The 71605-nt window shown below is 42.4% G+C and overlaps 3 protein-coding genes and 1 long non-coding RNA gene across 8 annotated transcripts; 1 reads left to right on the top strand and 3 right to left on the bottom strand.

The window, feature by feature from the left end:
* Positions 1–15889: 15889 nt before the first annotated feature.
* On the bottom strand, positions 15890–17972 carry LOC139370768 (cytokine like 1). The gene is made up of 4 exons (XM_071110467.1): positions 17716–17972; positions 17576–17620; positions 17059–17205; positions 15890–16692 (listed from the first exon to the last, which is right to left on the bottom strand). Exons 1-4 carry the CDS (start codon positions 17854–17856, stop codon positions 16588–16590), a joined length of 438 nt encoding a protein of 145 aa, XP_070966568.1. The 5' UTR covers positions 17857–17972; the 3' UTR covers positions 15890–16587.
* A 763-nt stretch (positions 17973–18735) lies between these two features.
* On the bottom strand, positions 18736–41799 carry LOC139370764 (limbin-like). 5 transcript variants are annotated; one of them, XM_071110460.1, is made up of 24 exons: positions 41291–41797; positions 41099–41168; positions 40577–40767; positions 40388–40444; positions 40070–40256; positions 39626–39726; positions 39405–39470; positions 39041–39175; positions 38555–38694; positions 34602–34926; positions 34027–34266; positions 33416–33591; positions 33083–33242; positions 30973–31161; positions 30216–30508; positions 29811–30003; positions 27946–27960; positions 27613–27756; positions 26768–26995; positions 26329–26561; positions 26098–26185; positions 25768–25943; positions 20332–20430; positions 18736–19916 (listed from the first exon to the last, which is right to left on the bottom strand). In XM_071110460.1, exons 1-24 carry the CDS (start codon positions 41552–41554, stop codon positions 19478–19480), a joined length of 4209 nt encoding a protein of 1402 aa, XP_070966561.1. In that variant the 5' UTR covers positions 41555–41797; the 3' UTR covers positions 18736–19477. The 5 variants fall into 5 exon arrangements, with proteins under 5 accessions (XP_070966561.1, XP_070966559.1, XP_070966562.1 ...); XM_071110458.1 differs by having other exon boundaries at positions 27625–27756; positions 41291–41779; XM_071110461.1 differs by lacking the exon at positions 27946–27960 and having other exon boundaries at positions 41291–41799.
* Positions 41800–41873: 74 nt separating this feature from the next.
* Positions 41874–70299, top strand: LOC139370759 (evC complex member EVC-like). The gene is made up of 20 exons (XM_071110452.1): positions 41874–42311; positions 42576–42689; positions 43052–43138; positions 47251–47474; positions 47643–47727; positions 47993–48091; positions 48213–48350; positions 48705–48866; positions 49253–49469; positions 54764–54912; positions 55149–55247; positions 55341–55553; positions 62718–62827; positions 63081–63294; positions 63659–63874; positions 64257–64392; positions 64695–64797; positions 65167–65293; positions 65769–65859; positions 67855–70299. The coding sequence occupies exons 1-20, from the start codon at positions 42126–42128 to the stop codon at positions 67953–67955; spliced, it is 2871 nt and encodes a 956-aa protein (XP_070966553.1). The 5' UTR covers positions 41874–42125; the 3' UTR covers positions 67956–70299.
* On the bottom strand, positions 47518–70561 carry LOC139370760 (uncharacterized). The gene is made up of 3 exons (XR_011627176.1): positions 70494–70561; positions 47971–48079; positions 47518–47709 (listed from the first exon to the last, which is right to left on the bottom strand). It is a non-coding gene; the product is annotated as an uncharacterized lncRNA (long non-coding RNA).
* Positions 70562–71605: the final 1044 nt, after the last annotated feature.

Raw genomic sequence — 71605 nt, 5'->3', positions numbered from 1 at the left:
GGGACAAGGATGGCAATTATTTTAGTGCCTGTCTGCGATTGTGATAAAATAAACTCATACATAAATAAGTAGGCCTACATTGCATATGAAGTTATACAACACAGTTATACAATAGTATCGAGGCAGAAACAGGCAGCTTCCTCTGTTGACCTGAATTTATTTAAAACGGATCATATTTAGACTATTTTCTTAATAGAGTTGGCTATTGTTGATTATGCTTACTTCCTTTTCAAATATTAAGCGGATCACTACACCGTGGTGTGTCATCAGAATATTATATTTAAACATTTTCTCTCACGATGCCACGTTTTTTGCTGTCTAATGTGTTTCAGAATTGACGCTGTTTGATGGGCTATGGACATTGCTGTCCAGGTCATTTCAATAACGCATATAGGCAAATACATATAGGCAAGAGGTAAATTAACACCCTCATTAAAAAAAAGGTTTAACCATTTGATTATAAGAATTAGGCCTATAATGAGATATTTCCAATCCTTTATCAAAATATGAGCTAGGAATATTATACCCTCAGGCTCATTCAAGCGGCTGACTATACTTTACTTGAGTGGCAGCGCAAGCAGTCCTATTATCCTCATACAGGCAATGTGTAACGTTTGTCAGGCGGCAGTTAGCCTATCTCTATAGCGGTTGAGAGCGTTGTACCAGTAACCGAAAGGTAGCTTGTTCAAATCCCCGAGCCGATAGATGAAACATCTGTCGATGTGCCCTTGAGCAAAGCACTTAGCCCTAATTGCTCCTGTGAGTCTCTCTGGACAAAGAGCGTCTGCTAGATGACTGAAATGTAGCTTTAATGTAAAAATGTCTGTGTCTGGAAAAAAATATATTGAGAAAATGATTGTTCAATTTACAAACAGTTTACTTATTTGGCTCAAAGTTGAGCATTCAAGTTGTCTAGCACAATACAAAAATACTGTTGCATGACCATGGGCTATGACATCCATCCAAATGGATTATTGCGATATGCGCATTGTATCAATAAATCATCACGAATAGCCACCAAAACTAGAATTGACCTAATTCAAACCTATAACGCAAGCAAAATTGCTCACATAAATTACGCTCTCACATAAAGGCCTATGTGTCCACCACACATTAAAATGGCCCTTATTGTAGGCTCGAATAATACAGTTATTATAACAAGGCCTATTCATATTTTCATCAGTCTTATTGTCGTTATTTTTGTAATGTATAGTTAGTTATTAGATATACAGTATATAGGCTATAGGGAATTGCCGTTAATGGAACAAACTGACGCTCGTTTGAATTAGATTATAACTGAGTCACACAACATTTTACAAATTGCATTAAAATGCCATGACTGTATTTTTCTTATGCTTGTAGCCTACAATACAATATAAGTCACTGAACCAGAATTTGTACAGTTTGATTGAATCAGTATTTTATGTAGTTACGCATAATCTGAGTCCACATATTGTAGAGGTTAATAACCTATACACGTTTCAAGGTCACATGCAAGATACAGCAGGTGTAAACCAGTACAGTGAAATGCTTAACGTCTGAGCTCTTTCCCAACAATGCACAATAATATAGATACGAAAAACACGTGAAATTAGAGAATAAAAAAAAATGAACACGATAATGAAGTTACAGTGCATTTTGTTGTGTTTTAGAGCCTGAATCTAAGAATTTAACATGTATTAAATATTTTCTTCTCTATCGCTCATCTACATACAAGACCCCATAATGACAAAGTGAAAACATGTTTTCAGAAATCTTAGTAAATTGATTGAAAATGAAGTACAGAAATATCCAATTAACATAAGTATTCCCAACCCTAAGTTAATACTTTGTAGACTCAACTTTGGCAGCGATTACAGCTGTGACTCTTTCTGGGTAAGTCTCTAAGAGCTTTCCACACCTGGATTGTGCAACATTTGCTCAGTATTATTTTCATAATTCTTCAAGCTCTTTTAAATTGGTTGCTGATCATTGCTAGGCAACCATTTTCAGGTCTTGACATACATTTTCAAGTAGATTTAAGTCTAAACTGTAACTTGGTCACTCAGGAACATTCTCTATCTTCTTGGCAAGCAACTCCAGCGTAGGTTTGGCCTTGTGTTTTAGGTTATTGTCATGCTGAAAGGTGAATTCATCTCCCAGTGCCTGATGGAAAACAGACTGAACCAGGTTTTCCTCTATGATTTTGTCTGTGCTTAGCTCCAGTCTGTTTCTTTTTTATCCTGAAAAACCTCCCAGTCCTTAACAATTACAAGCATACCCATAACATGATGTAGCCACCACTATGCTTGAAAATATGTGGAGTAGTACTCCACGTGTTTTATTGGATATGCCCCAAACACAAAACTTTGTATTCAGGACAAAAAGTTTAGTGTCTTGTTGCAAACACAATGTATGTTTTGGAATATTTATATTCTGTATAGGCTTCCTTCTTTTCACTCTGTTTATTAGGTTAGTATTGAGGAGTAACTACAATGTTGTTGACCCATTCTCAGTTTCATCACAGCCATTAAACTCTGTAACTGTTTTAAAGTCACCATTGGTCCCATGATTAAATTCTTGAGCGGTTTCCTTCCCCTGTGGCAACTGAGTTAGGAAGGATGCCCGTATCTTTGTAGTGACTGGTTGTATTGATACACCATCCAAATTCTAATAAATTACTTCACCATGCTCAAAGGGATACTCATTGTCGGCTTTTTTGTAAAAACATTTTTTTTAAACTAAATCTACCAATAGGTGCCCTTCTTTGTGAGGCATTGGAAAACCTTACTCCCTGGTCTTTGAGGTTGAATCTGTGTTTGAAATTCATTGCTCGACTGAGGGACCTTAGAGATAATTGTATGTGTGGCGTACAGAGATGATGTAGTCGTTCAAAAATCATGTTAAACTCTATCATGCAACTTATTATGTAACATGTTAAAAAAAAAATCCCCTGAACTTATTTAGGCTTGCCATAACAAAGGAGTCAAATACTTATTGACTCAAGACATTTCAGATTTTCATTTGAATTTAATTTGTTAAAATTTCAAAAACCATAATTACACTTTGACATTATGGGGTATTGTGTGTAGGTCAGTGACAGCAAATCTCAATGTAATACATTTAAAATTGAGGCTGTATCAACAAAATGGGGTGTGAATACTTTCTGAAGGCACTGTATACTGTATATACAGGTCTTATATACAGGGCAGTGCAGTGCCAGTACCATTATTACAATGTGCAGGTTTAGGCTAGTGGAGGGATTGATGAAAGAAGGTACATTTAGGTGTAAAAGTAGCTAGTAGTAGGGTTAATACTAACGGTAATCGTAATAAACAATATGGCAGCATCAAATTATAATATTATGCCATTTTTTATGCATAGGATTTTCAAGTAGTCTAAACTTTTATAAATTGTGTTTACACGTCCCGTTGAGTTTATTTGAAAATATTTGAAATTGCCTTGTAACTGTAGTAAAATGTAGGCCTACTTGTAGCCTATAATTACTATGTTAATAGGCTACTGGTATTTCCTACTACTACAATCCCATTGCATTTAATTTTCATTATTGAGAACAATAAATCAACTGATAACAAATTTGGTAGCAAGCAGGGAGAATGTCAACAGTTACAGCAGTAGCAGTAATGATATATGTGTAAGTTTCTGCTTTTCTTTTCTTAGTCAACCTTGTGTGCCTTTTAGTTGTGTTCTTGAACGTAGCCCTGTTTCTTTGTGTTCTGGAACGTTGCCCTGTCTTTAATTTTTGTTCATTGATTTCACCTGTGTTCGTTTCTCACCTGGTCTCATCAGCTCCCTATTTTGTTCAGTTCTTTCTGTTTGTATGGTTGTGAGGTATTGTTTGTTTTTGACTGCCTACCTGTGTTTGACCATTGCCTGCGACCACGATTCCCGCCTTCTGTGAAGGCTTAATAAACATCTGCCGTGCTCTGCGCGTGAATCTACACTTTTTTCTCCCTGAGTATTCATTACAATACGCAAGGACATGAAATGTCCCTCCATGGAACACAAAACACAACACAGATGGAAATATGATGTCCGTTGCGCAGAATGCAGGATTTAGTTGAGATTGAATACACCTTTAAGACACTTCCTGAACGTCAGTCAAAATACTATTGCCATTATGTAATGGAATGTGAAAATGAAATTTACTCCATTTAAAAAATATTACAAATTCTAAAGAAGTGGGCATTATTTAACAACTGTGTTATACAGTTAGACCACATAGCAAGATTTCCCCCTAACTACCAAAATGTATTGGAATGGACCTTCACGTCAAGATCACCTCTAGTTATCAATTTCCAAACATTCTGTCTGAATCAGACAAAAGTATCTCCAGACGAAATGGAAAAAAATAACACTTAGGTCAGAAGAGGCTAACTCGCAATTGATGGTGTTTTCTGAAGCAGCATAACTAGCATTAGATTACTTGATTAGGCAGGGTTTCCCAAACCCGGTCCTGGGACCAACCCTGGGTGCATGTTTTGGGTTTTTGCCCTAGCACTACACAGCTGATTCAAATAATCAAAGCTTGATGATGAGTTATGTAGTGCTAGGGCAAAAACCCAAATCGTGCACCCAGGGTTAGCCCCCAGGACCACGTTTGAGAAACCCTGGATTAGGAGTGGAGCACACTTTTCTGTTTCCTTGTGTGATAACTTCTGGCATCCACCAGGGGTCAGGAGTGTCTTCTGTGTCATGACTGGGTATGAATGGGAAAGGGAAAATGCTGACAGGGAAATGAGAACAGTTGTTCTATGATCTTGTACTAAACCAAATTATGAAAGTCAAATAAACCAAATTATTATGCTCTACAAAACACGGAAATGTCCTTCAAGTAATTCTAAAGCATCTGTATGAGAAGTACGAACAGAATGTTCCCTGAGTGCCATAAGCATTATACACTGGTGGTAATATGCACTGTAAAACATGCTGTAAATATTCATAATAGTTCAGGGCTCCTTAAACTATATGAATGTATAAATAGCTATAATGCATTTATAAGGCAGTACAACATGTCTCATTGAAACTGTAATATTCTAAACCTAATGTTCTCTAAATTCTCTGAAAATGTGACCCATACAGTGCCTTGCGAAAGTATTCGGCCCCCTTGAACTTTGCGACCTTTTGCCACATTTCAGGCTTCAAACATAAAGATATAAAACTGTATTTTTTTGTGAAGAATCAACAACAAGTGGGACACAATCATGAAGTGGAACGACATTTATTGGATATTTCCAACTTTTTTAACAAATCAAAAACTGAAAAATTGGGCGTGCAAAATTATTCAGCCCCTTTACTTTCAGTGCAGCAAACTCTCTCCAGAAGTTCAGTGAGGATCTCTGAATGATCCAATGTTGACCTAAATGACTAATGATGATAAATACAATCCACCTGTGTGTAATCAAGTCTCCGTATAAATGCACCTGCACTGTGATAGTCTCAGAGGTCCGTCAAAAGCGCAGAGAGCATCATGAAGAACAAGGAACACACCAGGCAGGTCCGAGATATTGTTGTGAAGAAGTTTAAAGCCGGATTTGGATACAAAAAGATTTCCCAAGCTTTAAACATCCCAAGGAGCACTGTGCAAGCGATAATATTGAAATGGAAGGAGTATCAGACCACTACAAATCTACCAAGACCTGGCCGTCCCTCTAAACTTTCAGCTCATACAAGGAGAAGACTGATCAGAGATGCAGCCAAGAGGCCCATGATCACTCTGGATGAACTGCAGAGATCTACAGCTGAGGTGGGAGACTCTGTCCATAGGACAACAATCATATTGCACAAATCTGGCCTTTATGGAAGAGTGGCAAGAAGAAAGCCATTTCTTAAAGATATCCATAAAAAGTGTCGTTTAAAGTTTGCCACAAGCCACCTGGGAGACACACCAAACATGTGGAAGAAGGTGCTCTGGTCAGATGAAACCAAATTTGAACTTTTTGGCAACAATGCAAAACGTTATGTTTGGCGTAAAAGCAACACAGCATCCCCACTGTCAAACATGGTGGTGGCAGCATCATGGTTTGGGCCTGCTTTTCTTCAGCAGGGACAGGGAAGATGGTTAAAATGGATGGGAAGATGGATGGAGCCAAATACAGGACCATTCTGGAAGAAAACCTGATGGAGTCTGCAAAAGACCTGAGACTGGGACGGAGATTTGTCTTCCAACAAGACAATGATCCAAAACATAAAGCAAAATCTACAATGGAATGGTTCAAAAATAAACATATCCAGGTGTTAGAATGGCCAAGTCAAAGTCCAGACCTGAATCCAATCGAGAATCTGTGGAAAGAACTGAAAACTGCTGTTCACAAATGCTCTCCATCCAACCTCACTGAGCTCGAGCTGTTTTGCAAGGAGGAATGGGAAAAAATGTCAGTCTCTCGATGTGCAAAACTGATAGAGACATACCCCAAGCGACTTACAGCTGTAATCGCAGCAAAAGGTGGCGCTACAAAGTATTAACTTAAGGGGGCTGAATAATTTTGCACGCCCAATTTTTCAGTTTTTGATTTGTTAAAAAAGTTTTAAATATCCAATAAATGTCGTTCCACTTCATGATTGTGTCCCACTTGTTGTTGATTCTTCACAAAAAAATACAGTTTTATATCTTTATGTTTGAATCCTGAAATGTGGCAAAAGGTCGCAAAGTTCAAGGGGGCCGAATACTTTCGCAAGGCACTGTATGTTTTAGAACATGGCTGAACAGCTCAGGCCCTGAGTCCTGCTGGTTTTTAGTTTATCTCACCCAGTGAACAGTTTTCTGTTCAAGTCTACTTTCAAGAGTCTTCAAAGGATATCCAAGTTCTTCATCAGCCAGAGCAACCCTGACCAACCCTGCCCAACCCTGACCAAACCTGACCAACCCTGACCAACCCTGACCAACCCCGACCAACCCCGACCAACACTGACCAACCCTGACTAACTCTGATCCTGTACACATAACCCAACGGACTATTTCTCAAGAGTCAGCTCTCGCCATCCTGGATATTCTTCTGTGTAGATAAAATGCACTTCTGAAAGTACTGACCGGAAATTCACCATGGCTGGATTGATTGAATACTGTCCTCAGAGAATGGTCTTTGTCTGGAATTGGATTTTTTTTTAGAAATATGTTCTCTCGGGCTGTTTATGCCATATCTGCAGGTGTCAATCCTGTTATTTCCAACACACTTCATTCGCTGCTTCCCGTTGTGCCCATGTGTACTTTGAACTGTAAAAAAAGTGAACTCTCTAATGATTGACATCAGAGACAAACTGTTGCATTATTAACGTCATATCATGATAATCACATTGAATACAATTAAGTAAGTTAACATAAGACAAGTGTGCAAACTACATTATACTAATGATAAGAGGAACAAAAGCCTTTATTGGACATTGAATGTAATTTGGAGTACTGCTCAACTCGAAGAGGGTGGAGTACAACGAAACACAAATCTCTGTTTGTGGCCAAATTTGTCAGAGGGGTATAATTACGATTTCTGGCCAGTCATTTAGAACATTTTAAGGGAAATATTTTCTTATGTGAACTAATGAGGCAGTATTTGTTTTTAAGACACAATAACATTGTAAATGTGATGGAAAACTGCCTGAAACCCTCATAAATGAAAGCATTAAAAGACACTACTTCGGCAAGCCTTAAATGTAAACAAACACGTTTCTGATCTTTCTTTTACAGACCAATTTAAATCAGCAAACCAGAGAATGATTTCTGCCACCCTTTGGCTAAATTACTGAGTTGTACAATGAGGCGCTTTGCATTTTTTTGTGCAATGTCACAGAACATAGAATTGCAGATTGATCTGCCCCCCTAATAGGTGTGAGTGTTGGTTTGCGCTTTGGCTAAATGACACAAAATAGAAGTTGGATAAGGCAAGTATGTTACCCTGTAATGATTATCAATCAGCATTGCAATTATGCTATATTAATGTGAGGACATTGGACCTCCAAACAAGCCACATGTGGATGGTTAAAGATAAATTATATTTTTAATAAGGTTGCATGTTTTGCTAATGAAACTTCATTTCATTCTATTACAATGGAACAGACGCTCAACGTTTGTGTGTTCTATCGTGTGGAAATTTATATAGAAACCTAACATTTCTGGCCTGTATGTTTTTTTACATTCGCAGTCAGCGTTCCAATTAATCTCAAAGGTGTTCGATTGGGTTGAGGTCAGGGCTCTGTGCAGGCCGGTCAAGTTCTTCCACATTGACCTCGACAAACCATTTCTGTATGGACCTTGCTTTGTGCAAGGGGGCATTGTCATGCTGAAACGAGAAAGTTGCCACAGACTGTTGCCTCAAAGTTGGAAGCACAGAATCGTCTAAAATGTCATTGTATGCTGTAGCATTGAGATTTCCATACACTAAGGTGCCTAGCCTGAACCATGAAAAACAGCCCCATCCCATTATTCCTCCTCCACTAAACTTTACAGTTGGCACTATGCATTCGGGCAGGTAGCGTGTTCCTGGCATCCGCCAAACCCAGATTCATCTGTTGCACTGCCAGATGGAGAAGCGTGATTCATCACTCCGGAGAACGCGTTTCCACTGCTCCAATGGTGGCAAGCTTTACACCACTCCAGCAGACGCAGGGCATTGCACATGGTGATTTTAGGCTTGTGTGCAGCTGCTCGGCCATGAAAACAAAACTGACTTGTTGAAAAGGTGGCATCCTATGATGGTGCCACGTTGAAAGTCACTGAGCTCTTCAGTAAGACCATTCTACTGCCAATGTTTGTCTATGGAGATTGCATGGTTGTTTGCACAATTTTATACACATATAGCAGTGGGTGTGGCTGAAATAGCCAAATCCACTAATTTGAGGTGGTGTCCACATACTTTTGTATATATCGTGTATGCTACTCTATCACACTAGATACTTCTACCACATTGTCTCTGGTATAGGGTTCCTTCATTTAAAGCAATCTGGACAGTTGACCTAATTGGACTACAATATTCTGCGTAGGGGAGGTGTACGAACTGTGCTAACACAGTGCTTTCGGAAAGTATACAGACCCCAAGACTTGTTCCACATTTTGTTGTGTTACAGCCTTATTCTAAAATGGATTCAATGTTTTTTCTCCCTCACCGATCTACAAGCATTACTCCATAATGACAAAGCAACATTTTTTGGGTTGAAATTTTGCACATTTATTAAAATATATTCAGACCCTTTACTCAGTACTTTGTTGAAGCACCTTTGACAGCGATTACAGCCTCGAGGCTTCTTGGGTACAACGCTATAAGCTTGGCAAATCTGTATTTGGGGAGTTTATCCCATTATTTTCTGCAGATCCTCTCAAGCTCTGTCAGGTTGGATGGGGAGCGTCGCTGCACAGCTATTTTCAGGTCTCTCCAGAGATGTTTGATCCGAGCTCTGGCTGGGCCAGTCAAGGACATTCAGTGACTTGTCCCGAATCCACTCCTGTGTTGTCTTGGCTGAGTGCTTAGGGTCGTTGTCCTGTCGGAAGGTGAACCTTCGCCCCAGTCAGGTCCTAAGCACTCTGGAGCAGGTTTTCATCAAGGATCTCTCTGTACTTTGCTCTGTTAATCTTTCCCTCGATTCTGACTAGTCTCCCAGTACCTGCCGCTGAAAAATATCCCCACAGTATGATACTGCCATAACCATGCTTCCCCCTTAGGGGTGGTGCCATGTTTCCTCCAGACGTGACACTGTTCTCGCATCTACACAGAAGAACTCTGGAGCTCTGTCAGAGTGACCATCGAGTTCTTGGTCACCTCCCTGACCAAGGCCCTTTTACCCCGATTGCTCAGTTTGGCTACACGTCCAGCTCTAGGAAGAGTCTTGGTGGTTCCAAACTTCTGCCATTTAAGAATGATGGAGGCCACTGTGTTCTTGGGGACCTTCAATGCTGCATAAATATTTTGGTACACTTCATCAGATCTGTGCCTCGACACAATCCAACTTTTGGTTTTCACCATGTCAGCTCGGGGATTCGATCCAGCAACCTTTCGGGAATACTTATGCAAATAAGGTATTTCTGTTTTAAATGTTTATAAATTTGCTAAAAATTCTACACACATTTTTGCTTTGACATTATGGGTATTGTGTGTAGATTGATGAGATTATTATTTTTTAAATCCATGTCAGAATAAGTCTGTAACGTAACAAAAATGTAGAAAAAGGGAAGGGGTCTGAATAATTTCCGAATGCACTGTAGCTCCAACCATGCCTCAGCTCCACTGGGATGTCTACCTTAAGGGAGTTTTCACCATGTATCTATTAATCAATCACATATCTACAAGGGCAAAGAGGGGAACAACAATCAACCAATCATATACAGTTGAAGTCGGAAGTTTACATACATCTTAGCCAAATACATTTACAAATACAACTCAGTTTTTCACAATTGCTGACATTCAATCCCAGTAAGAATTCCATGTCTTAGGTCAGTTAGGATCACCACTTTATTTTAAGAATGTGAAATGTCAGAATAATAGTAGAGAGAATGATTTATTTCAGCTTTTATTTATTTCATCACATTCCCAGTGGGTCAGAAGTTTACATACACTCAATTAGTATTTGGTAGCGTTGCCTTCAAATTGTTTAACTTGGGTCAAATGTTTTGGGTAGTCTTCCACAAGCTTCCCACAATACGTTGGGGGAATTTTGGCCCATTCCTCCTGACAGAGCCGGTGTAACTGAGTCAGGTTTGTGGGCCTCCTTGCTCACACACACTTTTTCAGTTCTGCCCACAAATGTTCTATGGGATTGAGGTCAGGGCTTTGTGATGGCCACTCCAATACCTTGACTTTGTTGTCCTTAAGCCATTTTCCCACAACTTTGGAAGCATACTTGGGGTCACTGTCCATTTGGAAGACCCATTTGCTACCAAACTCCCTGACTGATGTCTTGAGATGTAGCTTCAATATATCCACAAGTTTTCCTTCCTCCTGAAGCCATCTATTTTGTGAAGTGCACCAGTCCCCTCCTGCAGCAAAGTACCCCACAACATGATGATGCCACCCCCGTGCTTCACTGTTGGGATGGTGTTCTTCGGCTTGCAAGCCTCCCCCTTTTTCCTACAAACATAATGATGGTCATTATGGCAGAACAGTTCTATTTTTGTTTCATCAGACCAAAATGTATGATCTTTGTCCCTATGTGCAGTTGCAAACCGTAGTCTGGCTTTTTTATGGCGGTTTAGGAGCATTGGCTTCTTCCTTGCTGAGCGGCCTTTCAGGTTATTTCGATATAGGACTTGTTTTACTGTGGATATAGATACTTTTGTACCTGTTTCCTCCAGCATCTTCACAAGGTCCTTTGCTGTGGTTCTGGGATTGATTACGTTCATCTCTAGGAGACATTTGGAAATTGCTCCCAACGTTGAACTATACTTGTGGAAGTCTACAATTTTCTTTCTGATGTCTTGGCTGATTTCTTTTGATATTCCCATGATGTCAAGCAAAGAGCGACTGAGTCTGAAGGTAGGCCTTGAAATACATCCACAAGTACACCTCCAACGGAATCAAATGATGTCAATTAGTCTATCAGAAGCTTCTAAAGCCATGACATAATTTTATAGCATTTTCTAAGCTTTTTAAAGGCACAGTAAACTTGGTGTATGTAAACTTCTGGCCCACTGGAATTGTGATACAGTGAATTATAAGTGAAATAATCTGTCTGTAAACAATTGTTGGAAAAATCACTTGTGTCATGCACAAAGTAGATGTACTAACCGACTTGCCAAATCTATAGTTTGTTAAAACCACTTTGGCTAGCGACCCACCTCAACAACATCCGGTGAAATTGCAGAGCGCCAAATTCAAATGACAGAAATAGTAATAATAAACATTCATGAAAATACAAGTGTTATACATCAGTTAAAATATTAACTTCTTGTTAATCCAGCCGATTTGTCAGATTTCAAAAAGGCTTTACGGTGAAAGCATAACTTGCAATTTTCTGAGGACAGCGCCCCGCACACAAAAGCATACAAACATTTTCCAACCAAGTAGAGGAGTCACGAAAGTCAGAAATAGCAATAAAATAAATCACTTACCTTTGAAGATCTTCATCTGGTTGCAATCACAAAAGTCCCAGCTACATAACAAATGGTCCTTTTGTTCGATAAAGTCCTTCTTTATATCCCAAAAACTCTGTTTTGCTAAAGCGTTTTGTTCAGTAATCCACTGGCTCAAAGGCGGTCAAAACATGCAGACGAATACATCCTAATAGTAAAGTTCGTCGAAACATGTCAAATGATGTTCATAACTAATCTCAGGGTGTCAATAATCTAAATAATCGATAATATTTCAACCGGACAATAGCGTATTCAATAGAAAGGAAAAAGAACGAAGGGAATAAAAACCAGTACTGCATGATTCCATAGACCCCTGACCAAAAGGTATTTTTCTTCATAATTTTTCAGAAAACAAGCCTGAAACCATGTCTAAAGACTGTTGACATCTAGCAGAACAGTTCTATTTTTTTTTTCTATCTGGCAGAACAGTTCTATTTTTGTTTCATCAGACCAAAATGTATGATCTTTGTCCCTATGTGCAGTTGCAAACCGTAGTCTGGCTTTTTTATGGCGGTTTAGGAGCATTGGCTTCTTCCTTGCTGAGCGGCCTTTCAGGTTATTTCGATATAGGACTTGTTTTACTGTGGATATAGATACTTTTGTACCTGTTTCCTCCAGCATCTTCACAAGGTCCTTTGCTGTGGTTCTGGGATTGATTACGTTCATCTCTAGGAGACATTTGGAAATTGCTCCCAACGTTGAACTATACTTGTGGAAGTCTACAATTTTCTTTCTGATGTCTTGGCTGATTTCTTTTGATATTCCCATGATGTCAAGCAAAGAGCGACTGAGTCTGAAGGTAGGCCTTGAAATACATCCACAGGTACACCTCCAACGGAATCAAATGATGTCAATTAGTCTATCAGAAGCTTCTAAAGCCATGACATAATTTTATGGCATTTTCTAAGCTTTTTAAAGGCACTGTAGTGACTTCTTAGTCGACCCCCACGTCCCCTTTTGTCTAACAAGCCGCCATGCCGGTTTAGCCCCCTAGGGCACATTCTCCTATCATTTCATGTAACCACATTTACCTTGTTTGTTTATGCATTTCTGTGAACTACTTAGTTAGTAAAAAATAGATGATTTAAGACAATTGATGTATGGATGACTCATAGTGCAGTTTGGGTTCGTGCAGATAACCAACAATTTACGACGTTTGGAATGAGACGAACGAGAGGTAAAGTAAATAATTCATTAATTCAAAGACTAATTGATCAGATACAATATCTGAAAAGTTATTTTAGGAAATGATAACTTTGTAATCTGAATATTTTTCCTTGGTGCCCCGACTTCCTAATAATTACGGTTACATGATTAATCAGTCTAATCGCGTAATATTTAATTACAGAGAATCTTTGATAAAAACTACAAGTGTTCAGTTAATGATAGTAAAGACACGACACTGTGGTAACAAACCTCCAAATGAGCTTCAATGCTATACATCACTCCTTCCGTGGACTCCAACTGCTCTTAAACGCTAGTAAAACTAAATGCATGTTTTTCAACTGTTCGCTGCCTGCACCTCGACTTTGGCAATGTCATTTACAAAATAGCCTCCAACACTCTACTCAGCAAACTGGATGTAGTCTATCACAGTGCCATCTGTTTTGTCACCAAAGCCCCATATACCACCCACCACTGCGACCTGTATGCTCTAGTCGGCTGGCCCTTGCTACATATTCGTTGCCAGACCCACTGGCTCCAGGTCATCTATAAGTCTGTGCTAGGTAAAGCTCTGCCTTATCTCAGCTCACTGGTCACCATAGCAGCACCCACCCACAGCATGCATCTAGATAGTGTTTTCAATAGTTAACTACATTTCTTTGCCGTGTAGCTAACTACTGTACTGGGCAATAATTTCCTGGTTATCCCCAAAGCCAACTCCTCCTTTGGCCACCTTTCCTTCCATTAGTCTGCTGCCAATAACTGGAACGAATTGCAAAAATCGCTGAAGCCTTATATTTCCCTCACTAACTTTAAACATCAGCTATCTGAGCATCTAACCGATCGCTGCAGCTGTACATAGCCCATCTGTAAATAGCCCATTCAATCTACCTACCTCATCCCATATTGTTTTTTATTTACTTTTCTGCTCTTTTGCACACCAGTATTTCTACTTGCACATCATCATCTGCACATCTATCACTCCAGTGTTAATTTGCTAACTTGTAATTACTTGCTACTATTGGCCTATTTATTGCCTTACCTCCTCGCTCCATTTGCACACACTTATATAGACTTTCTTTTTTTCTATTGTGTTATTGACAGTACGCTTGTTTACTCCATGTGTAACTCTGTGTTGTTGTTTGTGTTGCACTGCTTTGCTTTACTGCTTTGCCAGGTCGCAGTTGTAAATGAGAACTTATTCTCAACTAGCCTACCTGGTTAAATAAAGGTTAAATAAAAAAAATAAAAAATTGTTAACTACATTTTGCAGTAGTTTGGTGGTAGGTGAACTACAGTTTAATCTAGCTAGTGCTTTCCGTAGTTAACTACATTTTGCAGTAGCTTGGTGGTAGTTGAACTAAAATTGAATCTAGATAGTGTTTTCAATAGTTAACTACATTTCTTTGCCGTGTAGCTAACTACTGTACTGGGCAATAATTTCCTTTATTCTTCGGCATCAGACCTGCCTAATTCTCACTTGAAACAGTTTCTGTGTTTAATAGGCTAATTTACATATTCTGTTGACATTTGACCTGAAAGTGATGTGTCTTGAAAGTTGTAGTCTATGACATTTCAGATGTACATACTTTATGAACAATTTTCACGAAATAATTTGGATGTAGTGATCTACTTTTTCAAAGCTACTTCAGTTAAGTAAACTACTCTGAACAAATACAAACACAACATGTAAAATGTTGGTCCCATGTTTCATGAGCTGAAATAAAAGATCTCAGAAATTTTACATATGCACAAAAAGTTATTTTGCTCACATCGCTGTCAGTGAGCATTTCTTATTTGCCAAGATAATCCATCCACCTGAAAGGTGTGGCATATCAAGAAGCTGATTAAACAGCATGACCATTACACAGGTGCACCTTGTGCTAGAGACAATAAAAGGCCACCCTAAAATGTGCAGTTTTGTCACACAACACAATGCCACAGATGTATCAAGTATTGAGGGAGTGTACAATTGGCATGCTGACTGTAGGAATGTCCACCAGAGCTGTTGCCAGAGAATTGAATGTTCATTTCTCTACCATAAGCCGCCTCCAACGTCATTTTAGAAAATTTGGCAGTTCGTCCAACCGGCCTCGCAACCGCAGATCATGTGTATGGCGTTGTGTGGGCAAGTGGTTTGCTGATGTCAACGTTGTGAACAGAGTACCACATCGTGGCGGTGGGGTTATGGTATGGGCAGGCATAAGCTACCGACAACAAACACAATTACATTTTATCGATGGCAATTTGAATGCACAAAGATACCGTGACAAAATCCTGAGGCCTTTTTTTTTAAAGGTCTCTGTGACCAACAGATGCACATCTGTATTCCCAGTCATGTGAAATCCATAGATTAGCGCCTAATGAATGTATTAAACTGACTGATTCCCTAATATTAACTGTAACTCAGTAAAACCTTCGAAATTGTTGCATGTTGCAAAAACAAAAACACACCTGGATTGGAACTGCCACTGCCAATCACAGATTACCAGTCCTGCATGTTTCGCCCACTGCCACCCCCAGCCAACATCCTTGCACGGCATTTCCTGTTTTCACTCACAATGCAAATTCAATATCAAAACTCACTCGACTGTCTTGCAATACTAAAAGAAAATCAATTGCATTTGTGCTTGCTGCTCACACACCACATTTGAAAACTCACAGGCACCAAAAAGAGATATAGTTGTTTTATTACATACATATAAGTAATACACTACACAAACGTATATTGTACCAATTACATAGAAAATGTGATAATGATTAAGTTTAGCCTACATCAAAACAAGATACATAACTAAAGGTTAAAGAGTAGACCTATTCATACAATCAAACAATCAGCATGAGGTAATCATTATTTTCTCAGGGGTGTACAGGCTGGGAACTAGGTATGTGTAAGCCTCAAGACAGCTTAGTAATACGAAGGGTTATGGAAACATACAACATATTTGGATAAATTAGGCATTCCCTTTCAAACAGTATGGTAAGTAAGCAGCGGTAAGCGAGGCTCACAAACATTTCTTATTGGTTTATTATTTTAAGGTTTTCATTGGAATGGCTGGTATTCAGCAAATTTCCTGTGGAAAGTTCTCCACCACTTGGTGGAATGTAACCAGACACATGCCAACTAACATGAGACTTCACCATTAACATCAACTCTGTAGGCCACCACTACATTGGTTAGAAAATAAACCGCGTTGGCATGTTTTTCCACTAGAGTTGTGTGTTGTGTGTGATGTTATGTATGTGTGTGTGTGTGTGATTTTGAGTGAAACAGGGTTTACATACCCTCACACATCCATTCCTGTGTGTGTGTGTGTGAGACGTGCGCTGTTTGCACATGTGAGCGTGAGTGTGTTTGTCTCTGGATGGGCTCATCTCTTCTCTTCCACCAGCAGCTGGAGCCTGTCCTCTCCGTAGCGAGGGGTACTCTGTCCAGTCTCAATGGCCTCACAGTCATCTGTGAAATACACTAGGTCCTGTGGGGAGGTCAAACAGTCAGACCTTGGCATACACAACATCTTCAGCTGCAGAAAGTGGGTGAAAGGATGAGCAAAACTGCCGAAACGTCGGCAGACAAACTAAATGAGCAGAAGTAATCATATTATCTTTTATATTGAATTGAACTCTGGGCTGTAATTCCCTAGCTTGGTTCCAGAAATCTCTTCAACTCATGTCATTGTCATTATAAGGGTTGGCATGGCAGAACAGATCTGGAAACAGACTAGTCATTTCCTGTACCACATACAGAATAGGCTATGACAGATATTTTATTTATTTTAATACTATTCTGGCTATGAGAGACAGCATGGTTCATTCTTCTGCATAGCTAAGCACACACATACCCGATAACAGATTCGGTTGATAATTGTGTACAGGTTGTTGACTTTGCGCTTCAACAACGCGATCCTGGGACGCTCTCTGCAGTACTGTGTAGGAAGGTTCTCCACAACATAGAGGAAGTCACGGAGCTTGGTCACGATGCACGAATTCTACAGGGAAATAACAAAGACATTGTATACCTATAGCTCAATGAATATTATAATATATTGATTCAAAAGTTACACCGAAACAGTTGCAGATACTGGTGTACAACTGTTTTAGATTAATTTAAATTGATTGGCAAGTTATATTTTTCAACTTTGATATCGGCATCCAATCACATTACGGAATGCATGCATCTTCTCATCTACATCAAACATACATATTGCATCACCAACACATTACAGTTAATGCGATATAACCCAATGAGACGTCAAATCAGATTCTGGTTCCCTCTGTCGACCTTTTCTTCAATACTGACTGGTATGACGTCTGAGAATCAATATTTTGTTCAGATAAATTACATGGTGTTAAACTTACGTGCACATCCAGAAACATCTTGGGCAGAATCTCCACGCAGGTTTTCTACGGAATAAAACGTTTAAATGAGAAAACATTTGGATACATAAGAAAATAACTGTTTTTTTTTATTATCAAAAAACGAAATTGAAATAGCTCACCGTGAGATGATAATTGTGTAGTTTTTCCAAAAGGTCCATTATTTCCTTGCTCAAGCCAAGCACTCGGGAATAGCATGTCGGTGGTGCACAATCTGCCAACCAAATAAAACTGAAGAAACACAAGAAAGGTGCGAGTCTCATCTTTCTACCCGTTGTTGCGTCGGTTAAAAAAAGTATTCTTCTGTAGAGGCAACTACGCTTGGGCTTTACAAAACGAGTGTGTTCTTTGTCGAGCAACTTTGCAGTTTGTAGTTGGGAGTGACAAAAAAAGAGATGGTGACGTCGAAGATTCACTAAGCGCAACATAACTGGAAATTAAACTTATTACGCGCTCCTGTGCATTTTGGAAACGTGACATTTCTTCCAGCTATCAACATCCTTCAGGATGACAACAAAGTGTATCATCCCATGCTGTAACAATCCACATGTCACTATCAAAATTAATTTAAGCACATGTTGGCAGTGGTGGAAAAAGTACCCAATTGTCATACTTAAGTAAAAGTAAATATACATTATTAGAAAATGAAAAAAAAGTGAAAGTCACCCAGTAAAATACTACTTGAGTAAAAGTATAAAAGTTTTTGGTTTTAAATATACTTTAGTATAAAATACATGTAGTTGCTAAAATATACTTAAGTATCAAAAGTAAAAATATGAATAATAAAACATTCATTATATTAAGCAAACCAGATGGCACAAAGTTCTTGTTTTTTTCATATAAGTTGACTCAGGGTCATACTCCAACATTCAGACATCATTTACAAACATAGCATTTGTGTTTAGTGAGTTCCCCAAATCAGAGACAGTAGGATGACCAGGGATGTTCTCTTGATAAGTGTGTGAATTTGACTATTTTCTGTCCTGCTATGCATTCAAAATTTAACGAGTACTTTTGGGTGTCAGGGAAAATGTATGGAGTAAAAGTACATAATTGTCTTTAGGAATGTTGTGAAGTAAAAGTGAAAGTTGTCAGAAATTGAAATAGTAAAGTACAGATACCCCCCAAAACTACTTCAGTAGTACTTTAAAGTATTTTTTACTTAAGTACTTTACATCACTGCATGTTGGTAACATTTGTATGGCTGTTAATGAAACGATTTACAGAGCTATAGGTAGGCCTAGTTAATAAACTGAGTTTATATAGCTAAACTGATAATGATTAATTTATTGATCGTTTATGAATTTGTAAAAAAAAAACAGTTGTAACACATTGGTTGAACTTATAGGATTGTTATTTTGAAGCTTGAAAAAAAATGACCGTTGCAGGTGTTTTAACATACAATGGATAGGAACACTCTACGATACCATTTTTTATATAACATTTGTACTTATTTATCATAATTGTATTTATAAAATGTGTTAAAATATTGATAATGGTGATGTGGTTTATGTATATGCCAAGACGTGCGAATCATTCATTATCAGAAAAACTAGCTGTCTACAGACAAAGCCTGCAACTATATGGCTATTTTACAGTACCTTGAGACTACTTCAACTAAATTAAACGTTAATACATAGAATTTTGTTCATTGTTACCATAATACCATCATTGAGTACCATAAAGGTGGGACATTTTAAAGCACATAACAGAGTCTAACAGGGCACATGTTCCCCTAGCCTGGTCTCAGATCTGTTTGTGCGGTTTTGCCAACTACTTCAGTCAAACAGACCTGGGACCAGGCTAGTGGTTCAGTATAGGACCAGTAGGAATCTAATGGCAAGTCTGTGTCTACAGTAGACCCTGTTGAAACCACCAGCAAGCTCAGGGTTGGTCTGTGGGGGCCACCGATCCCTTCTTCAGATTAAGAAAGTTCCTCTTCTTCCTCTTCCTGTTGGTGGCCCCTGTCGTGTTCTGGGGCTCCGGCAGAACGCGGAACACAAACACCCTCTCCCCCGTAGTGGGGATGTCCAGTACTACTGCATTGTTGGCCGAGCCAGAGGTGGAGGGTACTGCTGCAGTAGTGGAGACAAACACAGTTTCACTGTCCACCTCTCCTCCTCCTCCCACTGAAATCTGAACAGAGTCTTGGAGCTGTTCCGAGGCTATGGTTTGGCTCGTTCCAGTCGCGACTGGTTTGGGAATGGCAACAACTCCCTCCCTCCCCTTTTCCTGGACCAACACTTGCATGACGTCCCTGCGAGCATCGGGTCTGGGATTGAGAAACAGCCTCTCCAGCAGGCTCTGTCTCTTCTCCTGGAACCTGGAAAATGAAGAGGAAGAGTATGACATTTGATTACGATTTCTGAAGCATCTACAGTATATATAGTATTTTACAAAAGTGGGACCAAAATGCATCTACCACTCTATGTTGCTATGTGCCAAATATTGTCTCTCCCAAGTTATTTCCTAGTACTTTGTAAAAGTACCCTTGGGCTCCAATTCAATCACCGATAAAGAAAAACAGCACTGCAGGTTGACTCACAATCAATGTTTATGCTTTATCGTTATCAAGGTAGTAACCTTTCAAAATTCGCACAGACCCACCTGTCCTTGTTGTCATCATTACATTGTCAACATTCTGAGTTGATGAGAACTGACTGAATTAGGACCTGAAACTGTATCCACATCTAAAATAAAATCCAGAGAAAAGTTGAGGCTCTTTGTCTTGCACTCACTGGTTTCTGTCCTTGTCCGTGCTGTGGGCTGAGACATTCCTCCCCACCATTTCCTGCCTCAGTCTGACCAGCAGAGATTTTCCTGCTCCCTCTGGCCACCTGAGAAAAAAAACAGCCAGAATGGAAAATAAAAATAGCTCTCTGGCTATAAAGAAAATGATTCACGCGGGGGACAAGCGAATTAAGCAGATGGAGACTCCACAAAATGATGCATTTTGTTCTATTTAAGTTAACTTTCTCAGTAACTTCCCTCTTTTTCTGGCTAGACAGGCCAAGTCCCAGGTGTCCTCATACAAAGAGCATTATTCACACAAGCAAGAGTCCAAACAGAGTGTTGGCCAGCCCAGACAGGACATTGACAGTAAGTGTTCCAAGCTCCCAGCCAATGTATCATGGGCAGATGGGAAGGTATGATCCACATCACTAAGGACTTAACATGGTCAACACACACCTGCACAGTAGTGAAGAGGGCATGACATTACCTCTTCCCTCTCAGGAGGCTGAAAATAATTGATATAGGCCCTAAGATCGTAAAAAAGTTATACAGCTGCACCATTGAGAGCATCTTGACTGGCTGCATCACCGCTTGGTATAGCAATTGCACCGCCCTTGACCGCAAAGCGATACAAAGGGTAGTGAGGACAGCACAGTACATCACTGGAGCCGAGCTCCCTGCCATCCAGGATCTCTATACCAGGCGGCATCAGAGCAAGGCCCAAAAATTGACAAAGACTCCTGCCACCCAAGCCATGGACTGTTCACTCTCCTACCATCCAGCAAACGATACCGGAGCATCGGCTCCTGGACCAACAGGCTCCGAGACAGCTTCTACACCCAAGCCATATTAGCCAGACTGCTAAATAGTAAATTAATGGTACCCAAACTATCGGCACTGACTATTTTGCACTGACCCTACACACACTCACTAGACTTTATATACACACCATATACACACACACTACACTGTCACTCCCACACATATCCCTCACACATTCAAACACTAAATATGCACACACAACACAAACAAACATACACTCACACACACTCACTTTTACACTCATCATTTGCTGCTGCTAATATTTTGTATTTATTATTATCTAACCGGACACCTAGTCACTTTACCCTGCCTTCATGTACATTATCTACCTCAAATAACTCGTACTTCTGCACATTGATCTGGTACTGGTACTCCCTGTATAGAGCCCCATTCTTGTGTATTTTATTTTACTCCTCTTGAGTTAGTTACTGTTTATTTTTTTATATATATATTTTTTTACTCTGCATCGTTGTGAAAGGTTCGTAAGCAAGCATTTCACAGTAAAGTCCACACCAGTTGTATTCGGCGCATGTGACAAATAAAATTGATTTGATTTGAATGACTTTTCTTTCCTCCTCAGAGAGATCACATTGATTAGTCGCACTACTTCGACAGTGCTGTAAGAATGCGGTTACAACTAACATTTTACACACCAAGTAAATCCGAGGAAGGTCCCAAAGAATTGTCAAAGACTCCAGCCTCCCAAGCCATAGACTGTTCTCTCTGGAACCAGCAGAACTGTGAACAGACCCCCAAGCCATAAGACTGCTAAACAAGACAGCTACAGTGCCTTGCGAAAGTATTCGCCCCCCTTGAACTTTGCGACCTTTTGCCACATTTCAGGCTTCAAACATAAAGATATAAAACTGTATTTTTTTGTGAAGAATCAACAACAAGTGGGACACAATCATGAAGTGGAACGACATTTATTGGATATTTCAAACTTTTTTAACAAATCAAAAACTGAAAAATTGGGCGTGCAAAATTATTCAGCCCCCTTAAGTTAATACTTTGTAGCGCCACCTTTTGCTGTGATTACAGCTGTAAGTCGCTTGGGGTATGTCTCTATCAGTTTTGCACATCGAGAGACTGAAATTTTTTCCCATTCCTCCTTGCAAAACAGCTCGAGCTCAGTGAGGTTGGATGGAGAGCATTTGTGAACAGCAGTTTTCAGTTCTTTCCACAGATTCTCGATTGGATTCAGGTCTGGACTTTGACTTGGCCATTCTAACACCTGGATATGTTTATTTTTGAACCATTCCATTGTAGATTTTGCTTTATGTTTTGGATCATTGTCTTGTTGGAAGACAAATCTCCGTCCCAGTCTCAGGTCTTTTGCAGACTCCATCAGGTTTTCTTCCAGAATGGTCCTGTATTTGGCTCCATCCATCTTCCCATCAATTTTAACCATCTTCCCTGTCCCTGCTGAAAAAAAGCAGGCCCAAACCATGATGCTGCCACCACCATGTTTGACAGTGGGGATGGTGTGTTCAGCTGTGTTGCTTTTACGCCAAACATAACGTTTTACATTGTTGCCAAAAAGTTCAATTTTGGTTTCATCTGACCAGAGCACCTTCTTCCACATGTTTGGTGTGTCTCCCAGGTGGCTTGTGGCAAACTTTAAACAACACTTTTTATGGATATCTTTAAGAAATGGCTTTCTTCTTGCCACTCTTCCATAAAGGCCAGATTTGTGCAATATACGACTGATTGTTGTCCTATGGACAGAGTGTCCCACCTCAGCTGTAGATCTCTGCAGTTCATCCAGAGTGATCATGGGCCTCTTGGCTGCATCTCTGATCAGTCTTCTCCTTGTATGAGCTGAAAGTTTAGAGGGACGGCCAGGTCTTGGTAGATTTGCAGTGGTCTGATACTCCTTCCATTTCAATATTATCGCTTGCACAGTGCTCCTTTGGATGTTTAAAGCTTGGGAAATCTTTTTGTATCCAAATCCGGCTTTAAACTTCTTCACAACAGTATCTCGGACCTGCCTGGTGTGTTCCTTGTTCTTCATGATGCTCTCTGCGCTTTTAACGGACCTCTGAGACTATCACAGTGCAGGTGCATTTATACGGAGACTTGATTACAAACAGGTGGATTGTATTTATCATCATTAGTCATTTAGGTCAACATTGTATCATTCAGAGATCCTCACTGAACTTCTGGAGAGAGTTTGCTGCACTGAAAGTAAAGGGGCTGAATAATTTTGCACGCCCAATTATTCAGTTTTTGATTTGTTAAAAAAGTTTGAAATATCCAATAAATGTCGTTCCACTTCATGATTGTGTCCCACTTGTTGTTGATTCTTCACAAAAAAATACAGTTTTATATCTTTATGTTTGAAGCCTGAAATGTGGCAAAAGGTCGCAAAGTTCAAGGGGGCCGAATACTTTCGCAAGGCACTGTAAATAGCTAATCAAATGGCTACCACTGCTGCTACTGTCTATCTATCCTGTTGCCTAGTCACTTTAACCCTACCTATATGTAAATGGCTACCTTAATTACCTCATGCCTCTGCACATCAACTCGACACTGGTACTCCCTGTATATAGCCATGTTATTTGGGGGGGGGGGGGGGTTGTGTGTATTGTTTTGTATTGTTAGGTATTACAAACCGTTGGAGCTAGAACCATAAAGCATTTCGCTGCATCTACAATAACATCCGCAATATGTGTATGCGACCAATAAAATTTGATTTGATATTATATACTCGTCATTGTTATTTGTTATTTACTGTGTATTCATTCCTCGTGACACTAATACATTTGTATCTTTAACTCGAAAAAGGACTCGGAAGTAAGCATTTGACTGTTAGTCCACACCTGTAGTTTACGAAACGTGAAGACTTTATTTTGACTTGATCTTTTCGCAGGTTCTGTCAAAAGTTCTCATGTGAACTGAAATGCCAGCGTCCCCTGTATGATCACATAAATCTTAGCTTGCTATTAATTCCCTACATGAATGCTGAAATGTTGAACCATTTTCTTGTAGTTCCTTTTTGTTCTACTTTGGAATCTACTTGAAATTGCTTTTAGTTCTACTTTTTGTGGTAGTATATTTGTGTGTGACAGGTGCTTACAATTAGTGCCATAGCGCAGTTTCGCGGAGCCCACCCTGTAGTTTGAAAGCAAATTTCCTGTAATAAAAAATAAAGAATGGCTTATGACGTGTTCATATGCTATCTGGGGGGCCCAACCACTTGCGGGAAATGCGGGGGTGTGCGCGTCGTCAGTTGTTACAATGGCAAGAAGGGACATTTTCACAGTTAAGTTAATAGGAGACAAATTAAATTCTTAAATTGACACATGATGAATATGTCTTATAAGCTTTTCAGATGGGAAACAAACTGAATCCAGCGTTTACTGACAAGTAACACATTGTGCTGGTGTGAGTCACTCATAGACACCCGCCTAAACATCTGGTGCACGGCACAAACTGCTCAGAGAGTTCTATTCTCTAGTGGTATTGGTATTTTGGAGCCTGCTAAGCAGTGAGCATATGTATAACTTCATTTACTTACTGGATGTAAGTGGAGGGTTAAAACTGGGTTAAAACACCAAAGATGTGCAAGCTGTCAGATTACCAACTTGACTAAAGTTTACCCTGAGTTTTCAATGGCCAGGCAGAGAGTTTATGTCTCAGACTTCTTTTCTGCCAAGACTGCTAATTAAAAAAAAAATTACCCCCCCCTTTTCTCCCCAATTTTGTGGTATCCAATTGGTAGTAGTTACTGTCTTGTCTCATCGCTGCAACTCCTGTAAGGACTCAGGAGAGGCGAAGGTCGAGAGCCATGCATCCTCCGAAACACAACCCAACCAAGCCGCACTGCTTCTTGACACAACGCACATCCAACCCGGAAGCCAGCCGCACCAATGTGTCGGAGGACACGCCGTACACCTAGCAACCTGGTCAGCGTGCACTGCACCATGCCCGCCACAGGAGTCGCTAGTGCACGATGAGACAAGGATATCCCTGCCGGCCAAACCCTTCTTAACCCGGACGACGCTGGGCAAATTGTGCGCCGCCCCATGGGCAGCTAGCACTGCAATGCAGTGCCTTAGACCACTGCGCCACCCGGGAGGCCCAAGACTGCTACTTTTTGCTGTTCCCAATCTTCGCCGTCCCTTGGGAACAGCCAATATTGGCAATGGAAGATTTGAACTTTGTTGTTGTTAATATCTGTAAGCAGGAACATGCCACAGTGTGTATGGTGATGTCATGCTGACAACTCTACCTTTAAGCTCTGTTGCTGCAGATTTTAAGTCTGTTGCTGTTGTAAAGCAGGAAGTGGCCCTGCTATGTTGATGATGTCATATTGCAGACTCTACCTTTAAATGTCTACTGCGAGATTCTGGCCATGTTCTACTTACCCAGAGTCAAATGAACTCGTGGATACATTTTTTATGTTTCTGCGTGCAGTATGAAGGAAGTTAGCAGACGTTTCGAAGAAACCAATACTAACTAGCTTTAGCGCAATGACTGGAAGTCTACAGGTACAATAGCAATGCTGGCCTAAATGCCAGAATCTCGCGGTATGCCTTTAAACAATTCTGAAGAAAACACTCCAATCCACTACCAATAAAACTATTGCTAGACGAAGGAGCTTCAGTAGTTCTTACGCTGTGCTTTCCTGCTCTGCGGACGCTGGAAAGACCGATAGCTTGGGGCATAGGGCATCAATGAGGGAGAGCAGCTCCGACTCGGGGAGGGTTGGGAGGAGGAGGCGGAGAGCCTCTAGGAGAACCTCGGTGGAGACTTGGCTCTGCCTCACCAACCTGGCCGCAAACTCCAGATCCTGGGGAGGGATGGACGAAAAAGAGGGACGGAAGGGAAAAAAACTGTCTCCTTGGGCTTGGGCTGTCAACAAAATAGTGACTCAGACCCAGATTAAGCCTACTTCCAGGCTAAAAAGCAACTGGAGAATTACAATTATATGATGGCTAGATCACCTGGTCACAGTTTGTGTAGAGTCTCTTCAGCTCCAGCTGCTCCTTGAGATCCTCCATGGCTTGATTCCTAGCGTTGGCCTCATGCAGCCTAGGGGGAAAAAATGATAAAATATTCAGAATTATTCTGTTCGCACTGAGCTGTTCTGTGTTACGCTTCATGGTGCATTTGTGTAAGAATATTTCTCAATTGTACATTTGTTTTAGGCAGAATAATAGCTCCAAAAAGCCCACCTCTCTGTCTGCAGAACAATGACCTGATCACACGTGTACAGGGCCTCGTGAAGGATGGTGGCCATGCGGCTGTCACGCTCTATATGAAACAGCCTCCTTTGCCCTTCCTCTTCCTCCTCTTCCTCATCAGAGTAGTGTGGGTCTTTGGGTGGTCTGTGTTTGGAGGGTCCAGACTCCAGACTCTCCAACTCTGCATGCTCTCTCTGGAGCTGGAGCTCCGCTTCCTCCAAACCCTGTAGTCACACGCCAAGGGATCACGCTCTTCACAAAACCTTTATCCACTGAGGATATATCTTATCCTGTATCTGTGTGTGTGTAACCAAATTGCTCAGGCGGATTTGATCAAATTGAGCCAACGATGTAATATTTCACAGCTAAAGTAGGAATCTGGCTACAGTACATGCTAAAGCATCCAACATGCTACAATGTCCTATCCTACCAGACAGTGGTTCTGGATGCTCTGGGCTATGGGGGCTGCCCCCAGGCTCCTGCTGGCTCGCAGTTCTTCTGTGAGCAGGCTCTGGATGGTGAGCAGAGCTCTGGAGGTCTCCAGGACCCTGGTCCTCCTCTCAGCCTTCTGGTAGTGGAGGGCGGCCATCTGCACGGCCAGGCCGTCTGCCTGGTTCCGGAGCTCCGATTCCCTCACGCTACGCATCTCCTCCAGGACCTAGAGAGAGAGAGAAAGATGTTGGAGGCGTCAGGGAATGAAGGGGTTTAGCTAAAGTTGTAGGAAATGAGTTAGGTTAAGTGATTAGGTCACAGTTACTCAACTAAGCTCTCCCTGGACACCAGTGAGACATACATCGAACACCCTGTGCGCTTACTCTTATTTTATGTTAAATGGGCACATTTTACAATAGGTTATGGACCAGTTAGGCAGCCTTAGGAACCCTAGTCATAGCAAGAGCAGGTTTATCAGTAGGCTGACTAACAGGTTTCATAACACTGGCAGCAAACGCTAAGGGACAGTTTTTCTGAATTTGATGATGACTATTCCTGGACTAAAAAGGACGTTCAACGAGATCATTTACAGATTTTGGTCCAGGAGTAGGCTTAATCTAGGTCTGAGATACTCTAAAGGTTTCGGAGTCCGTCCGGGAATATCCCCTTTACCCGCCTCTGCTGTATTCCCATCTCGTCCAGCTGGAAGTGTGAGAAAGTGTCAGGAGCAAAAAGTGAGTGAATGCGACAAAAGAGGATATGCGCAATATAAAAGCCTTCTCCTCCATTTTATGACTGCCCCTCGGGACAAATAAAGTTTCAGTGAACTGAATTCCACCGAACCTTCTCCCTCACAGTGCGCTCCATTTCTTTTTCTTTCTCAAACAGCTGTATCCTGTCCTCCATCTTCTTCTGGAAGAGCAGCAGTTCAGAGGTTTCTGCTCGCTGTCTGCCCTCAGTGGATTTCCCTTTAGTCCTCGTCTTCTTCTGGAAAACACACAAGATGGTTAGTGAGATGGTGAGGGAAACATCTCCACAGCATAGGCTACTGTCATTTCATCTAGTCTGTTTAGCATTAGTTGCTGTTCGTTTTACCATTGACCACTGTGGATATAGCTTAGGTGTTTTTGTCAATACTTTCATGCGTTCCCACAATGTGCCAATGCTCCAGCTTACATGTCTGTAGAAGTTCTGGCGTCAGTTGGAAGAGAGGGGATGAGTTTGAAATAGGACGGCCATCACCAGTGACTTCACTGCCATATCCGCAATTTGATGTTATTTTAATGGACAAAAAATGTGCTTTTCTTTCAAAAACAAGGACATTTCTAAGTGACCCCAAACTTTTGAACAGTAGTGTATATAAGGGAACACTTAAACAACACAATGTAACTCCAAGTCAATCACACTTCTGTGAAATCAAACTGTCCACTTAGGAAGCAACACTGATTGACAATAAATTTCACATGCTGTTGTGCAAATGGAATAGACAACAGGTGGAAAATATAGACAATAAGCAATGTTTCCCCCAATAAAGGAGTGGTTCTGCAGGTGATAACCACAGACCACTTCTCAGTTCCTATGCTTCCTGGCTGATGTTTTGGTCACTTTTGAATGCTGGCGGTGCTTTCACTCTAGTGGTAGCATGAGATGGAGTCTACAAACCACACAAGTGGCTCAGGTAGTGCAGCTCTTCCAGGATGGCACATCAATGCGAGCTGTGGCAAGAAGGTTTGCTGTGTCTGTCAGCGTAGTGTCCAGAGCATGGAAACGCTACCAGGAGACAGGCCAGTACATCAGGAGACGTGGAGGAGGCCGTAGGAGGGCAACAACCTAACAGCAGGACCGCTACCTCCGCCTTTGTGCAAGGAGGAGCAGGAGGAGCACTGCCAGAGCCCTGCAAAATTACCTCCAGCAGGCCACAAATGTGCATGTGTCTGCTCAAACGGTCAGAAACAGACTCCATGAGGGTGGTATGAGGGCCCGACGTCCACTGTGCTTACAGCCCAACACCGTGCAGGACGTTTGGCATTTGCCAGAGAACACCAAGATTGGCAAATTCGCCACTGGCGCCCTGTGCTCTTCACAGATGAAAGCAGGTTCGCACTGAGCACGTGACAGACGTGAGAGTCTGGAGACGCCGTGGAGAACGTTCTGCTGCCTGCAACATCCTCCAGCATGACCGGTTTGGCGGTGGGTCAGTCATGGTGTGGGGTGGCATTTCTTTGGGGGGCCGCACAGCCCTCCACGTGCTCGCCAGAGGTAGCCTGACTGCCATTATGTACCGAGATGAGATCCTCAGACCCCTTGTGAGACCATATGCTGGTGCGGTTGGCCCTGGGTTCCTCCTAATGCAAGACAATGCTAGACCTCATGTGGCTGGAGTGTGTCAGCAGTTCCTGCAAGAGGAAGGCATTGATGCTATGGACTGGCCCGTCCGTTCCCCAGACCTGAATCCAATTGAGCACATCTGGGACATCATGTCTCGCTCCATCCACCAATGCCACGTTGCACCACAGACTGTCCAGGAGTTGGCAGATGCTTTAGTCCAGGTCTGGGAGGAGATCCCTCAGGAGACCATCCGCCACCTCATCAGGAGCATGCCCAGGCGTTGTAGGGAGGTCATATAGGCACGTGGAGGCCACACACACTACTGAGCCTCATTTTGACTTGTTTTAAGGACATTACATCAAAGTTGGATCAGCCTGTAGTGTGGTTTTCCACTTTAATTTTGAGTGTGACTCCAAATCCAGACCTCCATGGGTTGATACATTTGATTTCCATTGATAATTTTTGTGTGATTTTGTTGTCAGCACATTCAACTATGTAAAGAAAAAAGTATTTAATAAGAATATTTCATTAATTCAGATCTAGGATGTGTTATTTTAGTGTTCCCTTTATTTTTTTGAGCAGTGTATATAATGCAACATGTCCAAGTGATCTTTGTCAACTGTATGTTACAGAATGTTACAGCTAAGGAACCAGCAGAGGGCGGTATTATCATTTTGGCACTACAAACTGTATGTATCAGATACTCCACCTACCTCTTGCTGTGGATGTTCAACCTGCTCCTCCATCTCCTTCCTCCAGGTGGACAGAGCGGCCTGCAGTTTGGAGCGGGAGAGGGCGTGGGGCAGCATTAGGCAGTGGTCCATCCTGGACAGACAGTTCTGGAACTCCAGCTTCATGTGTAGGAGCTCCTCGTCCGATAAGGTGAGCTGTGACGAGCACAGAGACCTTGGAAGGATAGAAAATACACGCAAACACACACACAGTTGGCCACACACACATAATTAGCACAAAGTGCTAATATTTGCATTAAGATACCCCAGAGGTTTATTTTTTGCCCCCTTTCACAAGTATTCTGAAATGTGTACCAACGTGACCATCTTCTCTGTAGCGCAATGGACTGACCTGAAAAAGTGATTGGAAAATAAACATCTGCTCACCTGAAGAAGACCTGTCCCCTGGACCTCAGCTCCTGCTGCTCCTGCAGCTCCCTCTCCATGCCCTGGTGCAGCGAGTCCCTGGAGGCCTGGAGGGTCCTCACTGCCGCCTTGCCCTCCAGATGGAGCCTCTCCTGGGCCTGGGACAGGGCGCTGCTGCTGGCCCCTATGGGGGACCCCGATTCTGGCTGCTGGAGGGGGTCACGGGGGTTCCCCAGGGCCAGCAGAGCCTGGGCGACAGCAGGCTGGATGGCCTTCACCTCCGCCATGGTGCTGTGGATCACACGCATGGTGACCTGGGGGAGGTCAAAGGTGAATCTCCAGTCAATAGAAAGTCAGAGAAAGTGAAACTACTTGCTTGGTTAGTTAACAATCCATGTAACTATGTATGTATAATCATGTATGATGTTCATTTGCTGTCTAACAATCGCTTTTTCAAGTTGTGTACTTGTAACAAAATAAGTCTTGTCCGTCAATGGTCTTGAACTGGGGACCTTCTGCAGACCAACACTTTGCACTCACAAAGCAGCATTACCTATTGCTCCACAAAAGCCATGGCCCTGGCAGAGCAAGGAAAACAACTACTTTAATTCTTAGAGAGCGAGTGCTGTCACTTGCACAATGGATGCTACTAGCACACTGCTAACTAGCTAGCGATTTGAAAATGGCAACATGTGTTGTGCAAGTTATTAGCTGCCAGTTACCTAATCTAACCGTTGTATATAAGGAGAGAGGCGGGTGTTGTGTCATTTTGAGTTACCTTACGGATGTCTGCAGCGGCCTCCTCATCCAGGTTGTTGATGAGCTCCCCAAGCTCCAGGCACTGGGCGGTCAGCAGGCTCTGCCAGCAGCGGAGGTGCTGGGCCGGCTCCACCTCCATCCTGTCCTCCTCCAGGCCCCCTCGGGACAGGGCTGACAGCTCCTTCTGCCTCTGCTTGTGGCCCTGCAGCTGGATGAAGAGAAAAAGACAAGGTTGAAAAGCTTAAAATCGAGCCCTGGCCCCTACAGGCACTCCTTGAGCATGTTCAGTCGGCAAATGTAAAACTTTGCAGATAGAAATGGCAAGAACAGAGCTGATGTTGGTTCAATATATATTCATCTGAATATTCCACTACGTTGTGCCCTGCTGAACAGAACAACACCTAGCTGTTACCTATTTCAATTCAAATTCAGATTGCTTTATTGGCATGATATACAATTTGTAGATATTGCCAAAGCAGTATAGTGGTACAGCATTTGAGTAAATACAGTACAATGCAAAGAGGGTAATGAATACAGTTAATTTCAGCAGTATTAATAATAGTACATATAATCATGTATACAGGAACAACACTACTGCTGTTGTATTGTGTAATCTTTGGTCGATAGATCTCATTAAATAAAAATATGATTATATAAAAGAAAGAATGGCTAATCAACAACAAAATGTACATGGATGATGGTTACACTATGTATTACTTGTAAGTTATATACAATGTAAATACTTCAGGGAATTAACGGTCATGGGATGTCCTTCGGGCTATGGCAATCATATACATACAGTGACTTCAGAAAGTATTCCGACTCTTTACACATTTTGGTAGGTTACAGCCATATTCTAAAATTGATTCAATTGTTTTTTACTTCATCAAGGTACACACAATACCCAATAATGGAAAAGCAAAAACAGGTTTTGAGAATTTTAGCTCATTTATTAAAAATAAAAAACATAAATATCGTATTTACATAAGTATTCAGTATCCTTTAATTATTCAGATCCTTTACTTGTAGAAGCACCTCCAGACGTGACACTTGGCATTCAGGCCAAAAAGTTCAATCTTGGTTTGATCAGACAAGAGAATCTTGTTTCTCATGGTCTGAGTCCTTTAGGTGCCTTTTGGCAAACTCCACGTGGGATGTCATGTGCTTTTTACTGAGGAGTGGCTTCCGTCTGGTTTGATTGGTGGGGTGATGCAGAGACGGTTGTCCTTCTGGAAGGTTCTCCCATCTCCACCATGGGGTTCCTGTTCACCTCTCTGACCAAGGCCCTTCTCCCCCGATTGCTCAGTTTGGCCAAGCGGCCAGCTCTAAGAAGAGTCTTGGTGGTTCCAAACTTCTTCCATTTAAGAATAATGGAGGCCACTGTGTTCTTGGGGACCTTCAATGCTGCAGACATTTTCTGGTACCCTTCCCCAGATATGTGCCTCGACACAATCCTATCTCGGAGCTCTATGGACAATTCCTTTGACCACATGGCTTGGTTTTTGATCTGACATGCACTGTCAACTGTGGGACCTTATATAGACAGGTGTGTGCCTTTCCAAATCATGTCCAATCAATTGTATTTACCACAGGTGGACTCCAATCAAGTTGTAGAAACATCTCACGGATAATCAATGGAAACAGGATGCACCTGAGCTCAATTTCGTATCTTATAGCAAAGGGTCTGAATACTTATGTAAATATTTCAGTTTTTCTAAAAATGTAGTTATGTTAATAAGATATTTCAGTATTTCTAAAAACCTTTTTTCGCTTTGTCATTATGGGTTATTGTGTGTAGATTGCTGAGGATTTTTATTTATTTTTTCCATTTCAGAATAAGGCTATAACATAACAAAATGTGGAAAAAGTCAAGACACAGTATGTATTTGTGATATTTGTGGTTTCTCCATTACCCAGAATAATTCCCAGCTTTATGTTATTAGTAAATGAGCAAATGCACAGGAGTTGTGAATTGATTGAGATATTTTCTTGAAAAAATATTATCTTATTTGGGAGTATTTCTCAAATAAGTGCTAATTCATTATTTATCTAATTAAGATATGCAAATGTATTGCCTGAGAGCAACACTGTGAAGTTTGACTTAAACAACGCACTGTCAATCATCTCACCATGTCAGAGATGAGGTCCCTCCTCTTCTTGACCAGGCCACAGTGCATGGCCCTCCTCTCCTGGTTCAGAGCCTCATCCAGGCCCTGCCTCACCAGCACCAGCTCCTTCTGAGCCTTGTCTAGCAGCAGCTCCACCTGCTCTTCAGACACATCGCTCCCCCTGTTGGAATACAGGCAAGGTTGCATTTTTAGGAATGTAAGCTACATCTACATTATACAAGTTTCCCGAACCCTTAGTAGTCTACAATGGCTTAAGGACAAGTAGGTAGAAGACAACAGGTGCTATAAAACCTGACATACAGTATAACACATGTAGAGAGTCATAGAACAAACCTCCTATGCTGGCTGAAGCAGTTCTCTATCTGGCTGGAGGTCCTGGAGAAGGTCTCGGAGATGAGGCCCTTCAGGCTGTGGAGGCTGTGCACCAGGAACCTCCTCTGGGCGTGGCGCTCTCCCAGCATGCAACGTTGGTTGGCCAGGACCACATCCAGCACCTCCTCCAGCTGATTCTAGAGAGATCAGATGTAATGAGATCAAATAAAATGAGATGAGATAAGATGAACTGAGAAGACATGCGATGAGACATGATATGTGGTTGTCTCACCTAGCTATCTCAACATGAATGCACTAAGTCGCTTTGGATAAGAGCATCTGCTAAATGACTAAAATGTGAATGTCAATTAGATAAGATGAGAAGAGATGGTAAGAGATGAGAAGAAATTAGATGAGATAGATGAGACAAGATATGTGACGAGATTAGTTGAGAGCACAGTATTTCCCCTTGACTTTCCCATTTAGTCCAAAACAACTTTCAGTGATACATACAGCGAAACATTTCTGAAAACTATTGCTGAAGTAGCTCCTACCTGAACATTTACATTGGCTGTTTCAAAGTGTTTCCTCCCATCTGTTCCTACTGAACGGGACCATCTTCACTAGCTCACCTGATAGGCAAAGTAGTCATGCAGGAGACTCCTGGCCTGGGTCTTCTCCAGCTCGCACATCCTGGTGGCTTCCTCCAGCTCCTCTGAGAAGATCTTGTGCAGCTCCACTCTTCTCCACTCCACTATCTGCCTTTGGACCTTGGCTGAGGCCTCCTCGTGTCTCACCAGCAGAGTGCGCTGGAGGTGACTCTGGTTCAGCTTGTGGAGCTTCTCCAGGAGGACACTGCATTGGTGGAGTTCCTGGAGAATCAACCAGAATCAACCAGACCTGTGTTAAATATAAGTGTGACATACTTGAAGTGCACTTGATTTAGTCTATCCAGTGCCATGGAGAGCTACTGGGTGTGCAGGCTTTTGCTACAGCCCACCACTAATACACCTGCTTCAAATAATCACCTAACCATAGTCTTGACCATAATTAGCTAAATCAGGTATTTAAGCACAGGGCTGGAGTTGCTTCTCCATCTGTGCCCATAGGAGCCATTTCTGGCATGTTTAACTAATTATTTATGCACAAGTCACATTGCTCTCTACCTCCGCCAATGGTTTTTGATTGATAATAGCCACTACAGTACCTGTTCGTCAGAGTGCTGAAACAGCACCTCTGCCTGGGCCTTCTCCTGGGCCTCTCTGCGATGCTCCGCCTCCATCTGCTCCCGGGTCTCCAGGTTGCACTGGGCCGCCAGGGTTGCCATGCGTGCCAAGTGCTCCTCCTTCAGCTTGCCCTCCATGCCCATCAACTGGCCGTGGAGCACGCTCAGTAGCCGCTGCTCGGCCTGCTGGGACATGTGGTTCTGGGAGCGCAGCGCAGCCAGCAGGGCTGCGATCACATCTTTGTACATCTGGACCCGACTGCTCTCCAGGCTGGAAGTGGCTCGCAGCAGGCTGGACATCTCCAGGCTGTGAGGATGTCAGATAGACGGTACCAGTCAAAAGTTTGGACACACCTACTCATTCAAGGTACATTTTTAGTTATTTTTAATATTTTCTACATTATAGAAAAGTAGTGAAGACAATAAAAGTGTTAAACAAATCAAAATATATTTTATATTTTAGAATCTTCAAAGCAGCCACCCTTTGACTTGATGACAGCTTGGGGTCCACGTCATCTGATGCAGCCCTCCATCACTCTCCTTCTTGGTCAAATATAACTTACACAGCCTGGAGGTGTGTTTTAGGTCATTGTCCTGATGATCATCTGTTCACCTACTCGGCGTCTCACACAGATTTCTACCGGTCTAATGTCCATTGCTCGTGTTTCTTGGCCCAAGCAAGTCTCTTCTTCTTACTCATGTCCTTTAGTAGTGGTTGATTTGCAGCAATTCGACCATGAAGGCCTGATTCACGCAGTCTTCTCTGAACAGTTGATGTTGAGATGTGCCTATTACTTGAACTCTGTAAAGGTATTTATTTGGGCTGCAATTTCTGAGGCTGGTAACTTATCCTCTGCAGCAGAGGTAACTCTGGGTCTTCCCTTCCTGTGGCAGTCCTCATGAGAGCCAGTTTCATCATAGCGCTTGATGTTTTGCAACTGCACTTAAAGAAACCTTCAAAGTTCTTGACATTTTCCGTAATTGACTGACCTTCATGTCTTAAAGTAATGATGGACTGCCATTTCTCTTTGCTTATTTGAGCTGTTCTTGCCATAATATGGACTTGGTATTTTACCAAATAGGGCTATCTTCTGTATACCACCCCTACCTTGTCACAACACAACGGATTGGCTCATACACATTAACAAAATAAATTCCACAACTGAACTTTTAACAAGGCACACCTGTTAATTTAAATGCATTCCAGGTGACAACCTCATGAAGCTGGTTGAGAGAATGCTAAGAGTGTGCAAAGTTGACATTAAGTCAAAGGGTGGCTACTTTGAAGAATCTCAAATATAAATTATATTTTGATTTGTTTAACACTTTTTTAGTTACTACATGATTCCATATGTATTATTTCATAGTTTTGATGTCTTCACTATTATTCTACAATATGTAGAAAATAGTCAAAATAAAGAAAAACCCTTGAATGAGTAGGTGTGTCCAAACTTTTGACTGGTACCGTATATTATAAAGCTTTGTCTGACTTTATACTTTACCGTTCATCAACACATAGTTTCCGGCAGACAAATGACCAAATAGCCCTTTAGTGGCCTCATGGGTGGAACATTATTTTTAAAAAAAACTTCATATTTTCAGAATTAACAAACATATATTTTTTGTTGTTGTTGAAAATTCGGTGTTTCTATGTCAAACTGTTTTGTTAAAATTCAGTACTATGTGATGTATATAAAGCGTAATATTGGGATGCAAACTCAAAATGTAGTACATTTCCACTCTATATCTGACATGGTACAGGTGTCTTCTTTTTCTTAAGACTATAACAATATGTTAGGTGTATACTTTTGTTTCAAAGTTGATCTGTACAAAGAAACACTCTGTTTAACCCAGATTTAGCCCACTGCAGTACAAGTTTAATGCAGACAGGTATAATGTCAGTGTTAACCCAATATTCATTTAGCAGTGGCGGGCCACCATTACTAAAACGTGAGCACTACTAAAAAAGAATACTTTCGGGGATGGTAAGTCATTTTCAGTATAAACTTAAATGACTCCAACCAGATATAAAGTATGTAGAAAAGATAACAGAGTTATATATTTTTAAATAAGATCATGTTTGAGAACTAACAACCACCAGAATAAAAAATAGACAGTCAGGGAGAGTAAAAATGTCCCAAAATGTTATGGCATGGGGCCCCCATTGATTGTCTTATAGTGTTTGAGTCACTCAGATAGCATAAGAACACATTAAAATGTTTTGAATTGCAGGAAACTAGCTTTAAAACTGTTACATTTTCTCTTCAACCCATGGCAAAATGTGTAGATTTGCAGGAAAACCACGCCATTGGCCACGCCCCACGCTAATTTTGTCACCGCTGCTGGAAAAAATTATAGGGGAAACACGGAATGCAACATGATGCCTCAATAATTATATGCATGTATGGCCCCCTTATAAAGCCTTAGCGACTTCTCATAATGACCAAATAACAGATACTTTCAGTCTAGCAAGAATAGAAATACACTGAATGATAATATAAACGCAACATCCTTTTGATAATGCAACCACAATGACTCTATTACTTGTCTCTGTTGGTTACATGTTTCATGAGCTGAAATAAAAGAGTGCAGAATGTTTCCATTTGCACATAAAGCTTATTTCTCTCAAATTTTGTGCACAAATTTGTTTACATTCCTGTTAGTGAGCATCCACCTGACAGGTGTTGCATATCAAGAAGCTGATTAAACAGCATGATCATTACACAGGTGCACCTTGTGCTGGGGGACAATAATAGGGTACTCTAAAATCTGCAGATTTGTCACACAACACAATGCCACAAATGTCTCAAGTTTTGAGGTAGTGTGCAATTGTCATGCTGACTGCAGGAATGTCCACCAGATGTTACCAGAGAATTTAATGTTAATTTCTCTACCATAAATTTGTTTTAGAGAATTTAGCAGCACGTCAATCCGGCCTCACAACAGCAGAACACGTGTAACCACGCCAGCCCAGGACCTTCACATTTGGTTTCTTCACCTGCGGGATTGTCTGAGACCAGCCATCCAAACAGCTGATGAAAACTATAAGAAACCGTCTCAGGGAAGCTCATCTGTGTGCTCGTCGTCCTCACCAGGGTCTTGCCCTTACTGCAGTTCGGCGTTGTAATCAACGTCAGTTGGCAAACACTCTCCTTCGATACCACTGACACACTGGAGAAGTGTGCTCTTCATGGATGAATCCTGGTTTCAACTGTACAGTGCAGATGGCAGAGAACATGTATGGCGTTGCGTGGGCAAGCGGTTTGCTGATGTGGAGTTATGGTATGGGCAGACATACACTACGGTGCCTCCCGAGTGGCACAGTGGTCTAAGACACTGCATTGCTAGCTGTGCCACTAGAGATTCTGGGTTTGAGTCCAGGCTCTGTCGCAACCGGGAGACCCATGGGGCAGTGCACAATTGGTCAAGTGTCTTCCGGGTTAGGGGAGGGTTTGGCTGTCAGGGATGTCCTTGTCCCATCTCGCTCTAGCGACTCCTGTGGTGGGCCAGGCGCAGTGCACGCTGACACGGTCACCTGTGAACATTTGAACATCTTGGCCATGTTCTGTTATAATCTCCACCCGGCACAGCCAGAAGAGGACTGGCCACCCCTCATAGCCTGGTTCCTCTCTAGGTTTCTTCCTAGGTTCTGGTCTTTCTAGGGAGTTTTTCCTAGCCACCATGCTTCTACACCTGCATTGCTTGCTGTTTGGGGGTTTAGGCTGGGTTTCTGTACAGTACTTTGTGACATCAACTGATGTAAGAAGGGCTTTATAAATACATTTGATTGATTTAGTTCAATTGACTGATTTCATTATATGAACTGTAACTCGGTAGCATCTTTGAAACACAGTTCCTACTCCTAGAGCATAAGACATTATAAACCATAACGACAAGTAATAAAGCATTATATCCTTTGGCATTTCCATACTCACTTCTCCAGAGCTTGATACATGTTCTGAGGGTCTTCCAGCACCATGATGTCCACCATCTTGTCCTCGAATGCTGCCTCTTCTTTGGCCGTTTCACTCATGTTGCATACCGCATACTCAGGGTCTGAAGCGCCTCGCTTTTTCTTGAGGAATGACAGACATACAAAGAGAAACAGTAACCATCCCTTTACTGTGGATTGCTTTCAAATAGAATAAAAACAATCATAGTCAACGAACAAATGGGAGAAATATCTTTCAAATAGTTCAAAATAAAATACAATAGAGAGTCAATTTGTTGACTTTGTATTGGTGTCATTGTTTTTATTTTTGCCACGGCTGGGTGGCTAACAAGTATACAGATCTGTTTGTGCTGTCTTGACTACTTCATTGCTGTCATTGTCACACAGCAATGGAGTTGGCAGGACATCACAATCAGATCTGGGACTCAGGTAAGCTAATAGAGGTGAGGTTACAGTAACAACGTCTTACCCTTCGCTCTAGGGAGTTTTTCCTGGCTCGGGCACATATTAGGTTCATGGCCAGAAATCCCAGGGACAGCAGCAACAAGGACAGAAAGAATCCACCAATAAACCCAGCAAAATGGACATAGTGATTGGGGTAAATCTGAAAGTGTATAGTGAGAGTAGGTCATATTCATCAATATTTGATAAAGAGAAAGAAATTACTATCAGGGGCACTGACAATGCTGTAATCTGACTACTATGATGAAATGTACGTACATAAGGTTGTATGTAAGGTTTAGCATTGTAAACGCAGCCTTACGTTGAGCACGACTATCAACCGACATCACATTGATAAACTAAGAAGTAAGAAACGATGGCTTCAAGGTTACCTTGTTCGTGGAGTTAAGCCTCAGTGTCAAATTAGCCACCATTGGACCAAACATATTGACGTCATTCTGTAGAGCGAGAATAACAGTATAAATTAACCTGGAATAGCACCTATGTACAGCAATGTAAAGTGTTGCTGCTTTGGCAATATAAACAGAGCAAGAGAAAATGGGACAAAGTGTCTATTAATGTTCTATATTATGTCATGAGGTGATTGCAGTACCAGTGAAGCATTGGAGAAGGTAAGGAAGGCAGGCAGGTCCAGAATTTCACTCTTGTGACCCTTGATGAGGGCAGTGTACGTCACAACGTACTGAGATCCTGCTGCAGAAACGCAACCAAAACAACAACGATATTAACTACGGTTGGAAATATGGAGTAAAAAGCTAATACAATAATTTTAACAATGTTCATAACTCCAATTGGATAAGTTCAGGTGGCACAGCCTTCTGTAGCATGGAGCCTGGGTCATTTTCAGTGAAGTACACTGTAGCAAAACAAACTGAAAATCTGTGCTTCTTATTACACAAGTTCAGGTTGTATCTCCCCGTTTCAAATGTAGGCTATTTTCTCATTTTGTGCATACTGAACACAACCCTGGTGATCTGACTGATTGACAGACTGACGGACAGACTGATGAAACCGATTTCTCATGACTCTTGTGTACCTGGCAGTGAATCGATGGTGAAGGTCTGGAAGCCTTTCTCCACCACCATCCCCCCACTCTGCAGGGCTGCTATCCCAGAGACGGAGTCCCTGATGGCCAGCTGGGAAAGGTTGCTGTCCCCTGGAGGCCCAGTGTTGTTGATGAGCAGGAAGAACGTCAGATGGGGGAACTCGGTACCTGCCTCCACCTGTGTCCCAAAGGATCGTAGAGAACACATGGTATATGAGGGCACATTGTACATACACTTCTATATACCGAGCCTAGCCGAACAGTAACGAGCAAAGCAAGACCATCCTCTACAGAGTCTACATTACTTACCTGGGCACATTTCTGAAATTTGAGTCCAAATGCTGATGGCTGTGCAGCACTTTGAATCTGAAAGAAAATACAAAGTAAACACAACAAGTTTTTCTGTTTCACAAAAGCATGGATGGAAACATGTCCCATTATGTTCCATTATGGCTTTTGACCACAACCCCTGGACTATGTCTCTGTTTGTGTACTTACCTGAGGCAGAGTGTGACCAGTGATGTATCTGGTGAGACTGCTCCTGCGGCTCCGGGCCTTATGCTGCATGATGTTGGCCAGGTGGCTTAAGGAGGTGTAGAGGGACTGGCCCCCGGGGCCGGCTGGGGCCACAGAACGAAGAGGACCCTCTTCAGCACAGAAAGCCATGGGCCCACATGGCCCTGGTTGTCCTGTGAAGTAACATTAGTAAACATACAATAGTGTACAGTAACAGTACACATAGTTCCGTATGTAGTTATGTCCTGGAGCTGTTCTTGTCTATTAATGTTCTATATTATGTCATGTTTTATGTTTTGTGTGAACCCCAGGAAGAGTAGCTGCTGCTTTTGCAACAAAAAATACCAAATGACACAGTGGGTTTGAGAAGATTTAACAGTTAACTGGTGGAATTACTGTCATAGGCTACTTTCAGTCGAGAAGGCTAAGTCTCTTTTGACATTATACCCTTATCGTTACCCTAGGGATGATAATAAATGTTGCAGAACACATAAAATAACAAACCATCCATCTTCTTCGAGCTCAGCTCTGCTGATTTTCCACCAGGGTCATGCTGAAATGGTCTAAGAGAGTCCTGTTGAATGGGAAACATAGTGAAAAACAAAACCTGTTCCAACAACTGCATAGCAGACAGACAGATATAGATGTACAGCTCTTGAAATAGGACAGGCACAGAAATAAGGGAATTGGACTCACTCTAGGTCGACCATTTCCAAATGAGTTCTGTCGAGTTCCCCATGATAGTACAGAGATGTAACAGAACGCGGAATGTACATGGTTGCTGTCCCCCATGATAGCGGAATGGCATGGATTCTCATGATGGCTTACATTATTGAACCCATACGAATGAAAAGGGCGGTGCTGTAGACGTCTCCAAAATACAGGCCTATACTCTTGTTGAAAACAGAAGAAAATAGTGCATACAGTGACTACTTCCACGAGGAAATGTACCTGAAGCATTCGTTTGTTCTAAAACTTTCACTACTTTCCCGAAATCCGTTACATTTTGCATCCTCTTGTTACTGTATTAGACAAAGGAAACATTGTCATTGTTCTCTGATAACACGAAATTGTGTTACAATATGTCTTAAAACATGTCATGCAAAAGAAACAAACAAGAATAACGGGCGATTTTTGTCGACTGTGAAAATAAAGGTCATGGAAATGGGTCATCCAAACTTCCTCGAAGACTTTCCCAAAACTATGAAGAAAATGACAAGCTCCACCCCTAAATGCCTTGCGTTACATCCAATCTGTTCAATGATTGGTTGAATAGTCCGTCTGTGAAACATCGAATCTGACCGCTACAAAAAAAGTGTTTTGTTAGTTACGGTGTCATACCTTAAGTTATTACTTTTCCACCACGCGTTTTTTTTTAAAAGTAACTTGTACGGTTGTTTTCGGTAGCTTAATGGTTTACGGTCTTTGTCCATGACCAGTTTGAGTTGTTGTCCTGATTCTTTCTTTCAGGCGTAGAAGAAATGCGCATTTTTCGTCTATTTTCTTCCTTTGCACCCGGGAATTATCCAAAATGAACGACCACGATACGATTAGGCATCCCGATTGCTCAAATGATGTCTTGGTTCACTTTGCAGAATCTCTGCACATATTTACAGGATTATTGACAGTGGCCACTGTATGTGGGTTTTTTTCAGGAATCATAGCTGCAGCCGTTCTGTATGTCTTTTGCCTGAAGCCTATGCTTCTAACTCGACAAGTAAGTTTGTAAAGGTGTTTATTATAGGTTTGTATTAGTAAGTGTTATAACTCGTTGTTTGGATAGGCAAATAGCTTAGCCACCTGCATGACCTCATTGGCAATAATAACAGCAATAATCAATAACTCTGCAGTCATCAGCTCACTATTTGGCAAGCGTCAGGATACCATTAACACGATTTATAACTGTTTAATAACTGAGGTGTATAGTCCTTTTGAATAAACCCAATTCAAAATGATATTGTCTTCCATTCCTTTCCACCAGGGCTATGATGCCAGAAGACTGTTTGAGGGAGACGACCAGGATAGGGAGAACAACCACAGTGACTGTGTCAGCAACAGCAAGAAGGGTGTCCAAAGTGCCACTACCAATGAAAAAGTAAATATATTGTATTTTAGTTATAGATATAGAATATTTGAGCACCATAAAAGTGCCTTAGTGTGATAGATATATTGCAAGGTAGGTACACTCTTCAGCTGTTCCTAAGTATAACCCCTTTTGGTTCCAGTTCGAACTATTTTGGGTTCCATGTAGAACCCTCTGGGAAAACAGTTCTACCTGGAACCAAAAAGGGTTATCCTATGGGGGACAGCCAAGGAACTCTTTTAGGTTCTAGATAGCAACTTTTTTTCTAAGAGTGTACAGTATGTGTAAAGAAAAGCTGATTTGGCCTTCATTAACATTCACCTGACTTCATTAACATTTTCCCTAACAATTCACTTTGTTTATTCCTTTACCAGGAAAAGAAGCAGCCACCTGTGAACAGTGATGTGGCTGCTTTTGCATCACGGGCAAAGGTGGTGTACCCCATCAACCAGAAATACAGAGTAAGATCATCTATCTGTTTATGTTACAGCCTTCATACCACATACCAACCTCTCCACTCACTGGACCCTTTTGATCACTCAACTAAGCATGCCTCTCCTTAATGTCAATATGTCTTGTCCATTGCTGTTCTGGTTAGTGTTTATTGGCTTATTTCACTGTAGAGCCTCTAGTCTTGCTCACTATACCTTATCCAACCTATTAGTTCCACCACCCACACATGCAATGACATCTCCTGGTTTCAATGATGTTTTTAGAGACAATATCTCTCTCTTCATCACTCAATACCTAGGTTTACCTCCACTGTATTCACATCCTACCTTACCTTTGTCTGTACATTATACCTTGATGCTATTTTATCGCCCCCAGAAACCTCCTTTTACTCTCTGTTCCAGACGTTCTAGACGACCAATTCTTATTGCTTTTAGCCGCACCCTTATTCTACTCCTCCTATGTTCCTCTGGCGATGTAGAGGTGAATCCAGGCCCTGCAGTGCCTAGCTCCACTCCTATTCCCCAGGCGCTCTCTTTTGACGACTTCTGTAACCGTAATAGCCTTGGTTTCATGCATGTTAACATTAGAAGCCTCCTCCCTAAGTTTGTTCTATTCACTGCTTTAGCACACTCTGCCAACCCGGATGTTCTAGCTGTGTCTGAATCCTGGCTTAGGAAGACCACCAAAAATTCAGACATTTTAATTCCAAACTACAACATTTTCAGACAAGATAGAACTGCCAAAGGGGGCGGTGTTGCAATCTACTGCAAAGATAGCCTGCAGAGTTCTGTCCTACTATCCAGGTCTGTACCCAAACAATTTGAACTTCTACTTTTAAAAATCCACCTCTCTAAAAACAAGTCTCTCACCGTTGCCGCCTGCTATAGACCACCCTCTGCCCCCAGCTGTGCTCTGGACACCATATGTGAACTGATTGCCCCCCATCTATCTTCAGAGCTCGTGCTGCTAGGCGACCTAAACTGGAACATGCTTAACACCCCAGCCATCCTACAATCTAAACTTGATGCCCTCAATCTCACACAAATTATCAATGAACCTACCAGGTACCTCCCCAAAGCCTTAAACACGGGCACCCTCATAGATATCATCCTAACCAACTTCCCCTCTAAATACACCTCTGCTGTCTTCAACCAAGATCTCAGCGATCACTGCCTCATTGCCTGCATCCGTAATGGGTCAGCGGTCAAACAACCTCCTCTCATCACTGTAAAACGCTCCCTGAAACACTTCAGCGAGCAGGCCTTTCTAATCGACCTGGCCGGGGTATCCTGGAAGGATATTGACCTCATCCCGTCAGTAGAGGATGCCTGGATATTTTTAAAAAATGCCTTCCTAACCATCTTAAATAAACATGCCCCATTCAAGAAATTTAGAACCAGGAACAGATATAGCCCTTGGTTCTCCCCAGACCTGACTGCCCTTAACCAACACAAAAACATCCTATGGCGTTCTGCATTAGCATCGAACAGCCCCCGTGATATGCAGCTGTTCAGGGAAGCTAGAAACCATTATACACAGGCAGTTAGAAAAGCCAAGGCTAGCTTTTTCAAGCAGAAATTTGCTTCTTGCAACACTAACTCAAAAAAGTTCTGGGACATTGTAAAGTCCATGGAGAATAAGAACACCTCCTCCCAGCTGCCCACTGCACTGAAGATAGGAAACACTGTCACCACTGATAAATCCACCATAATTGAAAATTTCAATAAGCATTTTTCTACTGCTGGCCATGCTTTCCACCTGGCTACTCCTACCCCTGTCAACAGCACTGCACCCCCAACAGCAACTCGCCCAAGCCTTCCCCATTTCTCCTTCTCCCAAATCCATTCAGCTGATGTTCTGAAAGAGCTGCAAAATCTGGACCCCTACAAATCAGCCGGGCTAGACAATCTGGACCCTTTCTTTCTAAAATTATCTGCCGAAATTGTTGCCACCCCTATTACTAGCCTGTTCAACCTCTCTTTCGTGTCGTCTGAGATTCCCAAAGATTGGAAAGCAGCTGCGGTCATCCCCCTCTTCAAAGGGGGGGACACTCTTGACCCAAACTGCTACAGACCTATATCTATCCTACCATGCCTTTCTAAGGTCTTCGAAAGCCAAGTCAACAAACAGATTACCGACCATTTCGAATCTCACCATACCTTCTCTGCTATGCAATCTGGTTTCAGAGCTGGTCATGGGTGCACCTCAGCCACGCTCAAGGTCCTAAACGATATCTTAACCGCCATCGATAAGAAACATTACTGTGCAGCCGTATTCATTGATCTGGCCACGGCTTTCGACTCTGTCAATCCCCACATCCTCATCGGCAGACTCAACAGCCTTGGTTTCTCAAATGATTGCCTCGCCTGGTTCACCAACTACTTCTCTGATAGAGTTCAGTGTGTCAAATCGGAGGGTCTGTTGTCCGAACCTTTGGCAGTCTCTATGGGGGTGCCACAGGGTTCAATTCTTGGACCGACTCTCTTCTCTGTATACATCAATCAGGTCGCTCTTGCTGCTGGTGAGTCTCTGATCCACCTCTACGCAGACGACACCATTCTGTATACTTCCGGCCCTTCTTTGGACACTGTGTTAACAACCCTCCAGGCAAGCTTCAATGCCATACAACTCTCCTTCCGTGGCCTCCAATTGCTCTTAAATACAAGTAAAACTAAATGCATGCTCTTCAACCGATCGCTACCTGCACCTACCCGCCTGTCCAACATCACTACTCTGGACGGCTCTGACTTAGAATACGTGGACAACTACAAATACTTAGGTGTCTGGTTAGACTGTAAACTCTCCTTCCAGACCCATATCAAACATCTCCAATCCAAAGTTAAATCTAGAATTGGCTTCCTATTTCGCAACAAAGCATCCTTCACTCATGCTGCCAAACATACCCTTGTAAAACTGACCATCCTACCAATTCTCGACTTTGGCGATGTCATTTACAAAATAGCCTCCAATACCCTACTCAACAAATTGGATGCAGTCTATCACAGTGCAATCCGTTTTGTCACCAAAGCCCCATATACTACCCACCATTGCGACCTGTACGCTCTCGTTGGCTGGCCCTCGCTTCATACTCGTCGCCAAACCCACTGGCTCCATGTCATCTACAAGACCCTGCTAGGTAAAGTCCCCCCTTATCTCAGCTCGCTGGTCACCAGAGCATCTCCCACCTGTAGCACACGCTCCAGCAGGTATATCTCTCTAGTCACCCCCAAAACCAATTCTTTCTTTGGCCGCCTCTCTTTCCAGTTCTCTGCTGCCAATGACTGGAACGAGCTACAAAAATCTCTGAAACTGGAAACACTTATCTCCCTCACTAGCTTTAAGCACCAACTGTCAGAGCAGCTCACAGATTACTGCACCTGTACATAGCCCAAACAACTACCTCTTTCCCAACTGTATTTTATTTATTTATTTATTTTGCTCCTTTGCACCCCATTATTTTTATTTCTACTTTGCACATTCTTCCATTGCAAAACTACCATTCCAGTGTTTTACTTGCTATATTGTATTTACCTTGCCACCATGGCCTTTTTTGCCTTTACCTCCCTTCTCACCTCATTTGCTCACATTGTATATAGACTTGTTTATACTGTATTATTGACTGTATGTTTGTTTTACTCCATGTGTAACTCTGTGTCGTTGTATCTGTCGAACTGCTTTGCTTTATCTTGGCCAGGTCGCAATTGTAAATGAGAACTTGTTCTCAACTTGCCTACCTGGTTAAATAAAGGTAAAATAAAAAATAAATAAATAAAAATGTAACCAAATCTATCCAAATTGGAACACTAATTGCAATGTAACTTTGCCTTTATTCTGATAGTTCAGCACAAAAACATATTTAGATATATGTTCTGTACCCTTTAATAAAAGCAGTCTATGGCTGAACTACCCCTTTAAAGATCTAATCTGCATTAGGTGTAACAGTGCCACTGTTCGGACCAAAGACTTTGTTATTGTGTTTGTTTTGTTGATGAAACGGAGGTGAGGAGCATCCAGGAGTGTGGTAAAAAAAAAAAAATGTCCACTACATATTCTGCTGAAACATCTGGCAAACTTTGACTTTGAGGTGAACTGGCCCTTTAACGTCACATCCCAACATCAGCCCTTAGCGGATGGAGCCTCCAACCCCTCACTGCACGAGCACTCCAAGCTGCCTGTCCTCCCCAATGGAGAGTCCTCGTCGGGCTGTAGCGGCGATTCACTGAGCCAGGACCAGGACAACGACGACAGCAGCCAGTTCATCTCCTCCTCACTGGTCCCCAAGAGTCTGCAGAACGAGAGCTTCACCAGGGTGGCCCTCTACCCCCACACGCTCTCTCAAACAGGGTGAGATGATGAAGAACAGATATTTCAGTTCATTAAAGTGCTTGCTTCACCATAGAACACTACTATTATTTGTCTGTGCATGAGGATGTCATATTGCTGAGTCTCCCTTTACTGTTCTGTACTGTAGATGCAAGCTGTGTTTCTAATGTAATTCTGTTACCACTGTAGTTTTGAGGGCAGGATCAGCCTGTATTGTCTGGCTCTGCAGGACGTGCAGATACACTGTTCACAGGTCCTGGAAGAGAAATGTGTGGTGGGTGACCTCTTTCTTTCACCACACAGTAGCAAACAATTGGGTAGCACATTCCATGAGCCAATTAATGCATTATGAATGCACTTATATTGCCTATTATCTCATATTGCATTATCAAGACTTTAAATACTATATGTTTGTTTTTAAGAACATTTCCATTGATAATATGACAACTGTACTAGTTTGCTTAAATGTTGTGTAACATATTGGTGGGTCCAAATCTCAAGAAGATATCTCCCTTACCTCTCCCATTTCCTTGTTGTAGCTCTTTCTCCAAATTCTCAGAATTATACTCAGCGGTCGTTTTCCCAAGGATAAAACAAATTCAGCTTTTTTCACCAGTGTTCTTCTCCTGCAAGAAAAGGTGCAATCTTAATCCAAATCCTAGCATGAGATGTGCATGCGTAACATGATTTCCCACAAACCTGCTTTTAAATTCTCAAGTAAGGATTCTGATCTTTATTGATTTTCTCATCTCTTTGTAGGAACTGGGTTTATTAAAGAAAGAACTGTCAGCCAGCCTGTTTTCCTGTGAGAGAAACAAAGATCTAAGTTCAGATCCTTGTACCCTGGAGGAGATTGAAAGAACTCAGAAAGATCTACTGGAGCACGCGCTTCAAATGGTACGTGCTTCAAATGGTACGCGCTTCAAATGGTACGCGCTTCAAATGGTACGCGTTTCAAATGGTACGCGCTTCAAATGGTACGCGCTTCAAATGGTACGCGCTTCAAATGGTAACCAAGTCGACTCGATCAAAAAGCACGACCAAACCTTTGAACCACATAGTGTGTAATTCACATTATACAATTTGAACCGCCAACATTGAACCATATTGTCTGCTCTAGCAAAGTAACATGATTTCACCGACAATGCAATTGCCAGTTTGATGGAAAAAATCTTAGACGTTTATGGGGAAACGTTTTCTTTAAAAACTTGGACGTTTGTGGACAAACTTGAAGTATGTCTATCTCCACAGACCAAGGGCTTTAGCAAGCAGGTGGAGGCCTTCTGCCAAAGCCTCCTGGGCAGGTCCAGTGTTCTCCCTAGAGATGAGGCCCAGGATGTCATCCACACCCTTATCCAATGTCTCCTATTGGTCGAAAACCAGCTAACTGAGACTCAGGCGGCAGACATGAAGGTGAGATATAAGAACAAGAAACATTTAAGGATACAGGACAAAGAAGTTATTTTTTACATACAAGTAAAGGCTTTTTCAGAACTTCTCCATTTGCACCCAAACCTTTGTACCTTTAATGAGGTTCCATGCATGGCCGCTGTTCTACATGGATGCATTACACGTGAAGATTAGATAGGTGTAAGAAGTATGACAATAATTCCTTCCTATAATTTATTTTTATTTTTTACTTACAACATAGAAAATACATAAAAATGCAACATATAAAAAAATTATAGGAAGGAATTATTGTCATACTTCCTACACCTATCTAATCTTCATGGCCGATAGGGTCTATTTATTGATGAGGGCCTGCATCCATCTCTCTCTTTCCCCTGGCTCTCTCCCAGAGGACCCAGGAGAAGCTGCTGTGGTGGGAGGAGCTGAGGGGTGTGCTGCAGGCCAAGCCGGCCCTGCTCCAGCAGGAGGTGTCCCTCAGACAGGACCTGGTGGCCCGAGGCCTGGAGCAGCTGACCAGTGACGGCCACCTGACATTCGCCACCATGGAGAAGACCCTGGGCGAGCTGCAGACTGCCCTGACCGAGGGGCTGCAGCACTGCAGCGAAGGTGAGTCATGTTGCAGACGCACATGCATGCATGCACGAGCATGGACATACACAGACGCATGCACACACACACACACATGCACATACGCACACACACACACCACCTACATTCTTAGATCATCTATAAGTAGTGTTCCCCTATATTCATAAATCTTTGCCGCCACTCAATAAAAAAAAAGTAAATTACTTTTTGGGATGGTGAAACTTTTTCAGTATATACTTAATTCTTACGGCTATGGGTTTCGCTAGCGGCACCCCTCGACAACATTCCGCTGAAAAGGCAGCGCCTTAGAAATATGTAACTTTCACACATTAACAAGTGCAATACACCAAATGAAAGATACACTTCTTGTTAATCTACCCATCGTGTCCGATTTCAAAAAGGCTTTACAGCCAAGTCAGAGCCAAGTTGCAAAAACACACAGCCTTTTTTCCAGCCAAAGAGAGGAGTCACAAAAAGCAGAAATAAAGATAAAATTAATCACTAACCTTTGATGATCTTCATCAGATGACACTCGTAGGACATCATGTTACACAATACATGTATGTTTTGTTCGATAAAGTGCATATTTATATAACAAAATCTCAGTTTACATTGGCGCGTTATGTTCAGTAATGTTTTGCTTCCCAAACATCCGGTGATTTTGCAGAGAGCCACATCAATTCCCAGAAATACTCATAATAAACATTGATAAAAATATACAAGTGTTATTCACAGAATTAAAGATAAACTTCTCCTTAATGCAACCGCTGTGTCAGATTTCAAAAAAAAATTACGGAAAAAGCACACCATACAATAATCTGAGTACGGCGTTCAGAGACCAAACCAGCCAAAGAAATATCCGCCATGTTGTGGTGTCAACATTAGTCAGAAATAGCATTAGAAATATTAACTTACCTTTGATGATCTTCATCAGAATGCACTCCCAGGAATCCCAGTTCCACAATAAATGTTTGATTTGTTCGATAAAGTTAATAATTTATGTCCAAATTCCTCCTTGTTGTTAGCGCGTTCAGCCCAGTAATCCATCTTCATGAGGCGCGAGCACTAGGTCCAGACGAAAAGTCCAACATTTCTGTTACAGTCCGTAGAAACATGTCAAAAGCAATGGAACGCGAGCTACCTCTCACGTGAACGAGCGTCACAAGCTTGTGGCACTCTGCCAGACCACTGACTCAAAGAGCCCTTATGAGCCCCTCCTTTACAGTAGAAGCATCAAACAAGTTTCTAAAGACTGTTGACATCTAGTGGAAGCCTTAGGAAGTGCAATTTGACCCACCTCAGATTTCCCACTTCCTGGTTGGATTTTTCTCAGGTTTTCGCCTGCCATATGAGTTATGTTATACTCACAGACATCATTCAAACAGTTTTAGAAACTTCAGAGTATTTTCTATCCAAATCTACTAATAATATGCATATACTAGCAACTGGGACTGAGTAGCAGGCAGTTTACTCTGGGCACGCTTTTCATCCAAACGTGAAAGTGCTGCCCCCTATTCCAAACAGGTTAAATTACTAAAACCAGATATAAAGTATGTAGGAAAGATAACGGAGTTATATATTTTTAAATAAGATCATCTTTGAGAACTAACAACCACCAAAATAAAAACTAGACCGTCAGAGAGAATCTAAAATTCCAAATATGTCATGGAATGGGGCCCCCATTGATTTTGTTATAATGTTTGAGTCACCCAAATAGCATAAGAACACGACATAAGCCATTGTAAAAATCAAATAAAATCAACGTTTATTTGTCACGTGCACCGAATACAACAGGTGTAGAGCTAACAGTGAAATGCTTACTTACAGGCTCTAACCAACAGTGCAAAAAAGGTATTAGGTGAACAATAGGTAAGTAAAGAAATAAAAACAACAGTAAAAAAGACAGTGAAAAAACAGTAGCGAGGCTATAACAGTAGCAAGGCTATATACAGGCACCGGTTAGTCGGGCTGATTGAGGTAGTATGTACGTACATGTAGATATGGTTAAAGTGACTATGCATATATGATAAACAGAGATTAGCAGCAGCGTAAAAGAGGGGTTGGCGGGTGGTGGGTGGCGGGACACAATGCTGATAGCCCGGTTAGCCAATGTGCGGGGGGACTGGTTGGTTGGACCAATTGAGCTAGTATGTACATGAATGTATAGTTAAAGTGACTATGCATATATGATAAACAGAGAATAGCAGCAGCATAAAATAGGGGTTGGGGGGGCACACAATGCAAATATTCCAGGTAGCCATTTGATTACCTGTTCAGGAGTGGCTTGGAGGTAAAAACTGTTGAGAAGCCTTTTTGTCCTAGACTTGGCACTCCGGTACCGCTTGCCATGCGGTAGTAGAGAGAACAGTCTATGACTGGCGTGGCTGGGGTCTTTAACAATATTTAGGGCCTTCCTCTGACACCACCTGGTGTAGAGGTCCTGGATGGCAGGCAGCTGCTGATGTACTGGGCCATACGCACTACCCTCTGTAGTGCCTTGCGGTCGGAGGCTGAGCAGGCAGTGATGCAACCAGTCAGGATGCTCTCAATGTTGCAGGTGTAGAACCTTTTGAGGATCTGAGGACCCATGCCAAATATTTTTAGTTTCCTGAGGGGGAATAGGCTTTGACTGTCTTGGTGTGTTGGACCATTCCAGTTTGTTGGTGATGTGAACACCAAGGAACTTGAAGCTCTCAATCTGCTCCACTGCAGCCCTGTCAATAAAAATGGGGCGTGCTCAGTCCTCCTTTTCCTGTAGTCCACGATCATCTCCTTAGTTTAGGCTGTCTCGTCTTTGTCGGTGATCAGGCCTACCACTGTTGTGTCGTCTGCAAACTTAATGATGGTGTTGGAGTCGTGCCTGGCCATGCAGTCATGGGTGAACAGGAAGTACAGGAGGGGACTGAGCACACACCCCTGAGGGGCTCCAGTGTTGAGGATCAGCATGGCAGATGTGTTGCTACCTACCCTCAGCACATTTTCTCTCAGCCCCATGGCATAATTTGTAGAATTGCAGGAAGTTTGCTTTAAAATAGCAAAATGTTGTCTCTGCGGCAAATACTAGAGCCTCTAAAATGTTGTGTCAGAGACCACGCCATTGGCCTGACACACATTCTTGCTGCCGCGTGCAAATAGCCAAACGCTGAAACGAAGAATCTGGTTTGTGTTCAAAAGTGACCTCCCTGAATTCAGTATCAGGTCAAATCATAGACATTAGGAGTGCGTTCTTAAATTGCCCCCGGTGTCTCAGAGTGCACTCTGGGTCATTCTTAAATGAAGATCATTCAGAGCGTTTCTCTTTTGGGGCGAAGAGTAGGGTTGATCAATGCGTTTTGACCTTACCACGACAGTCAAGCTAACTGGCTAATGTTGCTTTCTAGCTACTTTCAGACACAAATGAGAGAACACCTCACTGTGACCATTTTACTAGCAGAGCTGGTTATACTGTTTTCATGTTATCTAGTGGGTTAACCACTGTACTGGCAACAATGGTGCTAGGTCTTTCGTAAATTCATGAATTATTCCCGGCTCTGGCACTCTCAAACCAGAGTGCTCTGATACAGGAGTAGATTGCCAGGGTGAATTTACGAACCTAGATTAACATTCTATTTTATGTGAAATGAGTACCCAGAGGGCACAATTTGGCACATGACGTCATAATGACGTCTTTGTAACCAGTTGTGCCCACTGGGAAGTTGTGTAATTATCTAGTACCCTGCTGAACTTCCCCCCTGAGGAATATGGTGGTAATATTTCAGTATTATGTGGCCTAGTTCCTCATCTTAAATTAACTGGCTTCTTAAAATGTTCAGTGCCCTTTCTCCATTACCAAAAAGAGTAAATCAAGCAAATTAATATTGATTATTCTTTGAGTGCACTGTTATAACCAATGCGAACCACACTGTGGTGACAATAAAATATAATTGTATAGTTATACCTTTTTGATTAGAGGTCGACCAATTATGATTTTTCAATGCCGATACCGATTATCGGAGGACCAAAAATGCTGATACCGATTAATTGGCCGATTTTTTACTTTTTTTTATTTGTAATAATGACAATTACAACAATACTGAATGAACACTTATTTTAACTTAATGTAATACATCAATAAAATCAATTTAGCCTCAAATAAATAATGAAACATGTTCAATTTGGTTTAAATCATGCAAAAACAAAGTGTTGGAGAAGAAAGTAAAAGTGCAATATGTGCAATGTAAGAAAGCTAACTTTTAAATTCCTTGCTCAGAACATGAGAACATATGAAAGCTGGTGGTTCCTTTTAACACGAGTCTTCAATATTCCCAGCTAAGAAGTTTTAGGTTGTAGTTATTATAGGAATTATAGGACTATTTCCCTCTATACCATTTGTATTTCATTAACCTTTGACTATTGGATGTTCTTATAGGCACTTTAGTATTGCCAGTGTAACAGTATAGCTTCCGTCCCTCTCCTCGCTCCTCCCTGGGCTCGAACCAGGAACACATCGTCAATAGCCACCCTCAAAGCAGCGTTACCCATGCAGAGCAAGGGAAAAAACCACCCCAAGGCTCAGAGCGAGTGACGTTTGAAACGCTACTAGCGCGCGCTAACTAGTCATTTCACATCGGTTACACCAGCCTCAGTCAGATTATACGCAAAGCAGGACACGCTAGATAATATCTAGTAATATCATCTACCACGTGTAGTTAACTAGTGATTATGATTGATTGATTGTTTTTTATAAGATAAGTTTAATGCTAGCTAGCAACTTACCTTGGCTTACTGCATTCGTGTAACAGGCAGCCAGTCTCCTTGTGGAGTGCAACGGTCGTTATTGCGTTAGACTAGTTAACTGTAAGGTTGCAAGATTGGATCCCCCGAGATGACAAGGTGAAAATCTGTCGTTCTGCCCCTGAACGAGGCAGTTAACCCACCGTTCCTAGGCCGTCATTAAAATAAGAATGTGTTCTTAACTGACTTGCCTAGTTAAATAAAGGTGTAAAAAAAAATCGTCAAAATCGGTGTCCAAAAATACAGATTTCCGATTGTTATGAAAACTTGAAATCAGCCCTAATTAATCGGCCATTCAGATTAATCGGTCGACCTCTAATTCTGATATAAGTACATTTTGTAGTAATGTAGTTTAATACTCAACTCTAAATGATAAATGCGGAATGCGGCATGACACACAGAAGAATTAAGTGAATTGTGTTAAAAGAAAACTGGTCAAATTCTGTGCTAAATCAACAACTTAGTGTAGTAACATTGTAATTTACATATAATGATGCCAATAAATCAAAACTACATGTAATTAAAAAATATATATACAGAATGCAGGATAAAGACCAAGGAGATTGTGTATGAAAAGTGCAAGAAGATCGACTCCAAGAAAAATAAACTCCTGAGAACTCAAGCAAAGGAGAGAAGCCGTGTACTGGATTCTGCACAGACGCACAGCGACCTACAGGAATTTGTGAAGGTCAGTATCTCTCTTTTAGTAGGCTCATTCGTTCCCTGTCGTGTGTCCAGTGCCGTAACAATAGTAGTAGTAGCGGTACTGCTAAACTACTTCTCTATTCACTCACTTCACTATAAAATCAAATTTGGATAAGTACAAACTCTGTGTATTATGGTTTTCCAGTCCCATTACATTACATTGTTAATTGCTTCTTATAAATCTATGCTCCGGTTTAGCAGTTCAATTCTCTTCTCCAGGTGTATCAGGAGCTGCTTCTGAAGCAGAGGAAGCAGAGCAGTGACTTGGAGCTGCAGCAGGATGGGAGAGTGGCAGAGGCAGTGTGTGATCTTTGGAGGGTAGGTCGTAATTATGGCATTTCACCAAAATCTGTGCAGTGCTAATTCAACTTATTTTCTAATAGAAAATAACCCATGCTTTTGTGTCTCCAGAGGCATCATGCCACCTGGTCCAAGAAGCTGGGAGAGCTGGCCAAAGACATCTTCCTATCTGCTCTCCCTGCTCAGCCCCAGTTGTCCACAAACCAAGGCCAGAGGCTATGGCTGGATCTAGATGGTGACCTGGTTGCACTGCTGCAGCAGGCAGAGTCCAATACCAAACGGCAACTGGAGGGTGTACAGGCTCAATTGGAGCGAGATGGACAGGTACTGTATTAGAGGTCGACCGATTATGATTTTTCAACGCCGATACTGATACGGATTATTGGAGGACCAAAAACAGCCGATATCGATTAATCGGCCGATTTTTTTTTTTTTTTTTTTGTAATAATGACAATTACAACAATACTGAATGAACACTTATTTTAACTTAATATAATACATCAATAAAATCAATATAGCCTCAAATAAATAATGAAACATCTTCAATTTGGTTTAAATAATGCAAAAACAAAGTGTTGGAGAAGAAAGTAAAAGTGCAATATGTGCCATGTAAGAAATCTAACGTTTAAGTTCCTTGCTCAGAACATGAGAACATATGAAAGCTGGTGGTTCCTTTTAACATGAGTCTTCAATATTCCCAGTTAAGAAGTTTTAGGTTGTAGTTATTATAGGAATTATAGGACTATTTCTCTCTATACCATTTGTATTTCATATACCTTTGACTATTGGATGTTCTTATAGGCACTTTAGTATTGCCAGTGTAACAGTATAGCTTCCGTCCCTCTCCTCGCTCCTCCCTGGGCTCGATCCAGCAACACAACGACAACAGCCACCCTCGAAGCAGCGTTACCCATGCAGAGCAAGGGGAATAACTACTCCAAGTCTCAGATTGAGTGACGTTTGAAACACTATTAGCGCACACCCCGCTAACTAGCTAGCCATTTCACATCGGTTACACCAGCCTAATCTCGGGTGTTGATGGGCTTGAAGTCATAAACAGCGCAATGCTTGAAGCACAGCAAAGAGCTGCTGGCAAAACGCACGAAAGTGCTGTTTGAATGAATGCTTACGAGCCTGCTGGTGCCTACCATCGCTCAGTCAAACTGCTCTATCAAATCATATACTTAATTATAACATAACAACACACAGAAATACGAGCCTTAGGTCATTAATATGGTCGAATCCGGAAATTATCATCTCGAAAACAAGATATTTATTCTTTCAGTGAAATACGGATCCGTTCCGTATTTTATCTAACGGGTTGTCAGGTGCGTGAATGAGGACCCAAAAGCGAATTAACAAACAGAGTTTCTTTAATGATGAACACACGTTGGCTCAGATGGACAGGTAGATTCCGACAGGACAGGACAAGGTTGCAGCAAACACGATGATAGTCTGGTTCAGGCATGAGACACACAAACAAGAATCCGACAAAGACAGGAGCAGAAACAGAGAGAGATATAGGGACCTAATCAGAGGGAAAAAGGGAACAGGTGGGAAAGGGGTGAAATGAGGTAGTCAGAGAAGACAAGGAACAGCTGGGGGAAAGAGGGACAGAAACGGTAACCTAGTACGACCAGCAGAGGGAGACAGGGTGAAAGGAAAGGACAGAAACAAGACACAACATGACAGTACCCCCCCACTCACCGAGCGCCTCCTGGCGCACTCGAGGAGGAAACCTGGCGGCAACGGAGGAAATCCTCGATCAGCGCACGGTCCAGCACGTCCCGAGAGGGAACCCAACTCCTCTCCTCAGGACCGTACCCCTCCCAATCTACGAGGTACTGGTGACCACGGCCCCGAGGACGCATGTCCAAAATCCTACGGACCCTGTAGATGGGTGCGCCCTCGACAAGGATGGGGGGGGGGGGGGGGGGGGGGAAAGACGAGCGGGGGCGCGAAGAACGGGCTTGATACAGGAGACATGGAAGACCGGGTGGACGCGACGAAGGTATCGCGGAAGAAGAAGTCGAACTGCGACAGGATTAATGACCCGAGAAATACGGAACGGACCAATGAACCGCGGGGTCAACTTGCGAGAAGCCGTCTTAAGGGGAAGGTTCTGAGTGGAGAGCCAAACTCTCTGACCGCGACAATATCTAGGACTCTTAGTTCTACGCTTATTAGCAGCCCTCACAGTCTGCGTCCTATAACGGCAAAGTGCAGACCTGACCCTCTTCCAGGTGCGCTCGCAACGTTGGACAAAAGCCTGAGCGGAGGGGACGCTGGACTCGGCGAACTGAGATGAGAACAGCGGAGGCTGGTACCCGAGGCTACTCTGAAAAGGAGATAGCCCGGTCGCAGACGAAGGAAGCGAGTTGTGGGCGTATTCTGCCCAGGGGAGCTGTTCTGACCAAGACGCAGGGTTTCGAAAAGAAAGACTGCGTAAGATGCGACCAATAGTCTGATTGGCCCGTTCTGCTTGACCGTTAGACTGGGGGTGAAAGCCGGAAGAGAGACTGACGGAAGCCCCAATCAAACGGCAAAACTCCCTCCAAAATTGAGACGTGAATTGCGGACCTCTGTCCGAAACGACGTCTGACGGAAGGCCATGAATTCTGAAAACATTCTCGATGATGATTTGTGCCGTCTCTTTAGCAGAAGGAAGCTTAGCAAGGGGAACGAAATGAGCCGCCTTAGAGAACCTATCGACAACCGTAAGAATAACAGTCTTCCCCGCTGACGAAGGCAGTCCGGTGACAAAATCTAAGGCGATGTGAGACCACGGTCGAGAGGGAATGGGAAGCGGCCTGAGACGGCCGGCAGGAGGGGAGTTACCGGACTTAGTCTGCGCGCAGACCGAACAAGCAGCCACGAAACGACGCGTGTCATGCTCCCGGGTGGGCCACCAAAAACGCTGGCGAATGGAAGCAAGCGTACCCCGAACGCCAGGGTGGCCGGCTAACTTGGCAGAGTGAGCCCACTGAAGAACGGCCAGACGAGTAGGAACGGGAACGAAAAGAAGGTTCCTAGGACAAGCGCGCGGCGACGGAGTGTGAGTGAGCGCTTGCTTTACCTGCCTCTCAATTCCCCAGACAGTCAACCCGACAACACGCCCCTCAGGGAGAATCCCCTCGGGGTCAGTGGAGGCTACTGAAGAACTGAAGAGACGAGATAAAGCATCAGGCTTGGTGTTCTTAGAGCCCGGACGATAAGAAATCACGAACTCGAAACGAGCGAAAAACAGCGCCCAACGCGCCTGACGCGCATTAAGTCGTTTGGCAGAACGGATGTACTCAAGGTTCCTATGGTCAGTCCAAACGACAAAAGGAACGGTCGCCCCCTCCAACCACTGTCGCCATTCGCCTAGGGCTAACCGGATGGCGAGCAGTTCGCGGTTTCCCACATCATAGTTACGTTCCGACGGCGACAGGCGATGAGAAAAATACGCGCATGGGTGGACCTTGTCGTCAGAGAGGGAGCGCTGAGAAAGAATGGCTCCCACGCCCACCTCTGACGCGTCAACCTCGACAACGAACTGTCTAGAGACGTCAGGTGTAACAAGGATAGGAGCGGATGTAAAACGATTCTTGAGGAGATCAAAAGCTCCCTGGGCGGAAACGGACCACTTAAAGCACGTCTTGACAGAAGTAAGGGCTGTGAGAGGAGCTGCCACCTGACCGAAATTACGGATGAAACGACGATAGAAGTTCGCGAAGCCGAGAAAGCGCTGCAGCTCGACGCGTGACTTAGGGACGGGCCAATCAATGACAGCTTGGACCTTAGCGGGATCCATCTTAATGCCTTCAGCGGAAATAACAGAACCGAGAAATGTGACGGAGGAGGCATGAAAAGTGCACTTCTCAGCCTTCACAAAAAGACAATTCTCTAAAAGGCGCTGGAGGACACGTCGAACGTGCTGAACATGAATCTGGAGTGACGGTGAAAAAATCAGGATATCGTCAAGGTAAACGAAAACAAAGATGTTCAGCATGTCTCTCAGGACATCATTGACTAATGCCTGAAAGACAGCTGGAGCGTTAGCGAGGCCGAAAGGAAGAACCCGGTATTCAAAGTGCCCTAACGGAGTGTTAAACGCCGTCTTCCACTCGTCCCCCTCCCTGATGCGCACGAGATGGTAAGCGTTACGAAGGTCCAACTTAGTGAAAAACCTGGCTCCCTGCAGGATCTCGAAGGCTGAAGACATAAGAGGAAGCGGATAACGATTCTTCACTGTTATGTCATTCAGCCCTCGATAATCTATGCAGGGGCGCAGGGACCCGTCCTTCTTCTTAACAAAAAAAAACCCCGCTCCGGCGGGAGAGGAGGAGGGGACTATGGTACCGGCGGCAAGAGCTACAGACAAATAATCTTCGAGAGCCTTACGTTCGGGAGCCGACAGAGAGTATAGTCTACCCCGGGGGGGAGTGGTTCCCGGAAGGAGATCAATACTACAATCATACGACCGGTGTGGAGGAAGAGAGGTGGCCCTGGACCGACTGAACACCGTGCGCAGATCGTGATATTCCTCCGGCACCCCTGTCAAATCACCAGGCTCCTCCTGTGAAGAAGAGACAGAGGAAACAGGAGGGATAGCAGACATTAAACATTTCACATGACAAGAGACGTTCCAGGAGAGGATAGAATTACTAGACCAATTAATGGAAGGATTATGACAAACTAGCCAGGGATGGCCCAAAACAACAGGTGTAAAAGGTGAACGAAAAATTAAAAAAGAAATGGTTTCGCTATGATTACCAGAAACAGTGAGGGTTAAAGGTAGCGTCTCACGCTGAATCCTGGGGAGAGGACTACCATCCAGGGCGAACAAGGCCGTGGACTCCCTTAACTGTCTGAGAGGAATGTCATGTTCCCGAGCCCAGGTCTCGTCCATAAAACAGCCCTCCGCCCCAGAGTCTATTAAGGCACTGCAGGAAGCTGACGAACCGGTCCAGCGTAGATGGACCGACAAGGTAGTGCAGGATCTTGAAGGAGAGACAGGAGTAGTAGCGCTCACCAGTAGCCCTCCGCTTACTGATGAGCTCTGGCTTTTACTGGACATGAAGTGACAAAATGACCAGCAGAACCGCAATAGAGACAGAGGCGGTTGGTGATTCTCCGTTCCCTCTCCTTAGTCGAGATGCGGATACCTCCCAGCTGCATAGGCTCAGCACCCGAGCCGGCAGAGGAAGATGGTAGTGATGCGGAGAGGGGGGCAACGGAGAACGCGAGCTCCTTTCCACGAGCTCGGTGACGAAGATCAACCCGTCGCTCAATGCGAATAGCGAGTTCAATCAAGGAATCCACGCTGGAAGGAACCTCCCGGGAGAGAATCTCATCCTTTACCTCTGCGCGGAGACCCTCCAGAAAACGAGCGAGCAAAGCCGGCTCGTTCCAGCCACTGGAGGCAGCAAGAGTGCGAAACTCAATAGAGTAGTCTGTTATGGATCGATTACCTTGACATAGGGAAGACAGGGCCCTGGAAGCCTCCTCCCCAAAAACAGATCGATCAAAAACCCGTATCATCTCCTCCTTAAAGTCCTGATGCTGGTTAGTACACTCAGCCCTTGCCTCCCAGATTGCCGTGCCCCACTCACGAGCCCGTCCAGTAAGGAGAGATATGACGTAGGCGACACGAGCAGTGCTCCTGGAGTAAGTGTTGGGCTGGAGAGAAAACACAATATCACACTGGGTGAGGAACGAGCGGCATTCAGTGGGCTCCCCAGAGTAACACGGCGGGTTATTGATTCTGGGCTCCGGAGATTCGAAAGCCCTGGAAGTGGCCGGTGGATCGAGGCGGAGATGGTGAACCTGTTCTGTGAGGTTGGAGACTTGGGTGGCCAGGGTCTCAACGGCATGTCGAGCAGCAGACAATTCCTGCTCGTGTCTGCCTAGCATCGCTCCCTGGATCTCGACGGCTGAGTGGAGAGGATCCGAAGTCGCTGGGTCCATTCTTGGTCGGATTCTTCTGTCAGGTGCGTGAATGAGGACCCAAAAGCGAATTAACAAACAGAGTTTCTTTAATGATGAACACACGTGGGCTCAGATGGACAGGTAGATTCCGACAGGACAGGACAAGGTTGCAGCAAACACGATGATAGTCTGGTTCAGGCATGAGACACACAAACAAGAATCCGACAAAGACAGGAGCAGAAACAGAGAGAGATATAGGGACCTAATCAGAGGGAAAAAGGGAACAGGTGGGAAAGGGGTGAAATGAGGTAGTCAGAGAAGACAAGGAACAGCTGGGGGAAAGAGGGACAGAAACGGTAACCTAGTACGACCAGCAGAGGGAGACAGGGTGAAAGGAAAGGACAGAAACAAGACACAACATGACACGGGTGGCATCCATAAGTCTAAATATTCCTGTTACATTGCACAACCTTCAATGTTATGTCATAATTACGTAAAATTCTGGAAAATTAGGCGGCCCAAACTGTTGCATATACCCTAACTGCGTGCAATGAACCCAAGACAAGTGACACAATTTCACCTGGTTAATATTGCCTGCTAACCTGGATTTATTTTAGCTAAACATGCCGGTTTAAAAATATATACTTCTGTGTATTGATTTTAAGAAAGGCATTGATGTTTATGGTTAGGTACACATTGGAGCAAGGACAGTCCTTTTTCACGAATACGCACCGCATCGATTGTATGCAACGCAGGACACGCTAGATAAACTAGGAATATCATCAACCATGTGTAGTTAGTGTAACTAGTGATTATGATTGATTGATTGTTTTTTATAAGATACATTTAATGCTAGCTAGCAACTTACTTTGGCTTACTGCATTCGCGTAACAGGCAGGCTCCCCGTGGAGTGCAATGAGAGGCAGGTGGTTAGAGCGTTGGACTAGTTAACTGTAAGGTTGAAAGATTGAATCCCCGAGCTGACATGGTAAAAATATGTCGTTCTGCCCCTGAACAAGGCAGTTAACCCACCGTTCCTAGGCAGTCATTGAAAATAAGAATTTGTTCTTAACTGACTTGTCTAGTTAAATAAAGATTAAATAAAGGTGTAAAAAAAATAATAATAATAAATAAAAAATGTTTAAAAATCGGCAAAATCGGTATCCAAAAATACAGATTTCCAAATGTTATGAAAACTTGATTATCCCTAGTTTATCGGCCATTCCGATTAATCGGTCGACCTCTATACTGTATACATGCTGCCGGACCCAAAAATGTAATGAATAGAGCTGACTCGATTCCCTATTCTACATGACAGACATCATATCTGTTCTACTCAATGCATCTTTATCTGGACCTTCTGTAACGTTGCACTCTTCTGGATAAGGGCCAGGTTACACTCCTGGGTCATATTCGTTAGGCACTAAATGGAAGAAAACTTTAGGAAATGTGGAGGTAGTATTACTAGATCTGGTCCAGTTACAACCGATTGTTTTTGCTTTCCGTTTTGAAATGTTTTGCTAATGACTACGCCCATTTTTAATACTGTATTTCTGTATGTTTGTCCTGCTCTAGGTATGGTGTGAGGAAGCGGCCCTGGTGCTGGCCTGCCTCAGACACCTAGGTGAACAGCAGCTGAAGATCCTTAGAGGCATGGTGGTCAGACAGAGCTACATGCTTAACAGGTGAAGCAGGGGGACCTCTGGCAGGTGGAAATACATAAAAAAATACAGTATTTCATATATGATCTGAAATCTATTTGATTTTCAATCGTAAACATTTTATACACTCTAGCACATCTGACAAGCAAAAGCATGGTTTAAAGTGGCACAGTGGTTATCATGCCTGATACTGTAAAAATAGGATGTGCAGGCTTTTGTTCCAGCCCAGAACTAACACATTTGACTCAACCAACGACCAATCCCTATTCTATCCCAGCCATGTGGGGATGTTGATTGAGAAGAAACAGCACCTCCTGCTGGTGGCAGTGCAGAGGCACTTTGTGGCCAGACACTTCTGTCTGAGGGTCTTGAAGGAGATGAGGTTGTCCAAGCTCAAGGTGCTGTCTCAGAGTGACTTCAGGGCCCTGCTGGCTCTAGAGGACCACACCCAGACCACAGTCAGACCAACGCTCCCCAAAGCCCAGCAGCAGGTTCAGTCACACATTCACTAACATTATATTACATGTTATTATACAATCTACAAAGTGAGAAGATGAGGCTTGTTTTGACATTTGCTACAGCCCAGTAGAAACATGCCTGATTCAACTAATCAACTAATCACCAAACCATTGATTAGTTGAATCAAGTGTTTGTGCAGAGCTAGAACCAAAAAAGTGCACACTTGTGATTCCCCCTAGAAATGAAGAGAAACTACTTTAAAAGGAATACAGTATATAGAGACCCCTACCTGTCCTTCTTGCTCCATCTACAGCTGCTCTTTTTTACACTATCAATATGTCACCTTGTCACTGTGGTCTGTCAATCACCTCCCTCTGTGTCTTGGACTGCCCACAGGAATCCAGTGCCAGTGTTGCCGAGAGGCACCTGGGCCCGGAGACACTGCTGATTGGCCACAGCTTCCAGCAGGAGTTCCTGTCAGAGCTAGAGACGGGAGCGGAGCTCCTGCAGGCCAACGCCCAGCAGCTGGTGGGCCACGCCCTCAGCCAGAGCCTCTGGCAGCAGATGGACCAGGCCCCTCCCACTAGGCCCCAGCTTGACCACGGCAGGAAGGTAATGGAGCGACTGGCCTCATTCATAAACAACCTCTAGGCCTTTCCCCCTAAGACAGACATGGGCAAACTAGGGCTAATGTGATAATTTTAGATTATGACAAAAACCAAGTATAAATTATAGTGGATCTATGCCAGTGGAGGCGGCTGAGGGGAGGACGGCTCATAGTAAAGTCTGGAACGGAGTCAATGGAATGGTGTCAACCACATGAAAACCACGTTTGATACCATTCCATTGACTCTATTCCAGACACTATTATGAGCCATCCTCCCCTCACCAGCATCCACTGACCTAGGCCTATGTATTATTTTTAAATAGCCCCCCCCTCATTTTTTATCTATTTTCTATCTATTCTAATTGTTATTTATTTGGGTATGGGTAGAGCCAGTTGACGGAGGTAGCGTCAGAGAGTGTGTACGTGACCCGGGATTCCCTCTGTGCTCTGGTCACCAGCTACTACTCTCAGATCCAGGACATAACCAAGTGCCTTCAGCAGCAACACCCTAACAAGGCCAGAGGTGAGATGAACAGGTGGCGATTTTGGTCCGTTAGTGCTAATTCTATAGTAAAACTACAGATACTATGAATGTGTGAGGTACCTTACAATCTGTTCACTGAAAAACTACACTAGAAAGTCTTTCGGTTCTACTGGCAGAATCGTGGGCTGTTTATGTGCAATGTTGCAATTGATTGGTGTATTGTTTTTTTGCAGGGAGCTGTACGCTATCTCAAACCTTCACATAATCTTCAATTGATTGAATTAGGGGCCAAAGTTAGTAATACAACTATCACTGTGGTATTGTGTCTGTCCCCTCCCCAGAGGAGTGTGAACGACGAGAGAGCAGCTCTCAGATGAACAAGGACATGCTAAAGGAGCTGGCCAACTGGGGGAGGAAGCCCATGTCCACCGAGTTTCATCAGAGGTACTGTTTACTTTCTCTACTAACCAATTGACTGTTATTTATACTATACATTGGATTCCCTGTCGTTTTCTCCTATGACTTGGCATGGCAACTAATGAACATGGCATAAAGTTGTCTAAAGCAAATGATGTATGTACAAACCTGGGTTCAAATTGAGCGTTTGATTGAGCCTGCCTGGAGTGTCAGATGGATGGGTTTTGCACTTTTGTGACTATTTCATTGGTTGTTTTGAGCCAGGCAGGCTCAATCAAGTGCAGCTGAAGTATGAAAGAAAACAAATACTATATGAACCCATGTCTAATATTGTAATGGTATTATACAGAGAAGAGCTCACTCTTTTTCATTGTACACTACCCACCATGCTAATAGGGTTGAACTGCAGAAGAAGAGGATGTTGGAACAGTATGACTTGGAGCAGGAGGTCGCATGTGAAACTCTGAGGAGAAGGAAGTTAGCCCAGGAACAAACCATGGAGCGAATCAAAGGACAGTTACAGGTAACAGCCACCTTGTAAATGCTAATTCACAACGGTTCATCGGTTAGGGTAGCAGGGTAGCCTAGTGGTTAGAGTGGTGGACTAGCAACCGGAACGGTTGCAAGTTCAAATCCCTTAGCTGACAAGGTACAAATCTGTTGTTCTGCCCCTGAACAGGCAGTTAACCCACCATTGTTGAAAATAAGGATTTGTTCTTAGCTGGCTTGCCTAGTAAAATAAAATGATCATTTTGATGTGAAAGCAGAGAATAGTTTAGTTTTAACTTCCATGAATCCGTGGGAGAGTTGGCAAACATTTCTTCAGTCTTATGTGTAAATATCACTACATAGTTTGTTCAGCTAATATAAGTAAATTCATGGATAATGCCTGTTGTTCATTATTTATATATTAAAGATTGTTTTAATAAATATTTTATGAAATAAAAAATACATTTGTATTAATTTTGTATATTGTATTTCTGTGTTTGCTCCATCAGGAGGCAGAAGAGGCCTTCATAGCTAAACTATCTGCCTTAGCTCGGATCCCATTACCCGACAAAGAGCTCAACACTGAGGATGACATCATAGGTAAGGATTTTCAAGGGCTGTATCTGAAATGGCACACTAGCAGTATTAGTAGTAATAGTACTAGTGACTAGAGGTCGACCGATTATTGGAGGACCAAAAAAAGCCGCTACCGATTAATCGCCCGATTCTTTTTATTTATTTCTAATAATGACAATTACAACAATACTGAATGAACACTTATTTCAACTTAATATAATACATCAATAAAATCAATTTAGCCTCAAATAAATAATGAAACATGTTCAATTTGGTTTAAATAATGCAAAAACAAAGTGTGGGAGAAGAAAGTAAAAGTGCAATATTTGCCATGTAAGAAAGCTAACGTTTAAGTTCCTTGCTCAGAACATGAGAACATATGAAAGCTGGTGGTTCCTTTTAACATGAGTCTTCAATATTCCCAGGTAAGAAGTTTTAGGTTGTAGTTATTATAGGACTATTTCTCTCTATACCATTTGTATTTCATTAACCTTTGACTATTGGATGTTCTTATAGGCACTTTAGTATTGCCAGTGTAACAGTATAGCTTCCATCACTCTCCTCGCTCCTACCTGGGCTCGAACCAGGAACACAACGACAACAGCCACCCTCGAAGCAGCGTTACCCATCGCTCCACAAATGCCACAGCCCTTGCAGAGCAAGTGGAACAACCACTCCAAGTCTCAGAGCGAGTGACGTTTGAAACGCTATTAATGCGCACCCCGCTAACTAGCTAGCCATTTCACATCGGTTACATGAGCCTAATCTCGGGAGTTGATAGGCTTGAAGTCATAAACAGCTGCTGGCAAAAGCACGAAAGTGCTGTTTGAATGAATGCTTACGAGCCTGCTACTGTCTACCACCGCTCAGTCAGACTGCTGTATCAAATCATAGACTTAGTTATAACATGATAACATGTTGAATCCGGAAACTATGGTCGAATCCGGAAACTATCATCTCGAAAACAAGACGTTTATTCTTTCAGTGAAATTTTCAGTGATTTTCAGTCTAACGGGTGGCATCCATAAGTCTAAATATTCCTGTTACATTGCACAAACTTCAATGTTATGTCATAATTACGTAAAATTCTGGCAAATTAGGCGGCCCAAACTGTTGCATATACACTAACTCTGCGTGCAATGAACGCAAGAGAAGTGACACAATTTCACCTGGTTAATATTGCCTGCTAACCTGGATTTCTTTTAGCTAAATATGCATTTTTTTTTTAAATATATACTTCTGTGTATTGATTTTAAGAAAGGCATTGATGTTTATGGTTAGGTACACATTGGAGCAACGATACACACCGCATCGATTATATGCAACGCAGGACATGCTAGATAAACTAGTAATATCATCAACCATGTGTAGTTAACTAGTGATTATGATTGATTGATTGTTTTTTATAAGATAAGTTTAATGCTAGCTAGCAACTTACTTTGGCTTACTGCATTCGCGTAACAGGCAGTCTCGTCGTGGAGTGTAATGAGAGGCAGGTGGTTAGAGCGTTGGACTAGTTAACTGTAAGGTTGCAAGATTGAATCCCCCGAGCTGACAAGGTAAAAATCTGTTGTTCTGCCTCTGAACGAGGCAGTTAACCCACCGTTCCTAGGCAGTCATTGAAAATAAGAATGTGTTCTTAACTGACTTGCCTTGTTAAATAAAGGTGTAAAAAAAAAAATTGTGTCCAAAAATACAGATTTACGATTGTTATGAAAACTTGAAATCGGCACTAATTAATCGGCCACTCCGATTAATCGGTCGATCTCTACTAGTGACCAGGGCTTTGAAATGACACCCTTTCCCCAGTATAATGCATTCCTTTTGACCAGAGCCAAAGTAGTGCAGTAGTACCATTTCGGACGCATACTTGGTATACAGCCCATTATATTTGCTACTGAAAATAGAAGCTATCACACAGTTTTCTTGTTAATTTTATGATTATGAATATCCTACGATAGTTTTCAAATAAGAGTGTTTGTGAACATGAATTGCATCATCAATGTCACATTTTTACAGGGGAGGAGGAGAGTCCAACATTGAATCCAACATTGTGGAAGAGGCGAGAGAGGCGGGAGCACGAAACTCTGCTCACCAATCCAACCCTTTTATTTTCATGACAGGGAGTGTCACACTATAGGATTAGGGTAGACAATTGGAACACAACTATGTTGGGGGGGGGGGTTGTACTGGGCATTTTGGGCTGTTTTCACATGTAATATAACCCCTTTTAATCCTCATTATGTCCACTGAAATCAGGCTAGTGATTGCTTTGCAACGCTTGCAGTTAGCCACCGATTCCTTCCAAACCCCTCATTGTGGAATTGCGATTTCCAACTTTCCGACTTGTGTAAAGTCCATGTCAAATGGCCAATGATCACCGATTCGTTTTATCTATAATTTATCTTCATATGACAAGGATTGAAAAGGATTTGCCAGTTGATTGCAGCATGTCTAAGGCACGTTCACACAGATGAGCAGGGACCCTGGGCACCTTTCTTTGGTGTTTTTCAGAGTCAGTAGAAAGGGCTCTTTAGTGTTCTAAGTTTTCATAACTGTGACCTTAATTGCCTACTGTCTGTACGCTGTTAGTGTCTTATCAAACGTTCCACAGGAAAATGTTAATTAATTGTTTATGGTTCATTGAACAAGCATGGGAAACAGTGTTTAAACCCTTTACAATGAAGATCTGTGAAGTTATTTGGATTTTTACGAACTATCTTTGAAAGACAGGGTCCTGATAAAGGGACGTTTCTTTTTTTGCTGAGTTTATATACTAGGTGGTGTCAGAGGAAGGCCCCAAAAAATTTCAACGACTCCAGTCACCCAAGTCATAGACTGTTCTCTCTGCTACCGCACAGCAAGCGGTGCCAGAGCTCCAAGTCTAGATCCAAATGGTCACCCGGCCTACATGTACAAATTACCTCGACTAACCTGTACCCCTTGTGGTGGTCAATTTATTTACTATCAAATGAGGGGAGACAAACTTATCACACAAGTCAGAGTTATCTCCCAGAGGCCCAAGTCAGAGTTATCTCCCAGAGGCCCATCCTCACATACATCTACAATAGTTAACAGAATACTCTATCAGAAACCCAGATTGTAGTCAATACCATATACCCAATGCTATTGAAATGACGAAGAAACTCCGCAAATAACCCGATTTATAATTGTTTGTCGTCGTAAAATCAGGCACATAATAACGACGCAATTCCCAGAAAATAGCCCTAATTAAAGGTCCAAGCATTACTCCGCCGATGATTCTTACATGCCAAATTAATAGATTAGCAGTCAGAGTTAAATCGACATTCATTGACTAGAAAATAGAATTTGCGCTTTTGAATAAAACTAGATTATGTTTTCTCATGCAACGTATTTCAATTACTTCACTGCATCACATTAATCACGCAATGATACGTAGTTTGATGGATACCCTAGGCTTTATGGAAAAAGGGTTATTCAATACATTCAGCAACTCCTCTCATACTGGGAAGAAAAAAATGAAACACATTTTCAGGCCTTAAGGGCAGTTTAATTTCAAATGTACATTGTCTTATTGGAGAAAATCCAATAAGCGTTTTAAAGTTACATCGTTAGGGTAAGTTAACCAAAAGTGGACACACTACTGTCAGTTTCTAGAACACAATTTCCCAGACTTTGTAGACAGTTTGTAACGACTTTCTTCCTGGGAAGGAGAGGACCAAAGCGCAGCGTGAGAAGTGTCCATGGTTATTTAATGACAGCGACTCAACACATGAACACACTACAAAACAACAAATGTGGCAAAACCGAAACAGTCCTATCTGGTGCAGAGAACACAAAGACAGGAAACAATCACCCACCAACCTAAACACAAAAAAAGCTACCTAAATATGGTTCCCAATCAGAGACAATGACTAACACCTGCCTCTGATTGAGAACCATATCAGGCCATACATAGAAATGGACAAACTAGACACACAACATAGAATGCCCACCCAGCTCACGTCCTGACCAACACTAAAACAAGGAAAACACACAAGAACTATGGTCAGAACGTGACAGTTTAATAATGCTTAAACCTCATCTTTATCAAATTATCCATTAAAGATACCAACTCAAAACCTACGTACATCTACGAATGGGTGGTTTAAATTGTACCTAATTATATTCCCAGTATTACTTTTGTCACGAGGGACTAGGTGTGTGAGGAAGAATCAGGCGCAGAGAGCAGAGAGTTCCACAGGAAGAAGTGCACTTTAATCTGCCACAAAAGCAATGCCCACAACACAGGGCGCGGAAATATATGGACCAACCCAAAACACAGGGCACCAGGTCTAGAACACGAACACACACACGTAACACAAGAATAATCCCGCTCAAAACAAGGGTGGGTATACGCACTTTAAATAAGGAAGCCCATCAAGCACACACAAATAGACACAGGTGCAACTAATAAGACAAAACAAACAGAAAACGAAAAAAGGGATCGGTGGCGGCTAGTAGGCCGGTGACGACGACCGCCGAGCACCGCCCGAACAGGCAGGGGAGACAACTTCGGCGGAAGTCGTGACAACTTTATCAAATCTCTAGTAATCGATTATACACACATACAACTTAGCATATTTTCCTATATTCACAGAATCCATATAAAACGTAAGAAAATCTTAGGTACTCACGACAACCATTCCATTTGCTTTTTCAAGGACTCCACAGCTACGACGCAGCTCTCTAAACATACTCCCAGCAGAACCAAAAAACAACAACTTTTGTTTCCCGGACAATGACCATGGGATCCTCAACGGTTCTCTAACCTCCCAGAGATCACTGCAAAATCAAGCCTCTCGGGAACTATAGACCTTCCGCTGCTTTCTAAAATATAATCTCGCTCTTAATACCACCCTGTGATATTCTATGACAGGCAGTGAAGGAACATAACCCCAAGATAACGTTATATCAAAGTTTATTGTCCACATTTCAATAATCTGATTAAGCATATTTCTATATGTTAATATCCAAACGTCAGATGAAGACTAATTTCCATATTCACACAACTCCCATATCACAGTCACACAATGCTATTTTCAAACATTCCTAATCAATTAGTTGTTTATCAACAATATTTTAACCTGCAGGAATATTTTCTAATTTCTATCTCATGATTAGTTCCTAGGATAATGCAACTCATACATTTGCATCTTTCAATACTTCTAAAATGGGGTACAGGTTTCAAACAATTACAGGTTTAAAACAAGTACAGCTCCTCAGCTCCTTACTATCTTATACTATATCATAAATGGTCTTAACTAGTTCACATAGATTCCGGATGTTTTAAAATGAAATGACCAAAACTAGTTCACACAGATTCGAGATATTTAACACTAAATTACCAAACCCAGGGCATACCTGGCTAGCACATTTAAAATAATTGGAATTCACCACTTCTGAGCGTCACTTAGACAGTAACACAGACACTTTTCAGAATGAGGTCCTTCTTCCAATAGGGTTTAACCAGGTATTCACATCACATCCTTGTCGCCAAATATGGTGGTTAATTTCTTTACTATCAAATGAGGAGAGACAAACTTATCACACAAGTCAGAGTTATCTCCCAGAGGCCCATCCTCAGTAGAACACACACACAATAGTTAACAGAATACTCTATTATGTTGAATAAAACAACCATTTGATGCAATAAAAGCATTATAACATTATCTTTCAATTTTGCCACCATACCCTGCACACAGATTCGGTACCGGTATTCCCTGTATATAGCCTCGTTATTGTTATG

The sequence above is a fragment of the Oncorhynchus clarkii genome, chromosome 17 (genome assembly GCF_045791955.1).
Source record: "Oncorhynchus clarkii lewisi isolate Uvic-CL-2024 chromosome 17, UVic_Ocla_1.0, whole genome shotgun sequence".
NCBI classification, from domain to species: domain Eukaryota; kingdom Metazoa; phylum Chordata; class Actinopteri; order Salmoniformes; family Salmonidae; genus Oncorhynchus; species Oncorhynchus clarkii.
The sequence above is the reverse complement of the archived record's forward strand: the minus strand, read 5'-3'. Positions and strand labels throughout refer to the sequence as shown.

Bases quoted from the DNA above. Each gene is read 5' to 3' on its own strand.
- LOC139370768 (XM_071110467.1), bottom strand. From the start codon at position 17,856: ATGAGACTCGCACCTTTCTTGTGTTTCTTCAGTTTTATTTGGTTGGCA. The intron at 17,621-17,715 runs GTGAGCTATTTC...TTTATTCCGTAG, and splicing joins TACACAATTATCATCTCACG to AAAACCTGCGTGGAGATTCT. The intron at 16,693-17,058 runs GTATGTGTGTGC...ACCTCCCCACAG, and splicing joins TCAACCGAATCTGTTATCGG to GACCTAGTGTATTTCACAGA.
- LOC139370764 (XM_071110460.1), bottom strand. From the start codon at position 41,554: ATGCTTCAGGTACATTTCCTCGTGGAAGTAGTCACTGTATGCACTATT. The intron at 41,169-41,290 runs GTGAGTCCAATT...CCCATTCAACAG, and splicing joins TTGGAAATGGTCGACCTAGA to GACTCTCTTAGACCATTTCA. The intron at 34,267-34,601 runs GTACTGTAGTGG...TTGATTCTCCAG, and splicing joins TTCAGCACTCTGACGAACAG to GAACTCCACCAATGCAGTGT.
- LOC139370759 (XM_071110452.1), top strand. From the start codon at position 42,126: ATGAACGACCACGATACGATTAGGCATCCCGATTGCTCAAATGATGTC. The intron at 47,475-47,642 runs GTGAGATGATGA...TTACCACTGTAG, and splicing joins CACACGCTCTCTCAAACAGG to TTTTGAGGGCAGGATCAGCC. The intron at 48,092-48,212 runs GTGCAATCTTAA...ATCTCTTTGTAG, and splicing joins TTCTTCTCCTGCAAGAAAAG to GAACTGGGTTTATTAAAGAA.